General features: G+C 50.2%; 5 protein-coding genes and 1 long non-coding RNA gene across 13 annotated transcripts in view; 4 read left to right on the top strand and 2 right to left on the bottom strand.

The window, feature by feature from the left end:
- CCL17 (C-C motif chemokine ligand 17) overlaps window positions 1–2,398 on the top strand; it is a 2,875-nt gene extending 477 nt beyond the window's left edge. Inside the window, exons 2-3 of the mRNA XM_005899921.3 lie at window positions 1,430–1,547; window positions 2,152–2,398. Coding sequence (XP_005899983.1) covers window positions 1,430–1,547; window positions 2,152–2,272 — 239 coding nt within the window. The 3' untranslated portion in view covers window positions 2,273–2,398. The remainder of the gene's footprint in view (window positions 1–1,429; window positions 1,548–2,151) is intronic.
- Window positions 2,399–9,958: 7,560 nt separating this feature from the next.
- On the bottom strand, window positions 9,959–22,849 carry CIAPIN1 (cytokine induced apoptosis inhibitor 1). Of its 2 annotated transcripts, none has more exons than XM_014479471.2 (9): window positions 22,710–22,849; window positions 18,475–18,656; window positions 17,664–17,816; window positions 16,153–16,232; window positions 14,524–14,686; window positions 13,001–13,074; window positions 11,736–11,851; window positions 11,176–11,257; window positions 9,959–10,663 (listed from the first exon to the last, which is right to left on the bottom strand). In XM_014479471.2, the coding sequence occupies exons 2-9, from the start codon at window positions 18,629–18,631 to the stop codon at window positions 10,553–10,555; spliced, it is 936 nt and encodes a 311-aa protein (XP_014334957.2). In that variant the 5' UTR covers window positions 18,632–18,656; window positions 22,710–22,849; the 3' UTR covers window positions 9,959–10,552. The 2 variants fall into 2 exon arrangements, with proteins under 2 accessions (XP_014334957.2, XP_005899945.2); XM_005899883.3 differs by having other exon boundaries at window positions 16,153–16,229.
- Window positions 22,782–34,931, top strand: COQ9 (coenzyme Q9). The gene is made up of 9 exons (XM_005899884.3): window positions 22,782–22,941; window positions 24,936–25,104; window positions 26,250–26,385; window positions 29,461–29,603; window positions 29,863–29,947; window positions 31,356–31,460; window positions 33,383–33,538; window positions 33,875–33,928; window positions 34,251–34,931. Exons 1-9 carry the CDS (start codon window positions 22,866–22,868, stop codon window positions 34,284–34,286), a joined length of 960 nt encoding a protein of 319 aa, XP_005899946.2. The 5' UTR covers window positions 22,782–22,865; the 3' UTR covers window positions 34,287–34,931.
- Window positions 34,932–36,861: 1,930 nt separating this feature from the next.
- POLR2C (RNA polymerase II subunit C) lies at window positions 36,862–45,210 on the top strand. The gene is made up of 9 exons (XM_005899886.3): window positions 36,862–37,018; window positions 37,198–37,247; window positions 39,663–39,731; window positions 39,872–39,924; window positions 42,547–42,675; window positions 43,030–43,081; window positions 43,212–43,380; window positions 43,528–43,602; window positions 44,195–45,210. The coding sequence occupies exons 1-9, from the start codon at window positions 36,933–36,935 to the stop codon at window positions 44,337–44,339; spliced, it is 828 nt and encodes a 275-aa protein (XP_005899948.1). The 5' UTR covers window positions 36,862–36,932; the 3' UTR covers window positions 44,340–45,210.
- A 361-nt stretch (window positions 45,211–45,571) lies between these two features.
- DOK4 (docking protein 4) lies at window positions 45,572–58,918 on the bottom strand. 7 transcript variants are annotated; one of them, XM_070388380.1, is made up of 9 exons: window positions 57,922–58,084; window positions 52,256–52,508; window positions 48,771–48,878; window positions 48,498–48,612; window positions 48,110–48,229; window positions 47,831–48,020; window positions 47,030–47,168; window positions 46,744–46,867; window positions 45,572–46,626 (listed from the first exon to the last, which is right to left on the bottom strand). In XM_070388380.1, exons 2-9 carry the CDS (start codon window positions 52,319–52,321, stop codon window positions 46,508–46,510), a joined length of 981 nt encoding a protein of 326 aa, XP_070244481.1. In that variant the 5' UTR covers window positions 52,322–52,508; window positions 57,922–58,084; the 3' UTR covers window positions 45,572–46,507. The 7 variants fall into 7 exon arrangements, with proteins under 7 accessions (XP_070244481.1, XP_070244477.1, XP_070244476.1 ...); XM_070388376.1 differs by lacking the exon at window positions 57,922–58,084 and adding an exon at window positions 58,765–58,918 and having other exon boundaries at window positions 45,572–46,867; XM_070388375.1 differs by having other exon boundaries at window positions 45,572–46,867; window positions 57,922–58,095.
- LOC138991826 (uncharacterized) lies at window positions 50,316–52,245 on the top strand. Its single transcript, XR_011467712.1, has 3 exons — window positions 50,316–50,584; window positions 51,058–51,117; window positions 51,643–52,245. It is a non-coding gene; the product is annotated as an uncharacterized lncRNA (long non-coding RNA).
- Window positions 58,919–68,282: the final 9,364 nt, after the last annotated feature.

Raw genomic sequence — 68,282 nt, 5'->3', positions numbered from 1 at the left:
AGAGTCTGTTTATTTAATGGGTTTTTATATACAGTGAGGGGCTTCCCTGGTAGCTCAGCTGGTAAAGAATCCACCTGCAATGCAGGAGACCCCGGTTCGATTCCTGGGTTGGGAAGATCCGCTGGAGAAGGAATAGGAAAACTCCAGTTTTCATGGGCTTTCCTGGTGGCCCAGATATTAAAGATCCTCCCACAATGCGGGAGACCTGGGTTTGGAAGATCCCGTGGAGGAGGATATGGCAACCCTCTCTAGTATTCCTGCCAGGAGAAGCCCCATGGACAGAGGAGCCTTGCGGGGCTACAGTCCATGCGGTGTCAAAGAGTTGGACACAACCGAGCACCTAAGCACAGCACAGTATATAGAATGAGAGGGCTGGCATCAAGGCAGGAGCACACGACCCCAGAGCAGGTGAAAAAAAAGAGATTTTTATACTCAGCTGGGAAAGGAAGGCTGAGCTAAGATTACTATTTTAGAGAAACAAAGCTGGTTAGCGCCCCGTGTGGTGACACAGTGACAGGGCCACAGTCTTTGGGGCTAGCTTAATTGGGGTGACCTTCACAGTTGGCTGCATGTCTCACTTTTGTAAAAGTCTGGGCCTGGCCAGCTCCGTGTCAGTCAAACCAAGCTCCATCTGCAAGATGGTGAGAGGACACTCCGAGGCTTCTCAGAAAGCACCTTGTGGTGGTCTGAATTGAAGTCACAGATCGTCTGTTTGCCAGTTTGCAGATGCTGGATATTTTTTCTCCTGCTAAGATGAGGACACCAAGCCCCGGGAAAGTGTGTTCACACCCGGGCCTCCACTTTCTCATCTGTAGAATGGGGTAGTGACAGCACCTGTCTCCAGGTGTGCTTGAGGACTGAAGGAACAGCTACAGCCAAGGGTCAGCCCAGAGCCTGGTCCAGAGTCAACGTTTGGTGATTCGGGGCTGGTCTGAGTGTGAGCACACATGGATGCACACACATGCAGACACACACATATATGCGCAGACTCCCCAGGCACATACAGATCTCCACACACAAATGTGCACACGCACAAAGACGCACACACAGGCATGTGTACACAAATCCTCTCAAACACATATAGACATGTGCACAGACAGACACACAAACACCGCAGGGCCCCTCAAAGCACACACACGACCTCATGCACACAAACGTGCACACTCTGACACACAGACTCACACACAGAGACATAGGTGCAGACCCCTCACATACTCCCCCACACAGAAACATGATCACAGAGCCCCTCAAGGAGACCTCTCCCAACCACACAGACACACACATGTAGAAATGCACACGCAAGGACCCACATGATACCACACACACACAGACTCCTCACCACAGAGACACACACACGTTCTGGCCCTCACAGACCCTCCCCAAGCAGACATGCGCACACATACTTGTTCCTGCTTGGCCTTCCCTGCAGCTCGAGCAGGCAACGTGGGCCGGGAGTGCTGCCTGCAGTTCTACAAAGGATCCATTCCCCAAAAGGTGCTGGTGGGTTGGTACCAGACCTCAGACGATTGTCCCAACAAAGCCATTGTGTAAGTCTGCCCCTGCTGTTCCCCTCTGCCCCCCTTCTTACCCCAGGAGCTGAACGTGGGAGAAGGTGGACCCTGGAGCTCCTGGAAGGGCCACTGCGGAGGGGAGAGGACAGACCGGGGCCTTCATCCCTTGTCGCCCTGGTCCTGCTCCTCAGGGCCACTCCCACTCCACACTCCGTGAACCCCCAAAGGACCTCAGGCTGTGAGGTCTAAGCTCTTCATACATTTATGAGGAAAGGGAGGCCCTGAGAGACATGGGACAGCCCCATGCACAGGGGCAGTCAGCGCCCTACGTGGTCGCCTCTGCAGCCTGGGCCCGAACCCTGAGCCCCTCCTAGGCACCCCTCATCCCCAGGGTTACGTGGATGCAGATGGTCTGAGGTGGGGAGCAAAGCTGTGCAGCCCTGGCTCCCTGGAAGGGTCGGGAATCACTGAGGACAGAGTGTGGGGTCCCAGAACTGCCACTGCCACCCTGGGTGACTTCAGGCGAGTTCCAGCCCCTCTTGGGGGCTTGGGTCCTGGTCATCACAGGGCGAGGCTGTGCCAGGACTCTGGAAGGCCTCCCTGCCCTGACCCCCCACCATGGTGTTCTCCCTCCATGTAGGCTGGTGACTCGCTCTGGTAGAACCATTTGTGCAAACCCCAAGGACAAAACGGTGAAGAAGGCAATGAAGTACTTGCAGAAACACAAGAAGTCACCTGCTTCGGCCCTCCAGGAGTCCTGACCCCTCCTGGACTTCTTGTAGACCTCCCGCCTCCATGTTCATTACCCCAACCCCCAGCTCCTGGAGCCAGAGGAGGCCCTACAAGGATAAAGAGGCCCCTTGTCCCCTTTTCTGATTAAAGTCTTTCTCCCCCAGTCTGGGTTCAGCGTGTTCTGTCCACCCTGGCCTGTCGCCCTGGAAGGGCCCTCAGAGAACATCTAGTCTCTCCCTGTTCACGTTAGAGAAGGAAGCTGAAGCTTCGGGTGCAGACCACCCTCAGGGAGAGGGGGCCCCGGGAGAGAGATGGAGGCAGGGGTGGGGCTGAGGGATGTGGGATGAGCAGGGCAGGGGTGACAAGAGGCTGGTTGCCCACCCCAGCTCTGCTGTATGAGAGCAGGAAGAAGCCCTGGGAAGGGGCTTCCAGCTAGCCTCCCATCTAATCTGCCCCTGGCCTCCTCACGCCTGATCCCAATTCCACGAATGTTTCCAGGATTCTTTCCAGGCAGGCTGGGGTTCTGCCAAGTACTGGGGAGCTCCCTGGCGCCAGGGACTCCTGCAGCCCCTTCTCCATCTTGCCTACCTCTCAGCCCCCCAACCACACACTGCAGCCCAGCCAGCCCCAGAGGGTCTTTGTAAGCCCAGCTGCGCCCCCCCTCTTCTGGCTCCAACTCCAGGCCGGCTCCCAAGGCTGGAGTTACTCCCCCTTTTCCTGAGTACCCCGCCCCAGCCTCACCCCTGCACCCACTCAGCCCCATGGCTCCCAGCCCTCATCTCCCACTCTGAGCAGGCTGCTTCCCACATTGTCCGTGATTCCTGCTGACCTGAAGTGTGAGCCCCGCCCTACCAGGTGACATCGCACCCAGCCTCAGCCCAAGCCAGCCTGCGGGAAGCCATCCTGGCTGCCACCCCTCCCGCCTCTCCTGCTCTTCGGGACGGTAGGGCAGCCCATGGGGGTTGTTTTCCTGTTGACTCCTGTGAGGGTCTGTAGTCCTGATTCCTCTATCATATTGGGAGCTCAGTGAGCCCCCCTAGAGAATCCACAGCCCATGTGCTCAGAAGGATGGAGAAGGACCCACCCCCAAACCCCTCTGTCCAGGCCCAGCTGAGGACTGGAGTCATGGGGAATGGATAGAAGTTGGGATCTTCAGATTCTAGATCTGTCTCACTCTCCTCACCAGCCGTGGGCCTGTGGCTTCTCTCTCTGGGGCGAAGTCTAGGGACAGGGGCAGTGCGTCCTTCTCTCATGGAATTCCGTGTTATTTGGCGGGGCTGCAAATGAGAGTTCTTTTCGGGCAAAGTTTATGCCCTCTGCTGCCGCCTTGTGGTCAATGTTTTATTGATGGGCAGACATCAGAGCCTAGCCAACGAATAAAAGTGATGATAATAATAAGGTTGACGATGGTGGTGAATTATCTTATCCGTGACCCCAGGGTCTTCTCAGCCACAGTTGGGCTCTTTCTCTGCCCCTGGTCCCAAGGAGTATCCCTCGAACAACCACCTCTGATCCAGAGTCTTTGGGGGCAGCCCAGTCTGAGTCCTTTGTGGGAAAATATTGTCTGGATCCACAGTGTAAGGAGTGGGGAAAAGATGATCTCAAAATTAGGGGAGGCAAGGAGATGCTCCTGTGACAGCAAGGGAGAACAAGGGCTGGAGCCTAGACCTCCTCACCCTGCAATAATGACACTCAGGAAATTCCCTGATGGTCCAGTGGTTAGCTCTTGGCACATTTGCTGCTGTTGTCCTGGGTTCAATCCCTGGTCAGGGAACTAAGATCTTGCTAAGCCACGCGGCACAGCCAAAAAAAAAGAAGAAGAGAGACACTCAGAGATCATGCATGTAATCCCAGTGCATTGCAAACTTGCCTTAAAAGAATAAGAACTTTTTTCCTAGTGAAATCTTCCTGCTGCTGCTAAGTCGCTTCAGTCATGTCTGACTCTGTGCGACCCCATAGACAGCAGCCCACCAGGCTCCCCCGTCCCTGGGATTCTCCAGGCAAGAACACTGGAGTGGGTTGCCATTTGAGGCCCTTCTTGTGAACTTGGATAAGTAGAGGACTATGAACAGGTAAAGAGGGGTGGGGGGCTGGGGGTCACAGAGCAAGGGGGTGTGTGGCTTAAAGGTCCCTCAGTGGAAGAGAGGTAGAGCCAGGACTGGCAACAACATGCAGGATTCAGAATCCAGGTGTTTACTAGCAGGGTCAGGTGCAAGGTGGGTGGGGGGAAGAGGCAGGAGATGGAACCAGCCACCATGTTCCCCTGGGAAGGGGCCATTTTAAGGAATCATGACAGGGAGACTCACCCAAAAGTAGGGAGGCAGGAAGCAAGAGGACAGGGCAGGGACCAGAGAACACAGAACAGTTGGGAGGCGCACTGGCCTCTCATTGTTCCTTCCACCTGGAAGGTGCTTCATCTCTTCTGCATCTGAAATCCAGCCCCTCTTCTGAGCTCAGCTCAAATGCTGCCTCCCTCAGGAAGCCCCCTCCCTGACCTCCTTGGTTGCAGCTGATGCCCCACTCTGTGCCCTCCTCCAGCTTCCTGCTTTCGCTTTCGCTTTATCACACTGTGCCCTGTAAATATAGTTGAGCTCCTTGGGGCAGGTATTTCTGACAGGCAACCCGGTACTTCCTGATTCATTTATAAGAAGGAGGAAGTCCTTTGTGTATAGTGGACATTTGAGATATATATTTTCATCAACAAGCCCCCGTGTGAATCCCATGAGGAGCACGTCAAGAAAGAAGGTCCCAGAGGAGCGGTGCCCGGATAAGGTAACTGCGCTTCAGTCTAGGCATTGACGTGGAATTCAGAATTGGGATACTCTTCAGAATTGCGCTGCTCTTCAGTTGCCCATCAGAGGGCGCTCCAGCTCTCAGTAAAGATGGATGTACCTGACCACCAGGGCCCTGGCCTCAGCGCGGTCCCCAGGGGCTGAAGTCACCCACGTCGGATTATAGCTGCTCAAGGCCTCGGGTCAGCGTGTCTGTGGCTGGCCAGCTCTTCTCCTGAGGGAACTGGACAGGAAAACACTGCCAGGGGTTAACAGGATGAAGAGGAAGAAGGAAAACCACTGCTAGGGATTGCAGGGCCGCTAATTCCAGATGCGACGTAGGCAGTGCTGAGAGCACCGAGCTAGGGCCTTTTTCACCGCGTTTTTTTAGATTATGAATTTGTCTATTTGGCATACATTTGTCACAAGTTACACCTTCCCTGTGATCTGGCTCTCAAAGGGACGCAAAAATCATACTGCAAACTCTTCAACCAATCCCGAGTCCCCCCAGCCATCTCCTTTATATAACTCACTTCCCAAACCAGTATTTCCCCAAATCACCAAGCGCTGGGTACCAGACAATGAGGGACAGTGCCCGCGCTCCAAAACCCGCTATCATGACTCCCACAGGCCGGTCCTCAATCGTTGTCCCACTCCTGCCTTGCTTTTTCCATGGAAACCCAATAAGGGTTGTGGCCTCAGCCTTCCCCACGCTTCTCTTTCTGCCCTGTGGGCTGGCATGGCCCCTCCTCTTGGGAAAGGTAAGTAATAATGGCATTGAGTCACCTACATACATTTAAATCCCATGAGTACATTTTATTTATTTATTTTTATTGAAGCATAGTTGATTATAATGTTGAGTTAATTTCCATTGTTCAGTAAAGTGACTCAGTTATTTATACATGTGTATATAAAATTCTCCAAGCCAGGCTTCAGCAATATGTGAACCGTGAACTTCCTGATGTTCAAGCTGGTTTTAGAAAAGGCAGAGGAACCAGAGATCAAATTGCCAACATCTGCTGGATCATGGAAAAAGCAAGAGAGTTCCAGAAAAACATCTATTTCTGCTTTATTGACTATGCCAAAGCCTTTGACTGTGTGGATCACAATAAACTGTGGAAAATTCTGAAAGAGATGGGAATACCAGACCACCTGACCTGCCTCTTGAGAAATTTGTATGCAGGTCAGGAAGCAACGGTTATAACTGGACATGGAACAACAGACTGGTTCCAAATAGGAAAAGGAGTTCATCAAGGCTGTATATTGTCACCCTAATATGCAGAGTACATCATGAGAAACGCTGGACTGGAAGAAACACAAGCTGGAATCAAGATTGCCGGGAGAAATATCAATAACCTCAGATATGCAGATGACACCACCCTTATGGCAGAAAGTGAAGAGGAACTAAAAAGCCTCTTGATGAAAGTGAAAGTGGAGAGTGAAAAAGTTGGCTGAAAGCTCAACATTCAGAAAACGAAGATCATGGCATCCGGTCCCATCACTTCATGGGAAGTAGATGTGGAAACAGTGGAAACAGTGTCAGACTTTATTTTTTTGGGCTCCAAAATCATCACAGATGGTGACTGCAGCCATGAAATTAAAAGACGCTTACTCCTTGGAAGGAAAGTTATGACCAACCTAGATAGCATATTCAAAAGCAGAGACATTACTTTGCCAACAAAGGTCTGTCTAGTCAAGGCTATGGTTTTTCCTGTGGTCATGTATGGATGTGAGAGTTGGACTGTGAAGAAGGCTGAGTGCCGAAGAATTGATGCTTTTGAACTGTGGTGTTGGAGAAGACTCTTGAGAGTCCCTTGGACTGCAAGGAGATCCAACCAGTCCATTCTGAAGGAGATCAGCCCTGGGATTTCTTTGGAAGGAATGATGCTAAAGCTGAAACTCCAGTACTTTGGCCACCTCATGCAAAGAGTTGACTCATTGGAAAAGACTCTGATGCTGGGAGGGATTGGGGGCAGGAGGAGAAGGGGACGACAGAGGATGAGATGGCTGGATGGCATCACTGACTCGATGGACGTGAGTCTGAGTGAACTCCTGGAGTTGGTGATGGACAGGGAGGCCTGGCATGCTGCGATTCATGGGGTCGCAAAGAGTTGGACACGACTGAGCGACTGAACTGAACTGAGCAACTGAGCACACACCTTGAAATTGACACTCTAGGGGTAATGGCCTAAACCAATTCCAGCACCCTTGGTGAAAACTTCCCACTTGGCCAAGCCCTCACCCATACTTGGTAGCGGATCCATGTGCAGCTTCCCCTCCCCCACACAGGAAGCAGGCGGCTCTAGGTGCATAGCAAAGCTAGGTCTCTGATCTCCTGCCAACAATCTGAGCCAGCCAGGGTTGCTCCGTGGGATGCTTGGCTGCACACGGAACCCCCTGCTTGATGTTGTAACTCAAGTGCCCCCTCGGTTTGGAGCAGGTCTGGGCTCTGACTTGTTCTCTTCCTCCCACTCTCCAGCCCCAAAGGCCCTGCTTTCAGCACCCTTCCAGCTCTCTTGTGGTTCCTCTTGTGGTTCTGTTTCGGCTATGTCTTAACCCCAAGGAAGGTGTGGTTTGCTCTGCTGCCCACACCACTAGGTGCTTTAAAGTGACTTCAAAGAAAAGGGGAACGCCCCAACTGTTTGCTGTCAGATTTTGGAGATGACCTTAGAAAGAGTTCACCGAAAAATGATTCCTCAGCCCCACCCAGGCCCAATGACAAAATGTCCAAGGACCTGGGTAACCTTTGCCTTTAAAGGTCATCAGGTGGTGGTCACAGCTCATTCTCTGGGTCTCACCCAGTCTCCAAATGTAAATTGTGGTTTTCAGTGATATCTGAGACTGTTTTGGCTCCAAAACCTCCCCTCAGAGCTGCTGTCTTCTAAAGTCCACAGGTGTGAGGACCCTTGTACCTTCCGTGGACTCACTGAGCTGTGTGGCAGCTGGGCACTGAGGCCACGTGTGCACTGCTGGCCAGCCAGGCCGCTCTGCAGCAGGTTGGCCCCCAACTCTGAGCCCTCATGTGGAGTGATCCAGCAGTGCTGGCCTGCGCCTCTAACTGTCAGACAGGAGGTGGCATCACCCACTTTGCCAGCAGTGGCGGGGACGCAGAACAAGAATCAAATCAGCAAGAACTGGTGGCATTTGCCTGGAGTTCTGCTAAACCCAGCCCAGCTCTTTAGCTCAGGATCTTCTCTCTTCAACCTGCAGGTAGAGATTTTCCTCCTTCACTTTGGCAACTGCAGTGGGAGCCATTAACAGCATCCCGTCCCGTGGCTTGACTTGATAAATATCTGTTCACTTTAAGCCTAGTTGGGGGCTGGGGTGGGTACCATGGGTGTATAATGAACCACCCCCAATCTAGTGGCTTAACACCACACACATTTGTCATCTCAGATTCTGTGGCTTGGAAGTCCAGGCACCACAAGGTTGGGCTCCCATGTAAAGTCCCACCAGCTGGGTCTCATCTGAAACCTAGGTCCTCTTCTGAACGCTCCTGATTATTCAGTTCAGATTTCTGTTCTCAGGTGTGATTGCAGGGCTGAGGGCATTTTCTCTTTGACAGTCATTAGGTCCTGCTCCCTGGTCCCAGAAGTTGCTTGTGGTTCCTTGCCTGTGGATCCCTCATAACACGGCAACTTAAGGCCAGCAAGAGAAACTTGTCCTCCAGTTCTTATAAAGGATCGACTGACTAGGTCAGGCCCATGAAGGACAATCGCCCTCTTAAAAGGCTGAAGGTCCAGGGAGGACGTTTTCCCCCAATTATTATTTTTATTGAAGTATAGTTGCTGTATAATGTTACAGGTATACAGTATAGTGATTCATGATTTTTCAAGGTTATACTCCATTTAGTTATTATAAAATATTGGTTATAGTCCCCATGTTGTACAATAATGTATCTATGCAGTTATTTTATACCTAATAGTTTATACCTCTTACTCCCCTACTCCTATATTGGCCCCCACCTGCTGAACTCATAACTAGTTTGTTCTCTGTATCTGACTTCTGCTTTTTTGTTATATTCACTAGTTGGTTATATTTTTTAGATTCCGTATATAACTGATATCACTTCTCATGTCACTTAGCCTAATGCCCTCCAAGTCCATCCATGTTGTTGCAAATGGTAAATTTCATTTTTTATGCCTGAGTAGTATTCCACTGTATGTATATACCATCTTTAATGTTGCTTATTATTCATCTGCTGATGGACATTAGGTTGCTTCCATTCTTGGCAACTGTAAATAGTACTGCTATGAACACTGGGGTGCATATATCTTTTCAAATTAGCTTTTGGTTTTTTTGGATATAAATCCAGGAGATTTGCTGGGTCATATGGCAGTTGTAGTTTCAGTTTTTTGAGAAATCTCCATCCTGTTTTTCACAGCGGCTGCACCAATGTTGTACATTCCCACCAACAGTGTATGAGGGTTCCATGAGGGACTTTATCTGCAAATCCTTTCATATCCACCACACAATATAACCCAATCACAGCAGTGATGTCCTGTCATCCTCACAGGTCCTGCTCAGTCTACCACGGGGCTTCAGAGTCAAGCCATACCCATAACTAAAATCCATCAGAATGGACAAATACCAACGGGTACTTTTCTTTATTGTTAAAACAGAAAAACCTGGGTCTCTTATATCTACACAATCTCTCTTGCTATCTGGCAAGATCACTTTCATGTTTGTGTAGGTGGGAACAAGAACAGAGTAGCTCCTGCTCAGAGATTTTACTGTTGGTTCTGCTTCTGCCCTGCTTCTCTCTAAATGCTCACCAGCACGGACTCTTCAAAAGGCGATGGAGATCGGTCCTGATCTCTAAGTGCAGGAATGGCTCCCTGTGGTGTGACTCAGTCTCTCCAAAAATGGTTATGGTACCAGGTGAGCTTAGATGGCTGTGTCAGACATCACAGACACACAGACATACACCCTCTTCACAGCGAATATGCGTAAGTACATAAATTTTAATAACCTGCTGATGAACAGAAATGAAATAGGACACAGATGTAACACATTAACACATGGATGGGGGGAGACAAGTGGAGGGAGCAGGACACTGGATATGATCATGGCAACCCATGAGTGATTCCCTTGGTGCTGAGGTCACAAGACCCTCGCCTCACGTCACCAAAAACTGCATGGTAAATAAACCCCCAACTCTGGGAGATAAGCTGTGGGCGCTGTTGCGGAGCTTAGGATGAGACAGGGTCCTCCCTGTCAGTGTCAATACTCAAGGGCAGCGGGATCCAAGAGTGTCACAGTCAGCACTCTGACGTAGGGAGAGGGGCCCACTTGAGATGAGCACCATTCGCCTAACACTGGGTGAAGGAGGTCCCCACTCAGGTGGTAGGGCCCCAGGATACCTTGGTCTTGACCGATGGCAGCACTCCACACCACTGCGCCCCGGCCAGCTCCACTCTGTCCCCTGATCACCCTCCCCGCCAGGGACCTAAGTCAGAGGAGATGGGGGGAACCATGTGGTGGGATGTGAGGGGCGGGAGCTGGCGGAGGAGCAGGTGTGCCCCAGGCCAGGCCCTCCTAGGCGTCGTGGAGGTTGCTGTCACTCAGGAGCACCTTCTCCCCAGGTTTGAAGGCTGGCATCCCAAGGTAGGGGCAGCTGGCACAGCGGAAAGCATCGCCCAGGTAACACTGTTGAGAGAAGAGACCCATTAGCGAGAAGCTGAGTGTCAGCTCTCCCGGAGATATGGGCTGGAAGATGATATAATATGGCCATAGCAGCCTGAAGAGAATGAGCGGGAGTATCTGTAGGTCCAGCTGAGACCCACAGACTGAGAGTCTTTAAGATCTCTGATTTCATGAAAGACAAACATCTACAGAAAGTTCCTTAGGTGGACATACTTCTGGGTTCTCAGCAGTTCAAATCATAGCCACACGTAGCAAATGGTTAGGTAGCTTCAGGCCCCGTGTGAAGCAGAAAGAAAGGGGCCAGAAATAAGAAATGACAGGCGCCTGCCTCCCTATGGTCCTGAGCGTGCTACGCACCCTCAGGTGATAACCCGTCTCCCCACTACTCCCTGGAGACACCGTCTCGCATGTCCACCTATTGTTACAATACTTGGGCAGTAGCTTCTGTAAAGCTGGAGCTGGTCTGTGTATGCTTTAGTCCTTTGTGAATACTGAGTAACCATCCAGATACTCACATTTCCACAAGCTGACTTGGGCTGGGAGCTTATCTGGTCCCTCGATTTCTCTTTTTCCAGTTCTTCTGCGAGGCCACAGGTGCTGGGGGAAGTCAGGAGCTGATGAGTGAGATTTCCTGCCACCCAAATCCTCGACAGACCTCCTTTCCCCTTGAGCCTTTACAGATCCAGACATGGACCTTTCCTGGCCTAGTCAGGTTTGGGCTCCACAACTCAATAAGGTATTGTTTGGAGATTCACACAGAGATAGTAATCTATGAAACAAGTCAGGAAGGAGCCCAAACTTAGGAGAATGTAGCCTCTTGGGAGGAGATGGAGGGAGATGCAGCTGAGGAAGCCAGCGGAAGCAACGTCTGAGGTTCCCGATTCTTAACCTGGGTGGTCAGTACCTGGGTGTTAGTTTTAGTACTCTTTAAAATGTACCTGTTTAGGACACTCTTCTATACATCTGACACACTTTCCTGTAAGATATGTTTTAGTAATTGTAAAATACAGTGATTCTTTGAGAGTCAGAAGTGGCTGGCAGCAGCGAGGCGGCCCCAGCGCACCCCAAGGCTTACCAGTTCTTGCAGGCTTTCCTCTTTTTCCCTTCCCCACAGGAAGGGGCCCGCAAGGAAGCTGGGTCTGGCTTCTTCAGATCTTCCGCGTCCAGCAGTTCATCTGAGTCGATAAGATCCTGGAGAGTGTTGGAGGCCATGAATGACACAGTCGTGGTCTCTGCTAATGAACAGCTGATGTGGTCACGGGCCACGGCAGCAGTTCACCCCTGTGTGTCAGAAGGCATCCACCGTCCTACCCAGGGTTGATCATCGCACCCAAGCCGCCCACACAGCAAGTAAACTGCAGGCACGGAAGCTATACTGGGTTGTGAGGGGCCTGGGAACTCATTTATGATGTGCAGAGATTATGTGTGAGGAGGGTGGGAGGGAGGGAGCAGGAAGAACAGAGAACTGTTACATGTACTTGAATATATAAGGACTGTCACACGAGAAAAGGGGATGGAATATTTTCCATATAATTTCAGGGGAAAAGGCAATAATAATATATACACTTGGGTAATTTGTGAGGGCAATTAATCTTTAAGTTCTATGAGGACACAAACCATCACCTATTTTGCTTACCACTAACCTCGATAGTCGCAGAAATGAAGCATTTTATTATAGAAAGCACAGATGTGAGATTTTAAGACAGTGAGCATTTGGAATCTTGTCCAGATGAAGAAGCCAAAAATATTTTAGCTGGCTAACTCTTTTTAGGTTTACACATGCCTACAAGAGTCTTCAGTATATCACATGAAGTGAGAACAAGAAAATCTGTGGAGAAAGATGCTGAAAAGGAAATGTAAGATGCCACCAATGTGGAGTTTCCTTCTGAGTCAAAAACACCAGTGTCAGGCACCACCACAAGGCTGGGCTTTAAATGCTTTCACACTTACGAATTCAGAGAGTCCATTCCAAACTATGACCACTCCTACCCAACATGAACGTCGCTCAGTCGTGTCCGACTCTTTGCAATCCCATGGGCTATATACAGTCCATGGAATTCTCCAGGACAGAAGAGTGGAATGTGTAGCCTTTTCCTTCTCCAGGGGATCTTCCTAACCCAGGGATCAAACCCAGGTCTCCCACATTGCGGTCAGATTCTTTACCAGCTGAGCCACAAGGGAAGCCCAAGAATACTGGAGTGGGTAGCCTATCCCTTCTCCAGCAGATCTTCCTGACCCAGGAATCAAACCGGGGTCTCTTGCATTGCAGGCAGATTCTTTACCAACTGAGCTGAGAAAAGCCTAAAAGAATGCAATCAGGTGACCACAGAGCTGACTCACCACGCTCTCATCCTCCATATCATTGGCCGAGAGGGTCCAGAGCTTGGCAGCTGCAGGGTCCACAGCAGGATTCCCTGAGTTCAACCAATAAAAGAAAACAAGCTCCAGAAAAGCAGCCAGAAACAAGGTCCACAAACATATTAAGTGCTTCTCTTTAAGGCTGTGCAGGGAACACACTGGACTGGGAGTCAAAAGACTTGGGCTCAAAGCCCAGCTCAACCACTTATAAAGGACCCATCACTTTATGGTAATAAAAGTCATCCTTTGTTAAGCACTTGCTTTGTGCCAGATATTAATACTACACATTAAACACTTTACATATGTTATCTGGTTTAGTCTTGCTAACCACCTCACGAGGAAACTTATCTGTCATCCTAATCTTCTGAGGAAACAGATTTAGATACTTGGGCCGGTTTCATACAGCCACAAATACAGACACAGTCTGCCTAACGCTTTAACCTTCCACTCCAGCTTGCTTTCTCCTCCTCCTCTTAGTTTCAGTCCCTAGAGCATGGGGCTTAATAGTATCCCCTAAACCCACAGCAGGAGATTTGCAGATTAAATGAGAAAGTGTGCCAAAAAGCATTATGAATAGCAAAGCTTTGGTCTCATGTAAACCTGTTATAGACAAGAAAATGGGCTCTGGAGCTGATGGTGGTAGTTTAAGAACAAATCAGTGACAATTACACCTTCTGATTCCCTTTCCGGGGGCTTCAGTGTGGGCTGGCTCATGAACGGGGCTTAGGGGGCAAAGTGTGCCCCCTGTGAGGGGCAAAGTGTGCCCCCTGTGATCACTGTCACAACTGGATGCTCAGACCCCCACAGGGCAGGTCATCTAAGCAGATCCTAGCTGCTCTGGAACTGTGAATCCAAAGGTTAGGATGCCAAAGAATTTCTTGAAGATTCAGGTTGGACAGCAAAACACAGCAGTGTGAATGTATACTTGTAAATTTCTGTCTACCTCACAGCTGGGACAATTTTTCTCAACCTGGGCATTAAAAGAAAGTGATAGGAAGGGTGAGAATGATGACAAAGGACTGGGTGTAATTTTCTAAACAGAAGAGCTATTTTTATAAATGTCTTAAGATCCTCAAAGAAAGAAAAGCTGACTTCAGTGGCACAGAGAAAAGGACACGCAGGAAGAGGAACAGGGCACTCTTATCTGCCATGACCGCCCCTGGGAGGTCTTCAGAGGGTAAGTGCCATGATTCTGGGGTCTGGAAAGACTTCATTAGCTAATGAAGCCACAGGACTCAGAACCCTGGACTCTGGAACCTGGAGGCCTCAGCATCCTCTGGCGCAGGAGGAGGGGCTGAACTAGGTAATATCCACGTGCCACTTCAGTTTCGGATTATGAATATGCCCAGGACAGCAGTACATTAAGCATCCTTCTATTTGGAAATGAGAGAAATTAAGGAAGGAGCTGATTCTATAAAGTTCTCACCACCTCACTCAGATCTCTGGCTCGGTTTCTAATAGGACCTCTAAGTCACTCAGATAGACATGTCCCTAGGCCATCTCACCGGAAGACTTCTTGGCAATAGAAAGCTTAAGTTGACTAGAAGAGCCCACTTCAAAGTTGGGCTTTTTGCCTGTGATCTGCACAGAGAGCAGACTGTCGCTGTGGTAACCCAGGTGTTCTCGGACAGACTGAATCTCCTCAGGGCTCAAGGACTCGCGCTGCAGCTGGAATTCAAGACAGCAGAGGATCAGGGCACATCACAGTCCTTCTACAGTGTGACACGGTACCATGTCCCCCCATGGATGTCAAATGCTTGCATCTGGAGGAAGCACACGACAGCGGGAGGTCATAGACAGGGCCTTGGGCCTCACGTTCTCCAGAGCGTAACCTCTGTCTGCATGTTTACAGTTAGCCCATCCCATGGACAGTTTGAAAGTATTTATCAGATAGCGGTCTATTGGGTACAAGGCGCTGTGCGAGGCCTTGTGGGGACTATAATAATTGTTATTATCAAGATGAACTGGGTGTGTTGAATAGGATCAAAGCCTGTAGCGGGGAAGCATGCCCATGATAAAGAGGCTAGAAATGAAATATGTAGTAGAGAAAGCGAACCAAGGGGGAGGGAAATGCTTTTTATGTTCCTTGAGACGAAGCAGCAGGCAGTAAAGGTAGGGAAAACAGTAGGGGGTACCACCTCTGCGTCCAACAATTAAGGAATGAATGGCCACAAAAATCAGAGTCCATTTACACCACTGAATGTTGTTCCATCATTAATAACCAAGTGGGGAATACACTGATATGGATAAATGTCAAGCGTATCTAAAGGTGGAGAAAAGAGCTAGTGACTGAACAATGTATAATGTGACTTGATTTACATTAACAATGTGTAGACATACACACATAACACTCTTGTAAATACATAAAATGTCTGAACAGCCACACCAAAAAGTGTATCGGTGGCTTCCTCTAGGGAGGGAAGTGTAAGCAAGGTCTGAGACGTCACTTTAAATTCTTTGGTCTTAATTGAAGTTTTATGAACATCACGTATTTTAGAATTAAAAAAGGGAAGAACTTTAACTAAAAAGAAAAATTAAAAAGGGAAAGTATAAAGAAACTGAGGCCCGCGGCCATGTACAGATCCAAGTATAACAACTATTGTGATTTAACACCTATCTCTCACACAAGAACATTTCAGCATGGGAGAAGAATGCAGAACCATGAATACCTCTATTTAATGTTAATGTTTCTACTGAATTGTCAGAAAAGGATTTCCCCTCTAACCTATTCCAGCCTCCCACCAAAAAGGTGAGGAAAATAACTGTGTAAGATTTGTGTAATAATTGTGTAATAATTACAGGTGACTGCCTTCCCCGTGGGCCTAAGACTTGTGTCCACTAAGAGATGTGTTGCTCCCTTTCTGCCTCAGGCATCACCACCAGTACTGAGACCAGAAAATGGCCCAGCCCACATGGGCCCAAGCTGAGTCTGTCCAGAGGAGGCTGATGTTAGAGGTCTCCTTCGAGGCATCAGGTGTCTTCTCAGTTTGTTTGCTAGTCTAAGTGACGCGGCTCACCTCACCTTTAGGGCTGCTATTTCTCCCGGGTTCTCTCTGTATCATCTGACAAAGAGATACTGGGCTTAGTGACCCAAGGCTTAAATTCCCAACGAAGAAGGTCATCTACAAACATACCTCTTTTACTTCCACAAGACCAGAAAGAGTCAGGGCTGAACACAGCTTAGATGCCGTCTTCACTTTGCTATTGTTAACTGCTAAGAGGAAAACCCCAATTAGTAGCGTTATAGGCCAATGCAGGAAAAATTATAAAGGTTCTATCCTAATCGAGTCAACAGGGCATTAAAATAATAATAACCTATTCTGTTTAATAGAATATAAATATATTTATATACAATATAAATATGTATATATATATTTTAATGATAATATTTTAATTAGAGAAATCCTTTTGGTTGTTCAAAGTGCTCTTATACAATAAATCCTTTATTACTGTTTCTTATCACTCTCTGTTTCTAAGAAATACTTAACCTTACAGAGGCTGCTGGATAATGACTGAGAAAGAGGATTAGAAACTGTATACAAGTATCTTTGTATGGTTCTGGTAAGACGCTGTGTTTAGCCACTCAGGGTTTACCTCCTGGCAAAGAAGGCTATATCTGCTCCTAACATCACAAGTCTGTGTTTCCACATAAACATCTCTATATGTTTCAAAATACTTTCATTTCTATTATCATATTTGATGAAATAATGCATCACATTTTGATAGAAAGTCTAAAATGCTAAAACTCTAGAATGACTCTGACAGCTTTACCACTAAGCAAAAAAAATTAAAAAAGGTTTTTATTTCTTGGATTCTATCTTTAGTTTCACATGAATCAATACTTACCTCATCACTCTTGGACTATATTTTAATTTTTGAGTTTGAAATACTATAGATGTATAGTAAATTAAAAAAAAGTTCAGGGAGGTTCGGAGGACCCTTCCCCTCACCTCCCCATGGTAATATCTTATACAATTATTACATAGTATGAAGGCTGGGAACCTGTCACGTGTAATAATATAGTCCACAGAGCTTATCCGGATTTCACCAGTTTTACATACATGTGTGTGTGTATAGTCTTCATCACCACAAGGAACCCTCACACTACCCCCTTTATAGCCTCATGAACACCCTTCCCTCCTGATCCTAACCGCTGACAATGGCCACCCTGTTCCCTGTCACTATAACTTTGTTATTTCAAGAATGTTCTGTGAAAGGAATCATACAGCATGTAAGCTTTGGAGACTGGATTTCCTTCACTCGGCATGATTCCCCTGAGACTCATCCAAACTGCTGCATGTGGCAAGCGTTTGTTCCTTTCTCACCGCTGCGTAGTTTTCCATTGTGTGGATGTACCAGTTAAACCATTCACCTGTTGAAGGATCCAGCCATTTTCAGATGAGCAGTTTCCTTCTATTTTACAACTAACAGGTCAAAGATAACAATTTATTCAGATGTGTGGTTCAGAGTTTTACAATAACTTATCCCTAAGGATAAGGTTTAATATAGGAATATTGATCTCCAAATGATACCTGCTACTCAGAGAGATGCAGCAAACATACCTAAGATAAATACCTGTTAAATCTTAGGGTTTAAGTAGGTCTTTCAAGTGAAGATCTAGTCTTTTAAGTGAAGATCTCCTTACCTACAGCTGTCTCTACCGGTTCCTTCAGAAAAAGACATCCACCAGGCCGAAGAATCCGGGCCATCTCAGCCAAAATCTCAGCACTGTGCAGAGTGGTGCTTCCAGGAATTATACCCGACAAAACAATGTCAAAGCTAGATTCTTTGTGGGCAGCTGAAAAGAAGGAAGACTCTACTTAGTGGTCAGCTGGGCCCCAGAAGCCATCGACCAAGCCCCCACAAAAGCTACACGTGTGGCCCCGTAAAATAAACACCTACCTGTTCTGCAAAGTCTATTATACCACTGTTACTAGCAAGTGGGGCAAGGACGCTTGCTCTCCCTCAGTCTTACTAACTTCTTCTTTTACATGCTCAGGGGAAAAAGTAAAAAAAGAGGTGGATGAACACCAAGCTTTAAAAAAAAAAGATGTGGAACAGGTTCAATGAGTAAAGAACCTGCCTGCAACGCAGGAGCCGTGGGTTCAATCCCTGGGTCGGGAAGATCCCCTGGAGATCTTGGAAATGGCAAAGATCAAGGAAATGGCAACCCACTCCAGTATTCTTGCCTGCAGAATTCCATGGACAGAGGAGCCTTGCAGGCTACAGGCCAAAGGGTCACAAAGAGTTGGACACGACTAAGCAGCTAAGCACAAAGTAATAAGAAATAAGAACCTACTTACACAGATCATCAACTCTATCTAAGTCCACTATATCTCAACTGAAACAACCACTATCATGTGCCACCTGAAACAAAAACCCAGCCATCAAGGAACGACAGGAGAGCAGCACCCCCCTTATAACTGCCCTGAAAGACAACCTGGGCAGGTACTTACACTGCAGCAGCTGGTTGATATTTTCCACAGACACTCGGCCCTCATCGCCAGTTAAGGCTTGAAGCTTATCCACCAGATCTTTCAGAGCCTCCACCGGGGATGACTTATCCCAGATCACTGCCACAAACTGGCCAGCCGAGATCCCAAAATCTGCCATTCCCGCAGTGCTGTGGACCTAAAAGCTATGGGCCAAAAAAGAGTCAAGACTGAGCAGAGACAAACATGGAATGATTAGAATTACACCTAATTTTGACCTCCCATTAGAAAATCTCACTGTAGATAGCAGAGTGTGATCAAACAAACCCATTATCCAAGGTTTCATAACCCCAACATTCCCAAACATGGCAGGTGGCTTTCTTGGTGAGAATCGTGACTGGGGAGTCAAGTACGGAGGTTGAAGGCACAAGGATTATTCTCTCTTTGATATGAAAACTCAGCTTGAACAGAATATAAAACACACAGGACATTAATTAAGCATAAGTATGACTCAGCAAGGGAGGCAAATAAGTTGGCTGCCATATCCTAACCACAAGCTGAGATGTTTTTAAAAAGAGACAACATATGTAAATTTAGCAAATTGAATAATGATATTTCTCCATTCATCAAGATAGGAAAATTCAATTCCACTGACACTGCAGTGACCAATGGTATCTACCATGTCTTTAACAATTAAAATTAGCCAAACTCTTCAAAGCATTTAATATACGTTATCTCAACTGAACCCAAGTATAACCTTAAACTAGGTAATACTCCCATTTTAGTCAGGACACAAGCTGTTGACTTTGCCCAGGTCACATAACTGGTAAGTGTTGTGTGGATAAAGAAAGGGCTGGGATTTGAATCCTAGTCTGTATGACTGTAAAACCCATGCTTTCAACCTATGGAAATTTCCTCCCACCAGAGTCAACTTTCTCTTTCACTTGATACTCAGACAAGTATACAATGTCCTCACGATGCACTCAGGTCAGCAAGATAGCAGTCTATTTAGTTCCCTTTTTCTTTCTTAAACATTAATGACACTGAGTCCCTGCCTGCAGATAGCTCTACCAGATGACACGAAGACAGAAGCTGTAGGAGACAGGTCATGCGTGCATCAGTCTTAAGCGGAACACTTGTGTCTTCTGAGAGGTGGCTAACCCAGTAACAATTATGTCACCACAAACATTCCAGGACTGAGCTTAAGCCAGGCACACACACTCTTCCTTCTTTCAAAATGTTCCCTTCAAATGATTTGCCTTTCAGCCTATTAAAACATGCTAAGGTTAGCCAGGCATCCTTAAATATGATACAAAATCAAAATAGGACTTTTGATTTTGTCGTTCATCTTCTAAAAGAGTTACTAAGGCTTTTATTTTCTAGAGCAAAGTCAAATCTCCTCAGTCCTCTGGATCCAGGTGCTCTGTAATCTCCAGACGCTCTACCTTTATCTCCTACCTCCCCTTGTTCAATGGAAAATCCTGGCATTTTTCACTCCATCGTGCCTTTTATGTGATTCCTTCCTTGTGGAATACCTTTATTATCCTAACCTGCCTTCAAGGCACAGTAAAAGAATGCCAAGTGTTATCAGACAAACAGGACTCCTTATTCACTAAATTGTGGTTTTTTAATCCCTAAAAAGCACACAATCAAGAACTGAAACTTTAAGCTCTCAACTGTTACATGATGTTGAGGAAGAACCCTTACAAGTCTTTCAAGTGAACAACTTGGGGTCTCACATTTAAGAACCGACTGCAAGACAGGAATATGGACTGCTGGGCATGAAGCTATAAGAAATAAACGACCTGTTTCTAGAATGATGTTGAAACAAGTTCTCCCTGGGGGCCATGGAAAAAGATCCCTTCTCACTACACCAACCTTGCACTGTACTCACAGAAAAACCCTCATGCAAGAACCGAGGGGCCAAAGGCTACTCATTAGCAGGAGAAACACAAAAGGCCAGATCTCTAGACCTTTTCAGCAAACTTAATGGAGGCAGAGTTTTACAGAGCACAGGTTTCCAACAGAAATGAACTGGGATTCTATCTAGCACTAGATCTTTTATTCATTGGCTACATAACCATGGATCTGTGATTAGCCTCTCTCTCTTCTCATTAATAAAGTAGGGATAATGATCTTATATTTTGCAAGGCGGTGGCAAGAAGTAAATAAGAATATAAAAATATGCAAAGCACTCAGCAGGGCCTGGCACATAAAGCTCAATAAAATAATGTTCTCAGAGAACTCTGAGCCTCCACTTCTCTGGGGCCAGTTTATTTGCCTTTGCTTCAAACAGTCCTGTAAAATCTTGTTCCTCTTCAGCCTTGCCAGCTGGGAGGACTCCCCAAGGAGAGATGTGAAGCTGCTTTTTCATTGTTAAAATTACACAATATGAGAGCCACACTTTATGACATCTTATACAGTACTCCAGTGGGATTGTCCATAAATTAGAAGACTGGAAAGTGCTCTGTGTTCCATATCCCCTGAAACTAATCTTCTATGGCAACAGGGAGCTCATAAAATACATTTATTAAACATTAACCCTCAAAAAACAAGACACAGCCACCATTTGCAGTCAGCATTTTCTGAATAAAATGCGACACAGTGTTCTTTTAAACATCTAAAAGCGAAAGTGTGATGTTATTCATCATCAGAGTTTTATGTTGTTGTCAATGTTTTTTCTAAAAAGATATAAGGGAAAAAATGTCTGGCACCTAAGTCAACATACTTGGAAGTGTGACTCAGAGGCCCAGTTTCATTAAAATGGTAGAGTAGAAGTCACTGTCACGTCAATGGATTTATCTGAGAACAACTTCTGGAGATTCACTTGTTTATTTTTAAGACACCTGTAAACATCAAATCTTGAAGCATTTGGATTCCTTTAAGGATGAAGGGGGTGGAGGGGAAAGAATTAAAAAAAAAAAAGATTGAAGTTTGGATTTCAGTTCAAACCAAGGATCAAATCCTTTCAAGTCAAATGTATAAAAAAAAATTCTGAGAATACTGACAGTTATCAGGAAATTTTTAATTCAAATAAACTGAAACACACACACACAGAAAAAAAGGTGATAACCTGTAAGGAAGTAGTAAACTCAAAGGAAAAGAAATGGACAACTTTTTCTCCAAGCAAATGCTAGACTTTCTACAAGAGATATTCACTCGAAGATGAGTGGACAGAACTCAGAAAACAAAACCTCATGGGGAGATCAGTAGGGCTTTACCAAAATCTAGAAATATGGATCTGAAATTTTAACACCTGGGGAGTAGTTCTGGCTTAAGGGGAGGCTTCCCCCACACTCACACAGGGGAGAAGAGGTAATTGCAAAGTCTAGAGTTGATAAGCTAACTGAAAAGATTAAAGTTGCAAAGATGCAAAAGAGAAAAGGGTCTAACTGCACAAAATTTACAGAATGGCATGTTTAGCTCCTGCCCTCCGTTATCTCTAATCCCCAAAATAATTTACTTCTTCCGACTATTATGAAGCCTTCCTTGTTGATTAATTTCCCAGTGAGGCACTCCGTATTTACATTTCTGTTCAGTGACTAGTCCATGACCTCCCTGAGTCATGCAGAGCTTGGCACTCAATGTAAGAATAAAGGCCACCAGCCTTTCCCAAATTTGCAGATCATCAAAATCACCCGGAGGCACGCTAAAATAAGATTCCAGGGGTACATTCTGAGGTATTGAATCGATTCTCCAGGAGAAAGATCTCCGCATCCAACTTACTAACAAGTATCCTGATGGCTTTTCCAACCTGGCAAGTTTGGGAATACTCAATTATACCAACTCCACACCTTGGAGGTTCAGGGAAGACACAGGTTCAAATTTACAACCTGGGGCTCCAGAGACCCCTCCAAGACGGAAACTTCAGCTTCTCCGATGTTTGCCAAGAGGGATGTAGACTCAAGGTCGTAACAGCTTGCTACTAGAAGTGGGTCTCAGACTCCGATCTCCCGGTCCCCAGCTGAGCGCTGTCCCCCGGGCCTCAGGCTGGGTCCGGCTGCGCGGGAGATAAGGCAGCCCGGAAAGGGCCGAAGCCACCACTCCAGGGGCCGCGGGGGAGACAGGGCCAGCCCGGCCCCTCACACCGGCTTCCTCCGGGCGAAACCCAGCTGTGGTCCTCAGGGAGGTGGCCACGGCCACGTTTCCGCCGAAGGACGGGGCTGGAAATGGGAAAGGAGCCGATGTAGAGGAGAGAATGGGTCGGGAGGGGACTGTTGGGGACGATCGAGCTCACGGACCACCAGAAGAGCGCTCACCTGCCGCCCTGAGCTCGCTCCCAGCTTCTCTGCATCCGCCGGCTCCACACCTCGCGCCTCTCGCGAGAGGAGGAAACTCCCGCTGCGCTGGGGCGGGCAGAAGTGGCCACTCAGCGCTGCCATTGCATCGCCGTAGGCGGCGTGCCCACTTCCAAGATGGCGGCGACGGTGGCGTTTTCTGGCGTCCTACGCCGGGCGGGCTGGAGGCTCCTTCAGCTGCGGTGCCTGCCCGGTGAGGGGGCGGCCGAGCCCGGGAGAGGGGAGGGAAGGGGTGGGGTGGTGGGAACCGACCTGGTCTGGGTGAGGGGCTGAAGAAGCCTCGGGGCGGCTCGAGGGCAAGGTGAGGTGAAGGGCGTAACGGCTCGCGCCGGCGACCCGGGCTTGAAGTGGTCGCCTGGCTGGCTTCTGACCACGTTCTCGACCTGTGAGGAGCAAGAGCATCAGGGAAGGGCCTGTCATTCCCATTTCACGGAGTTGACGGAGCCTGAGAGAGGGCTGTGGGCGCCCAAGATGACACAGCTCGTCTGTTACAGACTGGCACACTTGCCCAAGTCTCTTGACTCTGATCTCAAATCCCTGGGCCCTGATCACAGGAAACAGCCATAGAGAGCCCCTCGTCTATTAATACCTTTTCCTAAGGCAGTCATTTCCCCACCACTTCAGTAATTCTTCAGTATCTACGTATCACCTTTGCCTCCATATAGTCAGTAGTTTTGTTTATACGTCTGATTTTATAAAAATATTGACCTTTATATCACTACCATAAATGGAAAACAAATGTCACCTCCCATAAGTAAATTATGTATTAACATATATAAGTATATAACTGATGAAATAATGTTCTTTTGTATCTCCTGTAGTCCACCTGAAATCTGGACTGCAGTGGTTCTGCAATATTGCTTTGGGATCTCCCAGACCCTTTTCAAAGTTTTATGAATATTTGCTCCATTTTTTTCTGTGCATATACTAAAATAATTGATATTTTCACCTGTCGCATGCTGTGTTTCTTTTAAAAATCATTGTTTTCTGAGTTGGTCCATAGATTTTTTTTTCTTTAATGAGTGCTGTTTTATACATAACTCCAACCTATATTCAGTAGAAGTACAAATAATGCCTGTGACCAGAAAATCTCCTAGATATTTACCCAACAGAAATGAAGGCATATGTCCGCAACAATATTTGAACAAGTACATTCATAACACGTTTATTTATAATAGCCAACACTGAAACAGCCCAACGGAATAGTGTTTCTTAATGGAATACTACTGAGCAGTAAAAAAGTAACAACCTACTGATCTACACAAAAATATGAATCAATCTAAAAGATATTCTGGGCAAAAAAAAAGTCTTATACATATACAGAACCTACAGTGGGATTCTGTATAGATGAAATTCTCGGACAGGCAAGACTAGAGTGAAAAATTTTAAACAGGTGAATATATATGTCACCTCAATAAAAGAAAAGTAAAAATTTTAACTCTAGTTAAGGATGTGTGTGCTGAAATGTTTAGAAATAAAGAATACTGAAGTTTGCAACAAATGCATCAAGAAATAGATTAATGTAGGAAGAGTAATGGATAGCCGTGTAGAACTTAGGTAGTGGATATACAGGCATTCATGCCACAGTTCTTTCCACTTGTCTGTGTGTTTGAATTTTTTTGTATAAATGCTCGGAAAGAAAACCGTAGTATTAGCCTTTCCTTAGTGAACACAGTACTGTACCTTTTAAAAGCCCTTGCCTGAAGTAAATGGGGCTGTTGCAGTATTGCAGATGAGAAAACAGACACCCAATAAACACTAGGGAGTCGTGTGAAATTAGAAATTAGAAACACTAATTTCTAGTCCAGTGCTCTTGCTATGATATATAAGTATGTAACATTTTTAAGTCACTTTCATTTTTTGTTTGAGCCTCACAGCATTCTCATTGAGTAAATAGAGATTATTGCTCTTAATTTGCATATTTTAAAGTCATGCTCTTTGTCCATTAACCTAACAAATGATGGAAACATGCCTAGAAGACAGGTGTTCTCCTGGTTTATACTTTTGCCACCACATGGGAACCCATGTCAGAAGGTTCCCAGTTTACCTAAGATTTGTGTCTAGGATCCAGCACTTGGTTCTGGCTTTCCTCTGCTTTTCTTCCATCCCTCCTACCACTCTGGGTCTCAAAGGGTCTGCTTTTGAGTCAAGAGTGTCCTTGACTGATCAGCTCAGTTTCTGTTTCAGTGCCCCGCTGCCGACCAGCCCTGGCCCCACGTGCCTTCCGTGCTTCAGCTATGCAGCTAAGGTCTTTGGATCAGCAGAAGAATCAACCCCCGCCCTCTTCTTCTCAGCAACAGTCTGAGGCGCAGGGCGCAGAGGAACCCAATCCAGAGGCTCTGCGTTCACCCCCCAGGTAGGCATCAGAACACCTGCCCACCCATTTTGTCCACTTTAAGTGCCTGGGTGAATCTGTGCTTCTCCTTTCTTTCTGCTCTCCACCCTCTTCACACCTTTCATCATTTTCAAAACTATCTTTGGAAAGAACTTGTTTGTTTATTTTATGAAAATGGTGCCTATACATTCTAAAATGTTCTGAACAATACAAAGACGTTCACAAAAATCAAACAAAAAAATTACCAGAAATCACAAACCAAGGAATAACTCTGCTAACGTTTTTGTGATTATCCTTTTAGATGTTTCTCTAAGCAATTCATATATAGCCCTATGTATATTATAAATGATTAATTACACTGTATACTATACCTGTTGTTCCAGAGCCTATTTTTTCACTCAGCAGGACATCTTTAATGTCTTTTCACAGATTGTATGATTTTAATTGTTGCATAATATTACAACAAATGGCAGTATCAAAATTTATTTGACCTTCTATTGATGGATATTTAGATTTCATTCACATCATGAAAAATGGTGTGATCAAGTGTGTGATTTTATTAGCAGTGGGAGCACGGAGTCAAAGGTTACGCACCTTATGAATTTTGTTCACACCTGTGGGGCCAAATTGCCTGGCAGAAAGGAGATAATAATTTCCGTCTCCATTAGATACGTTCTGTCTACTTAATCCTGCCCCTGAGAAGCTCCTCCGGCTCTGAAATGAGAGTCCCCAGTCAGTTTTCCGGTTTCGCACTGAATGTCCTTTTCATTTCAGTTCAGAGGGTCTTCTTTGTGCCAGGCCCTGTGAGTAATGTCACCATTGTCCCTGTCCTCATGGATTACAGTTTGGTGCAAATCTAGATAAAGAAACGGTGCCATGAGGCTATAGACTGGGATATCCAGGGTGCTGCGAGAGCGTGTCCCTTCCTATCGCGTGACCTCCTTGCTCACTGGTTCCTTTCTCTCGGTGACTCTCTGGGAGGTGAAGGATGATGTGATTTTTGCTCTGTCGGCGTTCACATACTGATACTGACAGGTAAGTAAATGTCCTCCCAACACACGCTGAGAGGAAGCACAGCGCCTGTGGTTTCTGGCCAGGCACATTTTGCATCGCTCGGCAGGAGGCGGTGAGAGGAGGAGTGAGAACTCTCCCCCTGTCTGTCTCAGGTACACCGACCAGGGCGGGGAGGAGGAGGAGGACTATGAGAGTGAGGAGCAGCTGCAGCACCGCATCCTGACAGCAGCCCTGGAGTTTGTGCCCACCCATGGGTGGACGGCAGAGGCCATTGCAGAAGGAGCCCAGGTGTGTATGGGTGTGGGCAGGGAGGCCTGACCGGGTCAGCCAGGAGGGAGTCATACCGGCCAGAGAAGAGGGCCTCACACTTTCTTCCAGCCCAGCTCAGAGTCCCGGAACCCCTCACGCTATCAGATATTCTGGTTTTGCTTGTTTTTCCTCTGTGGAGTAGAAATGGCTTTATTTTTAGATTATTTTTTAATATAAAAAGAATATACCATGCATTTGAATCTTGAGAGTTAGGTTTTAAAGGCAGATCATAAGTAGTGTGATGGAAGAGATCTGAGCTGAGTGAGGCTGGGGAAGGGTCAGTTGAGGCCAAATCAGACAAGATCCAAAGGTCGCGTTGAAGAGTTACAATGTCTTTTGTCCTAAGAATAATTGGAGATATGTCCCTAGTCGTGTTCGACTCTTTGCGACCCCATACACTGTAGCCACCAGGCTTTTCTGTCCCTGGAATTTTCTAGGCAAGAATTCTGGAGTGGGTTGCCATTTCCTGCTCCAGGGGCTCTTCCCAACACCGAGATCAAACCTGCATCTCCCGCATTGGCAGGTGGATTATTTTCCACTAGCCCCACCTGGAGATACAGAAGATATGGGATTAAATTTGACATTTCAGAAACCATCATTTTGGCTGCTGGATGAAAGAAGTATTAGAGGCAGAGCGAGTCACTGGGGCCTGCTGCCAGTCATGCAGGAGAGAGGAGGGCTTTCTGACCTAGAACAGTGCAGTAAACATGGAGACGGGTGGTAGAATGACATAGGAGGGAGTGACAGAGTTGCCTGTCAGTTTGCATGTGTGGGTACGTGGCGGTGCCATTTTCTAAGATTAGGGCCCCTGAAGAGGTCCAAGTTTGGGGACGGATCATGGGTACAGTCCTGAGCTTTGTTGTGTCTGAGGGATCTTTGGGTCAGCCATTGGGAAACCTCGAGCATACAGGCCTGAAACTGGAGGAGCTGCCTGGACTAGAGTATATGTATGTGATCGTTAAACCAGGGACGTGAGTGAGATTGCCTCGGGTGGCACGAGTGTGAGTGTGCCAGGAGTGTCATGTGAAAAGAGAGAGGAGTCTAGGTTCTCGGGGACCACTGACATTGAAGGGTGGGTGAAGCAGGGTGGGGTGGCAAAGGAGACTGAGGTGGAAGAGCCTGCTCTGGAGGCCAAGCAGCAACATGTGGGCGGAGCTACTAGACATCGGTGACTGCAGTAGCAGCCATCGGAGGGGAGTACAGGTCAGCAGTAACGGGGTGGGTTGAGGAGTGAGTGGAGGGTAAGGAAATGGAGAGGCGTGTGGCAGGGACGGGTAGAGGGGAGCTGGTGTACGAGCTAGTGTACGAGCTAGTGTATGAGCTAGTGTACGAGCGGGGGAAGTGGGATGGAAGTTGGAGCCGGATGATGCAGAAACACGGGTGATGGTAAAGATACAGGAGAAATGGCAAAATTACAAATGTGAGGTTCCTTGAAGGCAAGACTTATGAAGTCCAGAAAACAGGTGGAAAGACTGGCCTTCGATGTATTAGAGGCAAAGCTGGAGAAGACAGCTGCAGATTTCGTTTTAGAAGAATCTTCTGGGTTCCCAGGGAATCGCTTCTGTTTTCTCTGAAGTAGGCGTGGTTGTCTCATGAACCTTAAGTTAGGAAAAAGTGGTAAGAGACAAAGATTTGGAGGTGGCAGGGAAGGTTTGAGAGAATCATTAGAGAAAGATGTAGCACCTGTAGAGAACAGAAATGTAACAGGATTGTTTGGGAAAATCTGAGTCAACTGATTATTCTATGGTTACCTGGCTTTTTTTCGCCCCACTCTGCATATCTCTGTTCATACGGCTGCATAATACCTGTTGTATTTACTTGAACTCAATTGATAAACATTTGGGTTGTTTCTGATTTTTTTTTAGTATTATAAACCTATGTGTATGACATAATTAAGTACATTTCTGGTTGGTTTCTTCAGGACAGATTCTGAGAAGCGGAGTTGGTCTTTCAGGGAGTGCATCAATCAGAAGAAATCACTCGAATAGAGAGAATTTAACACGAAGCATTGTTAACTAGATGTGACATTGGTAACCAGGTAGCCGAAAGGATAAAGAGAACATTAAGGTATCCTCAAGGTAGCACCTACAGAGAGTAGCTCTCATCCTGTTCTCCTGCACTGGCAGGCAGATTCTTTACCATTGTGCCACCAAGGAAGCCCAAAAAGGCTGGGTATCTCCGCCAGAAGAGAATTCCTTCCCGACTCCCAATGGTGGGGATTTTTTAAGTCTTTTTGTTTCTTTCTGTCCTCCGTCCCTGCTGTCATCAGGGTTCTTCCGACTGTAGCTTCTCAGTGACTGTTGTTTAACAGGAGTAGTAAAAGGCCTCTGTGGCTTTGTTAAATAACTCCTTGACAACTCAGTGAGAAAAGTTTGTGGGTTTTTGTTTTGTTTTTTTTTTTTAATAACTGAGAGACCTACTTTCCAAGAGATTTAGGTTAAGTGAGCTAGAAAGACAGTGCTTTTTCCAAGGCCCTTTTCACAACAGTTAAAATTCTAGGTTACAAGTGTTAGAACTCAACTCTGAACTGGCTCAAGCAAGACAGAGTGTTTCAGCTCATTTAATAACAGAAAAGTCTGAAAGTGGCTCTGGCTCAGCGTTCTTATCTTGTGCTGCTGGGAGCTGTCTCCATGGCGTATATGCTTTGCTTTCCCCTCCGTGAGCTTCATTCTCAGCAGGGGCTTCCCATGAGTTGAGAGAGTCAGCAACCCCAGAGGAGAGAGAGTCCCTCTTCCCTGTCGGTACTAGCGGAATTCCAGAGGCAGCCTCATAGGACTAGATTTGGTCACGTGCATGTCCCAGAACTAGGCGCTGTGAACTCCACACGTGCCGGCCTGGATCCCCTACTTTGCATCACACCCGGGGGCCTGATGGAGTGTGGAGGGACGAGTGCTCAGCTTCTCCCAGATCACATGGACCAAGAATGAGGAGTGGAGGTGTCGCACTGAAAGCCAAGCTTCTGGTGCCAGGAGAAGAGGTGCTAGTGATGAACAGGCAGCCAGTGACCACTGCACCTGCCCGCCACTTCCCTGTTTTCCCCCTCCCCCTCTGTAGTCCCTGGGTCTCTCCAGTGCAGCCGCCAGCATGTTTGGGGATGACGGCAGTGAGCTGATCCTGCATTTCGTGACCCAGTGCAATGCTCGGCTCACCCATGTCCTGGAGGAGGAGCAGAAGCTGGTACAGCTGGGCCAGGCAGAGTAAGTCCCACAGCATCATTGCTCGGGGTAGCAGCTAAGGATGGGAGGACTTGGACCCCACCAGCTGTCCCGAGGAGGCCAGTCCAAGCAGAGCCTGCAGGGTAGCGCTGAGCACCCCAGCTGCTCCAATGGGACAGAAATGTAGCTGCCTGTCTTGTTCTAGCTGGTGGACCCCTCCGTGCTAGAACCGAGTAGACAGGGTAGCACTGAGCCCCTGCCTTCGACCCAGAGACACTCTGTTTTCTTTTCTCTCTTCCAGGAAGAAGAAAACAGACAAGTTCTTGAGGGATGCTGTGGAAACCAGACTGAGAATGTTGATCCCGTACATTCAGCATTGGCCCCGGGTACATGGTCCACCCACATCCAGGCCCCAGGGTGACAGTGTGTTCATGTTTATGATTCTTAGCACCTTCACGCGGAAGGTCTGGCACAATGTTCAGAAGTTAGCTTGCTGGTCTCCGCAGACCCAGGGGTGCGAGGTGCACTGGTACAGTAGGTGTCAGATTGAGAGCCAAAGAGAGGGCCTTCTGAGCCGCCTGTATCTCAGTTCCTGGAGATGTGAGCGGCCTGGTCCTAGATCACGTCCTGGTGGGCTGCTAGTGGCCCGAGTATGTCACTGGGTTTTTGGTGAGGAGGGCTCCATGAAGGAGATGAGAAAAGTCAGAAGATTTTACTGACCATCATCATTAACAGCCCTTTCGCATTCTAGATCTCAGGGGAGTGGGGCTTCTTTTCAGTTTGTCAGTGTGACACTTAGAGAATTGGAGTGTTCATTCCAAGGGCTTTCCCCAACTTTTCTAAAGCTCCATTTTTCCTCCTCTTTTCAAAGTGTGTCACAATGTGGGCCATTCTCGGTTAAGAAAGTCAATATATATCAGAACTGAGAGAACCCACAGATCAACTGGTGTCCGCTGCCCAGCTGGGAGATGGTTGGGCATTTAATTTCAGCTGTGCGCCAGGTGTGAGAGAGTTCAGCCCAGAGTCAAGGCCCACCCCCTGCCCATGCTCGCATGCTCAATTTTGTGGACTTACTCACTCCACCTTGCATTTAAAGCCACACAAGTGCATGAAGTAGGCTCTGGTTGCCTTCTTATTAAGCGTGTTTCCTCCTGGGCTATTTCAAGATAACTTTCCAGCCAATTGGGGACGTCTCTCAAGGCCACAGCCAGTGGGTTTCAGAGTTGGTAAAGTGACAACCCTCGGACTGTCCAGTGTTGATACCTGCTAATGGAGGCATCTCTGGGTTGTGCCACTGCTTATAGGAAAGGATTTTGAGGTCTCAGGTAACAGAAATCAGTTTGAGTTAGAGAAAAAAAAAACTGGAAGGAGTTTATCATGAGCTACGGCAGGGCATCAAGGGCAGGAATGCTGCTGCGCTCCGGGATGGCCTAGAATCGGGGCTTAGAAACCTCCCCCAGACTCCCCTCCTATCCCTGCCTCTTTCTCCATGTTACAGAATGGGGGTGCCCTCCTCCATCCTTACTCAAAGATACCAGGCTAGACCTGGCTGTCTGCATTCCCAAGTTCACATGCCAGGGATTGAGGATCTGGTTGAGCAGCAGAGGGTACTCTGCCCCGGCTCCCATAAGCCGCAGTTGGGAGGGAGCCTTAGACGCCAGGAGCTCACAGCTGTGGGTGGAGATGGTGCGTCTCAGAAGGAGGGCTGGGTGGGCCCCTTACTACCTCTACCGAACAGTGAGGCGCTGTCATTACCGGTGTGCAAGTACCCCTTCCTGTGTCGTCTCTCCCCAGGCCCTCAGCATCCTCATGCTCCCTCACAACATCCCACCCAGCCTGAACCTGCTGACCAGCATGGTGGATGACATGTGGCATTACGCTGGGGACCAGTCCACTGACGTGAGTGCTCTCCTCAGGCCCGCAGGGGGTGGGGACGGCTGGGTTAAGCATTTTCTCCAGAAGTTTGTGAAATTTCTTTGATCACACATCCCTTCAGGAGGACTCCAGAGTCATTCCCATCTTAGGAAGGAGAGTTTAACGTATGAGGAGGGTCCCTCAACAAGCCACAGTAGCCTCTAGGTCCTCTTCATTCAGGGACCAGTGCTATATCCACACATCAGTGCTCCTTCCCCCCAGAGTGTGACACACGGCATCAGAGGGCTGACTGGGCTACCGTTTTATAACCATTTTCCCCTCAGTCTCCTAAAATTTAGATTCTGTGGCAGACTTCCTCCATGTATGTCTTTTATGAGACTGATTTTTTTAAAAAAAGGATGCCCGTAGAGACATCCTCTAAGACTTTTTTTTTTAAGACATTGCTTTAAAAAGAAACTCCCTCCCTACAGCCCATCTTGGCCTGCTTTGCTCAGAGATCAATAAGCCTCTAAACAGGAAGCCGGAAAGAATCTGACTTATTAATACTATCATATTTCTGGTAGAAAATTAAAAATGTGTATACACATGTATATATCTACACTTTCATAAAAGAAATTAATATGCGATGGTACTTGGTGGGATCCAGGATGGAAGGCAGAGAGATGCTTCCACCACAGTTCTAACAAAGTGCTTTAATAAACTTCCCTCATACGGGAATATACCACCAACAGAGATGGTTGGAAAATGAAATTAGAAAGCCCAGAAATCAGGGAGGTAAAACAGGAAGCAGCCAAGCTAGTGCTCTGAAGAGTGATTGGCCAGGATAGCCACAGCCAGAAGTTGCTGAAGGACTTGAACTCTCAGCTCCTCCCAGGTGTTCCAGTCTGTCCCTGACGCTGCCTCAAGCCCTCACATCACTGATGGATGACACAAGGTTTGGTCACAACTGCCTGATCACAGAGCCTCCCTGGAACTTAGACCCCATGGACTATAGCCCGCCAGGGTCCTCTGTCCATGGAATTCTCTAGGCAAGAATACTGGAGTGGATAGCCATTCCTTTCTGCAGGGAATCTTCCCTAACCAGGGATCAAATCTGGGTCTCCTGCATTGCAGGCAGATTGTTCACCATCTGAGCCACCAGGGAAGCCTGAAAATTATATGAGATCTTTGTGACCCTGTGGACTGTAGCCCTCCAGGCTCCTTGTGTCCACAGAATTCTCCAGGCAAGAATACTGAAGTGGATAGCCATACCCTTCTCCAGGGGATCTTCCCAACCTAAGAATTGAACCTGGGTCGCCTGTACTGCAAGCAGGTTCTTTACTATCTGAGCCACCAGGGAAATACCTAGATGTCCAGAGACGTGGGCTTTTCACTGGTGGGTTCAAAACAGCAGATGCAGCAAAATCATGCTGCTGCTGCTAAGTCACTTCAGTTGTGTCCGACTCTGCGACGCCAGAGACGGCAGCCCACGAGACCCCCCTGTCCCCCCTGTCCCTGGGATTCTCCAGGCAAGAACACTGGAGTAGGTTGCCATTTCCTTCTCCAATACATGAAAGTGAAAAGAGAAAGTGAAGTCGCTCAGTCGTGTCCGACTCTTAGCGACCCCATGGACTGCAGCCTACCAGGCTCCTCTGTCCATGGGATGGCAAAATCATATGGGATGCTTAATAAACATCCAGATCCTGGCACTTAACTTCGGACCTGCTGACTCTGGGCTCTAAGAGGTTGGGCCCAGGAGCCTGCATTTTCAATCTCCCAGGTGATTCTGACACCCAGCCTAGTTTGGGAACAGCCACATTGTCCAGAGGGCCACGTGTATCCGTGAAGGAAAGGGGAAATTAGGAGGGAGCCCAGGAGTGCCAGGGGCTTTGGGTAGGAATCACTCAGACTTGCCCCAGCCTGCAGCAGCAGTGGTGACCTATCCCCCTGGATGGGTTTCTTTGCAGTTTAACTGGTATACCCGCCGAGCAGTGTTGGCTGGCATCTACAATACCACTGAGCTGGTGATGATGCAGGACTCCTCCCCAGACTTCGAGGACACCTGGCGCTTTCTGGAAAACCGAATCAGCGATGCAATGAACATGGGCCACACTGCCAAGCAGGTAGCTCGGGGCTCGGCATCTGGGAAGCCGCCTCACTAAGCGCTCTGTCCTCTTGGGCCAAACTCGTCACCTGTCTGTTCTCTTGCTCTCCTTGGGCCTCAGTTGACAGTCCCCGGGGCCTTCACAGGGAGCCTGACTGGTTCTTCCTCACCCCAGCCCTTCCCTTAGAGCCACATGTGGTCCCTTTGTTACTGTGTTATCTGTAGACTCTTCTTCCAGGACACAGGCCCTCTTGATTCTACCTGTTGGGGCTAGTAAGCCTACTGATCAGACCTCCCTGTCTCACGTCTGGGCAGTGATGGGGGCCTGAGAGAACCTAACTCTGACTCCTTCTAGGTCAAGTCCACCGGAGAGGCCCTGGTGCAAGGACTCATGGGTGCAGCAGTGACGGTGAGTACCGCCCGTCTTGTCCCTGCCCAGCTGGCTCCAGTCCCATGATCCTCACGCATGTCACTCACCCCAAGTAGTTTTGTAGCCTTAAATTGGGGAAACTAATCTTACGACTGGCAGTGGTTCAGTCCCAATCTCTAGATCCCAAATATCTCACCTCTGTTTGTTACTGGCATGAAGACATTATTTATGCCTGGGACCCTGGTACATCAGATCTCTGCATCATAGCCACACAGGCTGCCTCGGAAATCTCAGTCTTTGCCATTGGAGTCCTGGGGGCAGGGCCAGGTCTCATCATTCTCTGTTTCCATCCTGTTGTCAGCTCAAGAACCTGACAGGTCTAAACCAGCGCCGGTGAGCAAGAAGGGCTGTAAGCTAGAGTACCCGGAAGAAAACCCACGGATGTATCCAAAGGGCTTTGAAACATACAAGGTGCCATCCATGGAACAGGGTGTCACCGAGAAAGCGCCAAAGGACTCTGCAACACTACCACAGCCACCTGGAAACCACAGGGCACTGGACAGCACAGGTGTAGCCCAGAGTTGGGCCACTTCTTCAGTTCCTAATGCCAGGCCAGGCCTCCTGATGCCTTTTGGCACCATAGCTGTGGGACTGAAAAATGCGGCACTCAATCAAGCATTCAGATCATGGAAACCCAACACATCCCTATTGTGGTCTCTCAGGCACTTTGACCATGTCTTAACCTGCCTCTGGGGCTCCCAAGTCAAGAGTCCGGATCTGAGGCCACCCCCGGTGGCAGCTCCCCCACAGCACAGCACAGGCCTGTGGGTTCCATGCTGCCCTTTCATGCTCCAGTGTCCTGAGTCATTGCACCGGGAAACCCCGCGGGCAGGCTGCCTCACCTGAGACAGGTGCCTGCCGGTGCTCAGCCTGGCCAGAGGTGTGGTCCCAGGCCCTGTGTCATGTTAAAACAGCACTCACTGCAGGGTTATTAGTGAACTTAGAGTCTGTAAAATATTATAATAAATATCTTTGAAGCAGTTTCCTGGTGTGTAGGGAATTTCCATACAGATCATGGCAGCTGTCCAACACCCCAGAAGCAGAGAGCAGGGTTTTGGAGAAGGCTTGCAACTGGCAGTCAGGAGACCTGAGTTAGGGTCCCGGTGCTGTGTAACACTGCTGGGCAGCTATGACAGCTCTGCACCTGTGGGCCCGGGCCTCCCTTCAGTAAAATGTGGGTGACAGGGGTCTTTCCCCCTCCCGGTTAGCTTTGGCTCCTCCTGCCCATCACTGACTATTTCCTTGACACAGTATTTAGCTTTACAAATTCAGCCTCTGTGCTGGCTGGGCCCCCTATTTAAGTCCGGTTAATTCTGTTCAGCCCCTGAACAGACTTGTATAAGTCTGCTGTGGTGAAATGTCTCACAGTTATAGAAGCTGGAAGTCCAAGATCAAGGTGCCAGCTAACTTGATTCTTAGCGCTTTCTTCCTGACACACATGGCCACCTTCTCCCTACATTCTCACACAACAGAGAGAGCATGCAAGTGTGCTCTGTTGCCTCTTCCTGTTTTTGTTAGAGCACTAATCTCCTGAGAGTTCTATCCTCAGGACCTCATAAGACCCCCATTTCCAAGTATCCTCACATTAGGAGTTGGGGCTTCACCATTTTGGTACACACAGCACTCAGCAGCCATCTGTCTTCTGCTTTGCTGTCTCCTACCCAAGTAGACTGAATGATGATGGGAGTAATGGCTAGTAGGAATTTCCTGTCTCTTGTGCACTTTCCTCTGGGCCCTTTCTGCACCTAATTCTTTTATCTTGACATCCTGTCAAGTTGCCTGCAGTAGCTATCCCATATTTTGTTCCATTCCCTCTTTTATCTTTTATAGCATCCATCTCACACTCAACAGACAACCTTAATTCTTAATTTACTGAGATGATACAGGCGTTAGTGCTAGGGCCCCCTTAATGCTCTTCTTCTCTGTCTCAGTTGTCACTCCTTGCTAAGGCAAACGCCTCTCTATCCCCTCTGATTATTCTTTCTCTGCCCCTTACATGTTGTCCCCTGCCAAATTCTATTTTAGGACTTCTCTGTATAACCTGCTGCCACCTGGGAATTCCCTGGCGGTCCAATGGTTAGGACTCTACTTCATTTCAGGGGACATGGATGTGGCACAACCAAAAGCAAAAAAAGACCCATCAAACTCTTTCCAGGCTGTTTAAGGCACTGCGTACTCTGTGCATGTAACCTACATGTGCCCTCCCATATAATTTATCTTTAGGTTTCTTACAGTACCTAATACAATGTTTAATGCTATGGTAAATAGTTGTAAATGCTATATAAATAATTGCTGGTCGTGCAGCAAATTTATTTTGTTTTTGGAACTTTATGGAATTTTTATCTTCAGTTGGTTGGGTTCAAAACCCTTGCATATGGAGGACCAACTGTACTTTAGTTCTTCCATAAATTTACACACTTATCCTTTTAAACGTTACACAGTTTTTTACACAGTATTCCTGTGTTTGTATGTTTAACCAGGTCTCTGTCAATGGGCAAGTTTTATTTATCTTTTGCTACAGACTGCTGCAGTGAACTGGAGAAGGAAATGGCAACCCACTCCAGTGTTCTTGCCTGGAGAATCCCAGGACGGCGGAGCCCGGTGGGCTGCCGTCTATGGGGTCGCACAGAGTCGGACACGACTGAAGCGACTTAGCAGCAGCAGCAGCTGCAGTGAACGTCCCTGTACATGTATGTTTGCTTACAACTGCAAATGTTTGTGCAGTATGGATTCTTAGAAGTGTTACTGCGGAATCAAGGATGTGTGCATGCTTTGCCAAATCGCCCTCCGAATGGTTGAACCTGGCGCCTCTTCAAGAAGGTGGTGGGAGGGGTGGGTAGAAAATTTCGGGCCTCCGAGCAGCAGGCGGCGCTGTGAGCGCCCCTCCGCGCCAGTGGCGAGGCCCCGCTGACGGACTTCCGCTGGCGGAGTTGCGCAGGCCGGGCAGAGCTGACGCCAGAGGCCGAGCGAGCGGTTGGGCGCGATGCCGTACGCCAACCAGCCCACAGTGCGGATCACGGAGCTCACCGACGAGAATGTCAAGTTCATCATCGAGAACACGGACCTGGCGTAAGACTGCTGGGGGAAGAGGTTGGCGGTTCTGGAGAGCCGGGGGCCCCAGCTTGCGGGACGTCGTGACTTTTCAGAACTGGCTCCCGGGCCAGGGCTTCCGCTTTGGGCACGGTGGGGCGCGACCCCGGCCTGTCGAGGCTGGGGTACCCACACGCCGCTTGGTTTTCATTCCTCAGGGTGGCAAATTCTATCCGGAGGGTCTTCATCGCTGAGGTGCCCATAATAGGTAAGCGACCCCAGTCTCGTTGCCAGGGCTACCAGGCCTCTCTCTCCCCCCACCGCACCCCTCCCTTTACCTTGCAGCTCCTGCCTCCAGCCTTGGTTTGGGCGACGGACTGGGGGCGCTAAGAGAACAGTCGTGCTGGAGACTTGATCGGGCCCTTTGCCCTTGGCCCAGGGCCATTCTGGCTACCTCTCTGGCTCCACGGGCTATTTATTTTGTTCCATTCTTTTCCGTGCGTTGGTGAAGCGCATGGGCTCAGGAGTCTGTGGACGGGGACTCAAAAACTGTTTTCACTTACTATCGCTGCGAAACTTGGGCAAGCTATTAAACTCTGTTGCAGCCCCCTCTCTAGTGTTCGGACGCTAATAGCAGTTGTCAGGGCGACGTTAACGATTAAGGGTAATAATTTCTGTGCCTTGTGTTCAGTGAGTCTCCAGTGCCGGTAGATGTGAATCTGTTCCGTCAGCTGCATTTCGGGAGCATCCAGGCAGTGGTGCTAGGCACTGGAAACGCAGAGCTGTAAAGTACAGGGTTCTTTAGGAGTTCATCTTCAGTTGCTCAGTTGTGTTCGACTCTTTGTGACCCCATGGACTGTAGCCCACCAGGCTCCTCTGTCCATGGGATTCTCCAGGCAAGAATACTGGAGTGGGCTGCCATTTGCTCCTCCAGAGGATCTTCCCAACCTATGGATCAGACCCTCTCCTCCTGCATTTGCAGGCAGATTCTTTTAGGGTTTAAGGAGAACCATAGCTGCAGTGGGTTTGACGCTTTGAGGAGAAAGGATCTGTTTCTGCTTTTCTTCCAGCCACTTTTCACTGGGTGTTCTGCCTGTCTACAGATACACTACAAATATTTTCTGAGTGTTAACTCAGAGTTTGATTTAGGAAAAAGAGATGTAAGCCATAGTTACCGCATCAAGTGTGCAAATTCCTAAGAGATAAACAGGCCAATTGTTTGGTAAGCAGAGGACATTGTAGTTTTTCCACCATTACCACCCTCCAGAGACTTTTTCAATTCAGAGCTTGGAGTGTTCTCCTTGTCTGCCAAATCACCCCGTGGGGTCTCAGGACCCTAGTTTCATCATGAGTAAAATGAGGCAGTTGTGCTTTAGACACTGACATTCAAGCGCCACTTTTTCCACAAGTAGCATGAAGCATCTCTTGCAATCCAGACCCCAGTTAGGAATACAGAAATTAAGACATCTGAAGACCCAAAGAATTTTTGAAGCTTGAAGTGGAAGCAAGATGCACACAAATATAACACAATTAAGACAAGTGTCTTAAGAGAAGTATGGACAGAGTTCTAGGAGAGAGTAGCTTCTTCCTGGGAGAGAGTGTTCATCTCTATCACAGAGGGTGGGCAAGTCCTGGTTTATGGGAAGCTCACAGAGTTTTTAATCCTGCACAGGAGAGGTTAAAGGCAGGCCATTGGGAGGAAAGGCAGAGACAGAAAAGCTTGGCTCTTAGTCCTTACTTGGCTCAGGTTTAGGAAGCAGAAGGACAAGCAGGTGGGGGTCTGGTCATGTCTGGTCCTCTGTTCCTAGTGTCTGCCCCTCATTGGACAGTTGGTCTCACTGCCCTTTGACTTCTGAATTTAATTGTTTATGTACAGATATTTATGAATGAATGAGTAAATGTGTGTTTAAGTCAACTGTGTGTGACACTACAGTTCTCCTCGCTCATGGCTGGTAGGGATTAGTATGCCTTGCCCATTAAAGGAATTGTGTAAACATGATTTGGTTGAATGATAATAAAGTATTAATTTGGGTAATCTAGTCATTATATCACAAAAGGAGATGTGGACCATAAGTCTATGTTACTTCTCTGAGGTTTGTCCAACTTTCAAATGCCCAAATAGTTTGTGTTCTTACTGGTGTTGGCATGAGTAGCAGATTTAAGTGCTTCCCACAGAAATATTCAGCTCTAAGAAACACATTCCCATTCTCGTGGTATCTTTAGGTCATTGTTTTTGGGGTAATACAGGGAACTCTGCATCATAACTGCCTGAGCAGGGAAGTGCGGTGCGGTGTGTGTGTGTGGTTCTTATTAAAATGCAACTTCCTGGGCCCCACTCCAGAGCTGTGGAATCAGAGTCTCTGGCAGCCTGACTCGGCCTCTGCAATTTAGTACGCACTAGATGATTTGGAGGAGCTCAGATGGTAAAGAATCTGCCTTAGTGCAGGAAGCCCCCGGGGTTCGATCCCTGGGTTGGGAAGAGTCTCTGAGAAGAGCATGGTAACCCACTCCAGTATTCTTGCCTGGAGAATCCCATGGACAGAGGAGCCTGGCAGGCTGCAGTCCATGGGATTGCGAAGAGTCAGACACGACTGAGCAACTAACACTTTCAGATGATTTTTAAATCTGGAAAATTTGGTGGCTAATCTGCCCGTCTGCTTTTTCTGCTTCCTTCATTCTTTAGCAATTGACTGGGTTCAGATTGATGCCAATTCCTCCGTCCTTCATGACGAGTTCATTGCTCACAGACTTGGTGAGTGCTGGGTTTGGAGAGTTACAGGGAGGGGGCTGTGCCAGTGTCAGAGGAAGAAGCATCCTCACTCCCAAGGGGACTTGTGGACTCCTTCCACCTTGGCCCCTGCTTTCTTCATTGTGCTTTTCTGTGTCTTCCAGGATTAATCCCTCTCACCAGTGACGACATTGTGGACAAGTTGCAGTACTCCCGGGTATGCTGTGTGCTTGGGGAGCTCGGGGGAGGCAGGGAATTCAGTTCTCAAGGAGATTTTTTGCTGACATCTCGATTTTGGCTTTTAGAAAGACAGTGTGGAGATGTTGTCTGGAGCCCAAGGCAGACATCGGTCTTTGGTTCTGATGGGACCACAGATTGATGAGGCTCAAGGGGCATAAGAGAGTCTCATTAGCCAGAGGGGACATACACCTGGATGCTCATTTATACCGAATGGGTGGAGCTGTTTCTCTTCAGCATCTGGTGTGCAATGTTTTCCAGAGCATCTCTTCCCAGGGACAGGGGCCTAGGAGGCTAAAGGGCATCAACAGAAGGATAGTGGGTGAGGACAAGGAGCAGAGGGAGTGAGAACTGTTCTGCAGAGCAGCAGCTGTCTGCCAGCTATATGCCTCACCCTATGGGTTGTCTTCCTGAAACATGGCTCCATTCTTCTGGGGTGACGTTTGCCACTTCCATGATACATTAACAGACTCAGAACTAGGGAACGTGTAGGACAGGATTAGGTTACCTGTATCCTTTCATCAGAGCTGCGTTAGTTGACAGCTTGAGAGTATTCCTTCTTGATGGCTTTCGGTGGTCCTGAATCAACCCCTTTTCTGGTATTCCCAGGGGCACATCATTTTGGTGTGCTAATGGCTAATTTGATATATTTTGTAAATGTATATGTGTGTTGCTGTTTGTTTTATTATTTATTTATTTTTGGCTGTGCTGGGTCTTTGTTGCTGCTTGAGCTATTTCATTTGCATCGAGTGGGAATACTCCTGGTTGCAGTGTGCAGGCTTCTCACTGTGGTGGCTTCTCGTTGCGGGCCCTGGCCCCAGGCTCAAGGGCTGCAGTAGCTGTGGCTCGCGGGCTCCGTGGTTGCTGCTTGCTGGCTCAGCAGTAGTTGTGGTGCACGGGCTTAGTTGCTCCACAGCATGTGGGATCTTCCTGGACCAGGGTTTGAACCTGTGTCCCCTGCATTGACAGGTGGATTCTTATCCACTGCGCCTCCAGGGAAGTCCATATATGTGTTTTTTTTTTAAATATTCAAGCACACAGCAAAGTGTGGAGCTAATAAATAGGCATGCTGCCGCCAAACCACCTGTCACATTTTGACATTTCATCATTTTTGCTTCATGTCCCCAGAGTCTGTTTTTAAGAAATAAAACATCACATATATTGGTAAAGACAGTTGTACCACCGATTGAAGAGCAGTTAGTCCATATCTTACATAAAGATATGCATCCCCCGTGACCGAACAGTTCCTTCCATTAAATTTTTTTCTAGTATTGCATTTACTGAATAAAGATGGTCTGGATTTTTCGTTTGTGTTTTCTTAAAATTTGCAGAAAAGTTAAAAATAGAATACATATTCATTCTCATTTCACTTTTAATTTACAGTTGTTGATACTTTGCTATATTTGCTTTATGTTTCATGTAGATGTTGTGATTTTTGCTAAACCATCTGAAGGAACGTTACAGAAATCATGATACTTCTCCCCTAACTACATCAGCATGTGTGTCCTAAAAATAAGGATATTTTCTTACCTAACTACAATATTATGTCTAAGAAAATTAGTGTGGATTTGTACTATCTATATACAGTCTAAATTCAGACTTTCCTAGTTATCCTCAAAATGTCCATAATTTTTTTTTATTTGGCTGAACTGCTTGGCTTACCAGATCTTATTCCCCTACCAGGGTTTGAACCCCACACTTGACAGAGAAAGGGCAAGTCCTGACCGCTGACTGCCAAGGAATTCCCCCTGATTGGCTGTTTGTGATCTGTGATGCATGCACTGCATTCGGTTGTTACACCTCTTTAGTCTCTTGATCTCTTGAACAGACTCTTCTCTCTTCATTGTACTTTTTTTTTTTAGGTTGAGTACCTTTTTATATTTTTGTCTTCCATTACATTTTGATTCTTTAATTTCATATTTCTAAGAGTGATTCCATCTTGAGGGTCTAGGTTGCCTTCCTGTCCCACCTGTGTGATTACAGGCTGGCCAGGTGTGGCCCATAGATTTCCTTCATCGTCTTGAAAACATCAAAAGTAGCTTGGATTTTCCTCACTAATATGAGGGGAGAACAGTTTGCTTGACTACATTCTAGTAGCTCTCTTCTTGCCTGACGTTAAATGGTGGCAGCTAGTCTCTTAAGACGGGAGTGTTTCAAGAATCGGTTTAAAGAATGGCACACTTGAGAACTATTAAAACTGAGCGATACTTACATGGTGGCAGTCTCTTATACCCTTCTCTGCTTTTGTGAATGTATGAAACTTTTTTAGAAAAGGTCAGTAGTCTGGAGCTTCAAAGGTACTTTTTCTATTGTCCCCTAGATTGTTTTAAGTGTTAATTGCATCCACAAGCTAGTGCCAGCTCATGGATACTGAACTGTGTGGGCTGAAAGCCTCCTCTGTTAGTGCCTTGGTTCTCTGAGGAAGAGCCGTTCAGCAGCCCAAGAGTGGTGTGTAGATGGACACAGCTGACAAGAGACTGGCGGCTGTGGTCCACCCTTTCATCAGATGAAGAACCTTCAAGGACAGGGTATTAGAAGCGGGGAGCCAAGCCAGACTTCACTGTCTGTCCACAGACTCACTGCTGTCTCTCTCCCACCTCAGGACTGCACGTGTGAAGAGTTCTGCCCCGAGTGCTCGGTGGAGTTCACTCTGGACGTGCGGTGCAACGAAGACCAGACGCGTCATGTCACGTCTCGAGACCTCATCTCCAACAGCCCCCGGGTCATTCCGGTCAGGAAGGCCTTCCCTGTGGGGACCTCTGCTGTTCTTCTGGCTCCAGTGGGCCAGATTGGGGTGGATTCTTAGAAGATGCCAACTTCCCTGTGTTACCCTCTGCCTTAATGTGAGCCTGATACTTAGAAGTGCTAATGATTCTGGACCCTTGCCAGGATGGGCAGAAACATTGGTGCTGTGGGCCCTCTGCCCCCTTAGGACCCTTTTCAAGACCATGGTACTGTTTTGACTGAGGAGGTTGTAGGGGTTAGAGGCCAGTCACCAGCACAGACGGGATCCCTGGAGGTGCTGGAAGATTTCCGGGTGAGATGAGCAGCTGCTAATAAATGCCTCTGTTTGGATTCCCTGCAGGTGACATCTAGGAACCGAGATAATGACCCCAACGACTACGTGGAGCAGGACGGTAAGGCACCCCGAGAGAGGCAGAGACCAGACCCAGCCTCTCATGTTGTCTGGTCTTCCATGGGCTGCAGGTCAGACCCGGAGAACTGTGCCTCTGCCGGCCCTCGACTGACTGTCGCCTGTCCCCACAGACATTCTCATCGTCAAGCTGAGAAAGGGCCAGGAGCTGAGACTGCGAGCCTATGCCAAAAAAGGCTTTGGCAAGGAACATGCCAAGTGGAACCCAACTGCAGGAGTGGCTTTTGAGTATGACCCTGACAATGCCCTGAGGCACACGGTGTACCCCAAGCCAGAGGAATGGTATGTTCTTGGTGGGAGTTGAAGGCTGGCTGGGCGGGCGGGTGTGGAAGTGGCTCCTAGTGACCCAGATGGGGCAGCCTGACTAGGAGACACGGGTCCCTTGAAAGCAGCCATAGCAACCCTGTGCTGACCTCTGTTTGACCTCAGGCCAAAGAGTGAGTACTCAGAGCTGGATGAGGATGAGTCGCAGGCACCCTACGACCCCAATGGCAAGCCAGAGAGGTAAGACCCTAGTTTGGCACTCGAAGGTCACAGGTCTGGTGCAGCCTCTGAGTTAGGGAGCCCCTTTCCCTCCTGTCCAGTTCCCCTCAGCTGAGGAGGGGCCGGTAACTGCTGAACCCCCCTTAAGTCCCCTTTTGGTCACTGGGAGAAGGGGGCCCTCCAGTTATCCAGACTGTTCCTTTTGTGATTATTCAGCCCCCAAAGAAAGACCAACATAAGATCAAACCTAGGGCCCCAGACTGTCCAAAGCCTTCTAGTGACAAACATGAAAACAGTCCCCGGGTCATTCCGGTCAGGAGCAGTGGCACTGCTGATCATCTTCCTTCCCCTCAGTGTGGAGTGTGTCTGTACACAAGTGTTTTGAGATTGTCACACAGTATCTTTTTGAGGCCGCTGTGGCCCTCTTGAGGTCCTACAGAGTGCACTGGGACCACTGTTTTTAAGAAGCTGGATGGAGGTCAACCCTGGAACAAGGTCAAATTCATGGGGAGAAAGGAGTCAGGACCAGAAGGGAGGGAGGCCCTTGGCCAAAGCTGGGGCCCGCTGGCCTGAATGCTTTGTGGAGGGCTCTCACTGGACTCTTGCCTCTCAGGTTTTACTACAATGTGGAGTCTTGTGGCTCTCTGCGCCCCGAGACCATCGTCCTTTCAGCCCTCTCTGGATTAAAGAAGAAGCTGAGTGATTTACAGACCCAGTTAAGCCACGAGATCCAGAGTGACGTCCTCACCATAAACTAGCTGCAGCTCACCTGTTTGAGCAAAACAGTTGGATTTCAGGTCTCTTCTGAGACTCTTTTTGGCTCCTGGGCACCGGACAGCTGTTGCTCAAGTTTCTTGGCAAGCCTTCAGTACCAATTAGCAAGGCAGCAGCGGGGAGGGGTAGGTCCATGCCAGCCTCGATCGGTTACAGATCACCAGGGGCGCCACTGCCATTGCCGGCAGGACAGTTTTCCCCTTCATTTAGCATCCCTGGGCCTGCCTGTAGGTTGGCAGCAGTGCTCCCTGAAACACTCCTTCCACCCTGTCTCCCAGTGTGCCTTGGGGGCCATAGGGCTCCCCTGTTGACAACCACTGAGCTGGACTCTCACCTTTGGGTCATTTCAGCTCTTTACTTCGAACCCTTTCTGTTCATGAGTTGGAGTGCTCACCATTGTAGGCTCGTGTGTAGGGACTGACTCTGAATCCTGACTCGGGCTGCACGAGCGCCCTTCCAGTCCCTGCCTCGGCCACCCTGTTGGCCTTTCACTCAGATTCTCAAGTGTCCTGAATTTGAGAACCTCTTAAGAGTAGTGTTAGTCCTAGGCTATCCCCCTCTTCCCCCCAGTAAACCTTGTATTTTGTTCTCTACCCATCAGTTTCAATCTTCACCAACAATGGCCAGATGATTTAATTTGTGTGGTGGGGGCAGGGGAGAGGACAAGGACCTTAATGAAGATCTGGCCTTGACCCTTAGCCCTGTAGGTAGGCACACACCCAACACAGTTAATTAGGCAGCCTGGCAGGAGAAGCCTGGAGAAAACCGGAAATCTAGTACAGAAAGGAAGGGTTATTTATTAACAGTAGTTGTCTTTTGAAAGTTTTTATTTTTGGCAATAAAGAGCACAACGTACGTAATCTCCTTCATGCGTCATCGAGCCACGAACCGAGCCAGCCAGCTCTGCCTCCCTTCCCGTGGCCTCTGGGTGCCCTTCTTCAGGCTAGCTTACTCCTGGGGTGGTCATTCCCTGGGTCAGGTTCAGAGCTGAACGGGCTGTGGCCCCTCCCTGGCTCCAGGGCTCTGTCTGGAGGGGCCTCTTGCTTTACCATCCTCCTGCCACGACTCGAATAGTGGTTATTTACAACAGGGTCTGTTCCCACAGATCAGAACCCTAAAATATTAAAAACAAAAAACCCAACACACACACAACCGAAGGTTTGATGTGAGTAGAAAGATAGCCCTTCTGCACGGTAGTCAATAAATACCAGCACTAGAAAATCAATTGCTTTAATTGCGTTTCAGCAGGGAGCCTCAGCACCATGTGGGGAGGAGGAAATGGGGCGGTCTCGGTTTTTGAGTCCTTTTGGCCAGAGGGAGGCCACACGGCAGGGGAGCACCCTCCACGGGAGCACTGCCCACCTGGTCAGTGAGGGGGCAGCAGGGTGCTCCCCCCGACCCCTCAGTCCTCCTGGGGGCCGGCCTGGCCCTGGAGCAGGAAAGAGCTCAGGAAGGGCCACCCTCCCTGGGCTGAGGTAACAGCACCCTGCCCCCAGTGCGTCTTCTCGCCTACGAAGCAGGAAGAGCCTGGGCAGAAACCACTTTAAAACCAGATTTTCACCTGAGGTGTCAGCGAGATGTCACCTCTGTGTAAAACTCCGAAGTGCAAGGCTGCCGAGTGGCACAGTGTAAGCTTGGATCCTTCCTGTGCCACCAGGCCCAGAGGGACCGAGAAGCCACCTGCTGTCTCCACCCCTGGGCTGCGTGGGAAAGCCAGCAGCCAAAGCAGGCGCCGGGAGTGTGGACTCTTCCTCCTCAGGCCTGAAGCAGGAGGGCTGGTACCCCTTGGGGGACAGGAAAAACCACCGCCCTCACATTCAGAAACAGCCCTGACTGTGGCCTGGTCATGGGGATAAAAAATATGTATGTGGTGGCAGGGAGGGACAGAGGGGGAAATCTTATTAATATAGAATAATGTCATAAGCCATATATATTAAAATCATTAACCGTATATAGTCCTATGGTAGCTCCAGCCCCTCACACATGCTCAGGTGGCATGGCCAGCCCTTTGCCTTGGTCCAGTCTCACCCTTGGGGGCAGAGAAGGGACGGCTTGCTCCCTTTCTCTGGGCTCCTGGCCCACAGCCCCTGCAGGCCGTCCACGAGACACTGCAGGCAGCCCCAGCGGTCGTCCGAGCACGCTAGCTCTGCCGTCACTGGGAAGGGGCCCTGGCCTCGCTGCTGTCCCCCTGGCTGGGCTTTGGCTTTAGCAGGATGAATCTGTTGAGGAGGTCCGTTTCTGAGCTGGCCTGGGCTGCCGCATACCCCTCACCTGTGGACACAGACGCAGGCTGAGGACTTGGGCCCAGGACAGAAGACCCCTGCCCAGCATGCCTTGTCCTCCACAGAGCCTCCTGGCTGGTGGGGGTGATGCACAGCAGTGACTCACCGGCGAAGCTGGAGGCCTCGGCGATGTTCTGGGAACCTGTGATGTGGTGCCAGTAGGCACTGCGGGGCAGCATGGTAGTGGGCGTGCAGGGGTATGAGTAATGTTCTGTGCCCTTGTTGAGCAGCTGTGGGGCAGAGAAGGGTCAGCGGCTAAGCCCAGGGGTGGCCAGCCCGAGACCCTGCCTGCCTTTGCCATACACATGAGCTGGAGACGGCTGGCACTCTCCCGGTCCTCTGACTGCCCGCCCGCCGCCCCCTACCCTGGACTGAGACGTGCGCGGCCTCACCCTCACATTCTTCTCCATCTCCAGCAGGACTCGTTTGTGCTGCTCGGCGATGGCCAGGGTGGCACTGTGGACCCGCTGGTAAATCTGTTCCCCTTCCTGTGTCTGGAAGGTGTAGAGCCCTTCTCCAGCGTCACACATCCTGGGGACACAGAGAGCACGGTGGTGGGCGTGTCCCACGTATGTGACATGCTCAGGCTCTCCTTTGGGAACAGGCAGGGCTGTTACCTGAGGGCCTGACCACCCAGCTCAAACGTGTTGAACATTTTCCATGGGCCTGGTGGTGGTCTAAATGCTTTACGAGAATTAATCCATTCTGTTTTCTCCACCACCTGGTCTGTGTGCAATCAGTTTGCTCATTACTACAGTTTTTCTCAAACTATCTTATAGATGAGAAAACTGAGGCATTCAGAAGCTAAGTAACAACCAAAGTTACATGGTGGAGTATACAGAATTGGAGTCTAGGCAGGCTCCTCCAGAGTTCAAGATATACCCAGTCACCATCATCACCCAGTGTATGAGGCTAGGTACTTTTATTATCCCATATGACAGATAAGAAAACTGAGACACAGGTCTGCCATCACACAGCTGGTCAGTGCCAGTGCCAGTGCCAGCATCTGATTTGAGCTTTTGACGTACTTGCTGGGAGCCTCGATTTCTTCATCTGTAAAACTGGAATATTATGTTCCCCTTCAGGATGCTATGCCGATAAATGAGCTTTCAGCACAGGGCCCACCCAACACAAGTGAGTGGCAGCCACCATCAAGACCGTGGCTGGAGGGTGGGGAGGCGAGTGGGTCCTACCGGCCAGCCTCGAAGGTGAAGCGGGTGGCATCCCGGCCATAGCGGCGCAGTGAGCAGAGGGGCCACGAGACGAGCTTCACGCGGGGGTTGTGTATGTCCCAGAGGTAGATGTTCTCGTGGGTGATCTGCAGCTTGCACTCGCCGTACACGTCCAGGTTGGGACAGGGCAGCAGGAAGACATTGAAGCGATCTGGAGGGGAGAGGACAAGAGGGCCTGGAGCTTTCGGGGGGTGGGGGGAGGTCCTCCCACCCCCACCCTGTGCCAGCACCAGGCCTCACCTGTCTGCTCACACTGCACTCCTGGGGCCAGGAGGTCTGGCTCTCCCAGACTGATGTCGTTGAGCCTCGACCCCAGACACTCCACAGAGAGCGTCTTGTACCACTCCTCTGCCTCCAGCTCTGGAGAAAACAGTATCTCATCATGCTGCCAACTCAGGGTCCCTCGGCAGCCTACCCCACCTGCTTCAGCCGGAGTAGTCCCCGCACGCAAGGCAGAGAGGGCGAGGCCAGTGGACTCTGCCTGCCTGCCCACCTCATCCTGGGGGGCGGCTCCCTCAAAGGCGCCCTCCTCCCCTACACCTCACACCCCATCAGGAGAGCTAGCCTGGCTCTGCCCCCTACCAACTGGACCTTGACCGGCACACAACCGGCAGCCCCATCCCCTCACCTGAGTCGCAGGTGAAGGTCCGTGCGGAGTCGTCAGTGAATATGATGGCCACTGCCTGTCTCTTGGTCTCCTTGGGGAGCCGTGTGACACACTTGACATTGCTGATCTCTGTCACCTGGCACGGCATCCACAGGGGACTCAGCCAGGGTGAACCACCTCCCGCTACATCCCCCGCAGCTCTCCCACCCCCAGGAGGTCCTGTTGGCCCTCAGGACTCTGAATAACAATCATCGCTGCTTACAGGTTGGGGAGCTAGGGCCCAGGCCCCCTAACCTTGGGGCAGCCTCGGAGGCACACGGACTTCTCGTCTGGATACTTCTCCAGCCGCTGAGGCCCCTTGCTGGAGGACTTCCGGAACACCAGCCAGCACCTCCGGTAGATCTGTGGGGCGAGATGGCAGGGGGATGGACCCTGGACCACTCCCAGCGCAGCCAAAGTGACCCTGCAGTTTTCCCTGCCTACCACGAGGGGCAGTGCCACATAGCCTTCTAGGGGGCTCAGGCCCAGGAGACCTGGGACAGCTGACACCAGTGTGACACCCCACCCTGGGGAAGAGACCCCTCCCCAAACTGAAAAGGCAGTCATTTCTTGGCTGGCTCCATAAAAGTTGCTCCTGAGTTACTGTTTACTATGAGTTCAGCCCTGGGTTTAATCTAAGTAGCCAACATTTATTGAGTGCTTCCTATTTGTGCTTTTTGTTATTAGCACTCCTCACATTTAATCTCAGGGTCACTCTTGAGGTCAGTTCTATTATCATCTCCACTTTACAGATGGAATCTGAGGCACCCAAGAGTTGAGTAACAGCTTATGAATGGCAGAACTGGTATTTAAAACCGGCTGCCTGGAGCCAAGGCCGTACTGGGAAACCACTGCGCTAAGGCTCAGTCCAGGAGCACCGGCCAGGACAGAGGCAATGTCGTGCGGATAGGAATCAGGCCCGAGCCCGCTCCCAGCCTGCACATCACCGCAGCCCTTGTTCTTAGAGCCAGGGGACAGCTCTTGATGTAGGTAACACCCCCTCTTGTCTCCAGGACCATCCTGGGAATGAAGAGAACCAGGGTTAGTTTCCTGCTCCAGCTGGGAAACCAGGCGCTCTCAGAGGTCAAGGAGCAGAGCCAGGAACCTGGAATCACCCCAGAGCACAGAGCCGTCCCCAGTGAGGTTCATCACTCCTTGCCCCAACCACCGCCAGTGACCCTTGCCTAAATCCACCTAAATTCTCTATAGCTTCCCGGACTCCATCCGAGGGGCAAAGGAGCCAGGGAGCCGGGAGCTGCAACGTTGGTGGCCCTAGCCACTTGCCTGGGCCTCTGACTCTTCCTCCTATGGCTCTTTTCCAGCCCAAAGTCCAGCTGGGGTGTACCTACTCTTTCAGCAAGCACTCTAGAAGGCTGGCAGAGCCATTCCACAGGAATCTCCAGTGCTCCTCTCACTGGCAGCATGGAGACTGAGGGGCCCTCCTCTTTGCCCTGCTATGTGGGCACCAGATCCTCGGCAGGCAGGTTCCCAGAGTGCGGTGGGCCAAGGCAGTCTCCATCCTGAGAAGCTACTCACACCAGGCTATTTCAGGCTCCGGAGACTCCAGGAGACATGTCTGTCCCTGCCCCCCTGACCTTGGCTCAGCCCTCGGCCTGTCTGCATAAACCCCAGCAGGCCTCAACTCTAAGCTGAGCAGCTCTTTTAGGGCAGAGATTGTATTTTATTCTCAGAATCCTCACATCCCAGTAGCCTCGTGAACAGAGCCTGCTGAACAAGTGAATGATCATGTGTAGAGACCGTGAATGGATGGATGGATGAATGAATGAATGAATGCATGAATGCTGCCAACTCAGATATGCCCTGCCAGGCGGGGCTCTGTGCAGCCTGCAGGGGCAGAAGGCCTGGGGGCCTGAGCGCTCTGGTTGCCTGGTTACAAGATACACACACACACACATGCACACACGCGCACGCACACACACTCGCACGAACACAGAGCCCCAGGGAGCCACTGTGCTCAAGAGCCCTCCTTCCCCACTTCTCACAGGTCTTTGATCAGCGCTTCAGAAACGCGCTGCCACAGCTCTGCCTTGGGAGGAAAGCCCTGGCAGGTAGGAGGGCCCGCTCCTGATCTCTTTCAGCCCTTCCCCCCTCACCTCTGTGGGCTGAGACAAGAATGGCTGGCCTGAGACAAGAATGGCCCGGTGGCCCCAGCCCCTCACAGCAGATCTGCAGGGGGAAGTCGAGTTCCCTGAGTGGGGGTGACTCCAGACGGGGCCTGGCCACAGCCCAGCTCCTAAACCCTGCCCTTGACTGTGCCCACCGTAGGTTCCCAGGCCTCCCCCGAAACAGGCCAGGTTCTAAGCCCAAGTGGCCACCTCAAGTGCCTTGGCTTCCTGGGAAACTCTGCTCTGGACCCGCCCTCGGCCCAGCTGGCCCCTGGGGACCTGAAGGCACTGACAGGTCTGGGCCCTGGGGAAGGAGGAGCCACACTAGAAGCTGGGCCCCTGCCCCCTGCCTGCCCACCTCAGCCTTAGCTTTTCTCCTCGTTCTGTGCTCCAAATGGGCTCCATCCTTCTCTCAGGGCAAGAACACAGTGGCTGATGGCCACCAGGGCCCAGGCTGGGACACAGTCCAAATCCAGGTAAGACCCCAATGTGCCCACCAGCTAAGTGGCTGCCCCCTGCCTGGACAGAAGAGCCCCCAACAGGGGCCCTGGGGTGAGGGCCACAGAAGTGGAAGGGGGCGCAAGAACCACCCTGCTCCAAGGCCAGTCCTGTTCTGTCTGGTACCCACGCAGGGGCCCCTGAGTATCAGAGCCCAGCTCCTCCGCCAGCCCACTCTGCTGAGCCAGGAAGCCTTGAAAGTCAGATCACACCCCCACTCCCATCAAGGCCATGGCGGAGGGGAGGGTGAGCAGGGGGCCCAGGTAAACACAAGACTTGGGCTATCTCAGGGGCCAGGGTTTCCATCTTACTGGGGAGACCCCTCAATGGAGAGAGCGGGGAGAGTCAGGGAATAAAGTCAGCTCTTGGGACAGCCTCACCAAGATTATTAAGTTGGTCCCTGGGGCCCCTGCTCATGCCTTTTTGGGGGGGCGGTTTCAGCAGTAGGGGGTGGGAGAGGGTGCACACCCAGCAAAGGTGCATCTGAGGCCTCATCTCCATAGGCCCTCCAAGCCCCCAAAACCTGGGAGGAAAGCAGCCGGGCCCAGTGCCATGGGCCATCCCGCCCAGGTGCTCATTCATAAACCACATAAATGCCAGCTTCTGTGCCCCTCGTACCGCCGCCCTACCCCCAACAACCAACCACTCTCCTTGGCCAATACTTCAACCGTAGAAGCAACAACCGAAGACAAAATAAATAAATGCCAGTACACAGAAAGCTACGGGAAGCAGGAGAGATGAGGTACTTTAAAGAAAAGAGGCCAGGGGAGGGGAGGGGGAGACGAGGAGGTGATGGCAAGGGGAAATGACAAGCTGGTCTCAGCTCAGATACAGCCCGGCATTTCCAGCCGCTGCCCGGGCGACAACTTCAACAATAGCAGGCGAGCTGCCTGCCCATCGGCCACCACCACTGGCCCAGCCACTGGGACTCCAGCCAGCCGGGCTGGGGTGGGGGCTGCAGTGGGCAGAGCCGGGCCCAGGCACATGCCAGGCAGCCCGCCGGCCAGAAACCTCGAGAGACCGGCAATGCACGATGGCCGGCCAGGAACCGGCGGGTGGCCGTGCACCCCTGACATCCCAGATGCCAGACCCAGGGCCCCTTGGAAGGTGGCTCACCCCGAGCTTCCTGCTCTTCATCTTCACGTAGCCTTGCTTGACGATGTCGTTGAAATTGGTCGCCATGGTTTCTCCACCGTGTCTTTGAGGCTCGTCTCTCCCGGGCGCCGAGGGGAGGGATGCCCAGGTGGCCTCGGTTTTCCCGGCTTCTCCGATCACCTGTTCAAGATCCTCCGACGGGGCTGCTGCACGGAGCTGCTCCTCACCTTGCCTGCCTCAGCATTGTTCTAGCAGCTCCTTCGCCCGGCGCCTGCTGGAAATAAAAATGACAGGGAGATTAGACAGTGACATCTTTCTCTTCCCCTGGCCGTCTCGATCTTTTTTTCCTTCCTCTACCCACACTCGTCCCCTCCCTTCCTCCCTCTGCCCGCCCTTCTTCCTTCCCTTCCCTCCCCACCCCAGGACGGCAGAACCATTCAGGAAAACCCCGAGGTGGAGGCCTCTACGAGGAAAATGGTCTAGCCCAGTCCCCTCCCTCACACGGTTAACCCCTTCCTGGGAGGACGGGCTCCGGCTCCTGCTGTGGAGGTGGGGGCAGAGGGAAAGGTGGCCGGGGAACTGCCGGCGGGGCCCTAGCTCCTGCTGCAGCTGAGGGGCAGGCTTCCAGCAAGCCCCCCTCCTGCGCGGGCACCTCCCTGTAGGAAGCCTTCCAGGAGACGGGCTCCTGGGAGATGGCACAGATTCTGGGACCATGCTCCCCGAGGTTAGATGATCCACCCCGTCGGTTTCAGCAGACAGCCCCCCCAACTACTCCAGGCCCTCTGTCCCACTTTGTTCTATACCTGGATCTCCCCAGCTCCAGGCAAGAGTCTGAGAACTGTCCCCTCAAACCCTGCTCTCTCCGCCCCCTGGAACTCTTCAGCAGCCTGTCTGGGTGCTGCTTCCTGGGTAGGAGGGTAGAGTCCAATGGGACGGGCCTGCAGATAAGCCTGAAGAATGTGCTGGGCAGGCTGGCAGTGGCCACTGTCAAAGCGGTTGCCTTGCCCTGGTGCTGGGAAGGCCAGGTTGGTCTGTGAGGGCATCGGGTCTGGACAGGACTCTCGGTGTCCCGTGTCCTGGACCCGGGCAGGAGTTAATTACACAGAGAACTAGCAAACACCTGGGCTGGGAGCAAAGGACACAGCTGGACCACATTGAGGGGGACTAAGGGGAAGTCCATACGCAGCTGGAAAAGGGATGCCACCAGGGGCTCTTGGAATCAGGCAGGTCGGCAGATAACAAAGACACAGACTTGGCGGAGGGGGGTGTCTCAGTGATGACCCAGCCCAATGCCTATTTCAGACCATTTTATGGTTGGGGAAAAGCAAGCTGCCCAGAGAGGAGAGGCGGTGTGGCCAGAGTCACAGAGCAAGTCCAGGCTTCAGCCAGGGACAAATAAGTTCTGGAGTGGGTGATGGAGGTGGCCCTGGGGATGGGATGCTCTGCCACCTGGCACTGGCCACTCACCACCGTCTTAGCCTTCTCTGCCACCCAGGCTCAGGGGCAGGGCTGTGCCCACAACATGGTCCCCTGCATCTCTGGATGAGAATGTAGCAGCATTGCTGGGGTCAGCTGGGCATCTGTGCTGCCAGGACAGGACCCTGGGGCAAGTGTCCTGCTGGAGCTGCCAGCAGCTTGGCATTAATTAATCTTCTGGAGGCCTGTCTGTCAAGTCCCTAACAAGGAACAGATGTGACTATCCCAGTGTGCACATGCAAACAGGCAAAAGGACACAGAGGGTAGTGCTCTCTATGCCCCGTGTACCCCGAGAGCCCCTCCAGCATCCCTCAGCGGCCTCCGTGCCCATCCACGCCTTCTCTCCCAGCTCCCTGGGAGCCAAGACCCTGCCACACCCAAGTGATCTGTTTTCCTCCTGTAAGGTCGGCTGTGGGGTCCCTCCCTGGTACTGACCACCCCCCCAACAGCCTTGCCAGACCCAGGTGCTGGCACTCAGATGAACAAGCTTTCCCAGCTCTGTCTCCACCATCTGGGGCTTCCTTGACCCCAGCAAGGACCAGCTCTGTAAAAGTCCCCTCTGAGATGATGGCCAGCCAGCCGCTGGCTGAGGGTCCAGAGCAAGGAAGGCCCCTTTCAGAACACACTGACCAGCACGCATGGGCCCAGGGTTCATCCAGGGCAGCTTGGGATGTGGCCCAGCCAGGAACACGCACTTAACGGCAAGAGGTCCTGGGCAAGCCACTTAACATCTCAGCGCCTCAATTTCCCCACCAGTAAAATAAAATAAAAAAAGATAAATCAGCCCATTTTAAATGAGGAAATGAATCCTTAGGCACCTGCCTGCCCATGCTGGACCAAGAGCGTCTGCCTTGTAAACCCAAAGGGCTGACTGTATTTCGAGAGCTGCTGCCCAGCCAAGGGCTGTGAGATCACCCTAACCCAGCCTTCCACCTGCCCAACACAGGCCTGCTCCTTCCTGCCCCTCCCCGTTACCTTCCCCGCTGTACCCCTTGAGTGACTGCAGCCGCCAAGCTCTCGGGAGTACCCCTGGCACGTCTGTCCACAGGTCCACACCCCGCCCTAGGCTCCAGGCCCTAGAAATAAACCAACGGAAAGAGTAACCTTCCAGGGAGAGCCTGGGTGGCAGGGCGCCCGGCAGCTCACGCTGGCCTGGAGTCACAGGTGGTGCTGACCTTACTCGGTTCCAAATAAATATGCAAGAGCAAGACCCAAGCTGGGGCCCAGAATGATACAGCACAGGAGAGCTGGGGAGGCGGGGAGAGAGGGGGAAAGGTCAATGGGTAGACTTACATTTGATGGGCAATGGGATCAAGGTGGGGGGTGGGTTCCCAGAACCAACAAATCCCCCAAAGGACGCGGCCCCCTGGCTGAGCCTGTGCAGACCCAATCAGGCATCAAGAGATGGCCGGCGGGCTGAGCACAGCAGGCAGGAACCAGGAAGGCGACCACGCAGCCCTCCTCCCCTTACCGCACCTGGGGCCACTTTCCCCATCACTACTGAACCCCCAGCAGCTCTGGCGCTCACAAGCCTGCAGCAGGGAAAGATGCCCCGCTAACTGTTGTCTCAGGTCTGTAAGGTCAGCTCTGAGCACTCTGAGAGGCTAAGCAGGGTGTCCAGCACCCCCTCAACAGGGAAGGAGTAAGGACCCCCATTCCTCCTCCCAGCCTAGCATCAATGTGGTTCCTCAGCCACAAATGGTACCTGCCCCCGACCAGGACACCAGAGGGGACTCTGAAATGTCCCCTCTCTCCCAGGAAGAGCAGGCGTCCTGTGCGGAGTGGGTAGGAGACTCCCTGGTGCCCAGCAGAGGGGTGGGGCAGGGCCACTGCCCACCTGCCCGGTGGGACAGCCGTCTAAGCACTCCCTCCCTGCACCCAGATTCTGCCTGGAGGCTTGGCTCCAGAACAAACACTACTTGCTGCTGCTGGGAACCAATGGCTGAGCCGGAGTGGCTGTTGGCCTGGCTGGGCCTCCCCACCCTGCAACAGATCGGATCTTATCAGGGCTTGGGGACAGCCCTGCCTGGACTCCGGCTCACTGACGGCTCGCTGTCTCCACCCGCTGGCAAAGATCCTATCGACCGGACTGTCTCCAGCATCAGGGACATTTCCCATCCCCCACCCCAACCTGGTCCTCTCTACCCCCATGTGATGGCTATCGGGCTGGGAGGAGGTCCTCCCTTCCCCAGAGGGCCCCATCCTTGATCTCCTCCACCCCTGCAAATCCTCACAAGCAACCACCACCTGAAACACCGCAGGACTGAAAGTGGGTGGCAAAGTCAGATCCAAAACCAATTGGGAAGAGAAGACTGGCAGAAAAAGACATCAGAACAGTCACTGTCTTCTGGGCCCTCCAGCCAGGAAGGTGGTGCTATGTCTCCAGACCACTGCCGCTGGTCTTCCTCCAGTCCCCCGCCCACCCTTCCGGCCTCATCTCCCCCCTGCCAGGGGGCCGGGGGGTGCGGATGTTCCTCAATGTGCCTAACTCCTACCCATGCGGATCACTGCACTTGCTGTTCCCTGCCTATACAACACTGTTCCCTCAGATGGTCCAAGGTTCATTCTACCGAATCAGTTTAAAGACCATCACTTTAGAGAGGCCTCCCCTGACCACTCTGGCCAAAGGGAGCCCCTAGTCAGCCTCTACCACCACACCCAGTTTCCACTGTCCCCACATATCCCCACAGGTTTTACCTCTTCATCTGCTGGTTTGCTTGGCCACTGTCTCCAACAACATCCTAGAATGTCAGCTCCCTGATGGCTAAGCCTCCTCTAATTAACAGCTCCATCCTAGCACCTAGAATGGTGCCCAGTGAAGAGTGTTGTTTAGTTACTCAGACATGTCCGACTCTTGCGACCCCATGGACTGTAGCCCGCTGGGCTCCTCTGTCCATGGGATTTCCCAGGCAAGGATACTGGAGTGGGTAGCCATTCCCTTCTCCAGGGAATCTTCCCAACCCAGGGATCAAATCCACATCTCCTGCATTGCAGGTGGATTCTTTACTGCTGAGTGCAGAGTAAGTACTCAGTACATGGGGGCTGAAAATGTAATTATCTCCAGGATTTGTTTTGTCCTCTTCATCCTTTCTCCCATCACCACCACCAATATCCACCTGGTCAGACCAAGCTCAGCTTCCAAAGACATGTGGGCAGCAGTGGGTTCCCATTTCCCTGAGCCCTGGACCCACAGTTTGGTTCAGAGCTGACCCGGGGGGAGACAGCACTGCTGACCCCGTGTCCGGGCCTGGCTGGGTGGCCCCACCTTGGCCCTGGTTGTTGGGTGAGATCATGCCCAGCTCTGCTGCCCTGCCTGGGAGAGAAGAGCTAGAAGTAGCCATTGCCCATGCTCAGAAGGACAAGCAACTGGGGGCACAGCTCCTGAGACCCATCCCAACTGGGGGACAGGACTGGCCTGCACTGGAGCCACATCTCTTGAAAGGGGCAAGAAAGGACTTTGCACTAAATAAGCCCAGCCTCAAATCGCTGCTGTGGATCCTGCCCGCCCGTCACTGCCCTTGACTCTTAGACCCCTACACCCGAAACCCTCCATCTGAGTCTCCTGGCAACAGCCACGCAGCCACAGCTTGGGATATGGCCCAGGTGCCGGCCTCTGCTCATACCCCTCTGCAGTGACAGCAAACATTTAACGGGAAGCCAGACTTTGGGAGCCCTGGGGGAGAGAGTGAACAGGACCCCAGGAACAGGCAGAAACAATCAACAAAAGCAGGCAGCTGGCTGCGAGTTTAAGCTGTAGGGCAGGAATCATCTGCAGGTGGGGTGGACGGTGGGGGAGTTGGAGAGTCTCTAGGAATTTAGAGGCGGAGGGTACTGAGAGAGTAGGAGGCCATGAGAGCAGAAAGGGTGCGAGGACGCAAGCTATGATGAGCTGAGCTGTGCCCCTTCGAGATGGTAGGGCCAGGGAGCACAAGGGCCTGGGCCCCTCCGATGGGTAGGTGTGGGGTAGGTGCTGGGTAGGTGTGAGGTCAAGCCCTGACCTGGGGTCCCCTGGAGAAGAGAGCTGAGGGAAGGCGGGGCTCAAGGGGTAGTTCTGAGGGCAGGGACTGGCTTTTGGAAGTGGACCCCTCAGGACCCCCACGGGGTAGGAAGGTCCCATAGGCTTGGAGAGTCCTCAGGGGGGAGTCGCCGAGGGTCTGGAGGGCTCCTGCGCGACCTGAGGCCCCCTCCCCGCCTCGCGCCCCACTAGTTACCTGGGATCCGCGGCCCCTGATGGGGGCGCTGGCTCAGCGGGCGGCAGGCCAGGCTCATGCCCGCGTCACGGCGCGACCGGCGGGGGCGGCGGGGGCGGCGGGGCGGCGGGGCGGCGGGGCAGCGGCGGCGCCGGGCTCCGGGCGGGGACGGTGAGGGAGGCGCGGCCGTCCAGCTTGGCTCCGGATGGGACTCCGCGGAGCCGCCCCGCCGCCCGGCTCAGCCTCGCCGCTCCGCCCCGCCCCGTCCCCCCTGGCGGCCCGCCCCCGCCGTATTCCTCTGAGCTGAGGGACACCGACTTCTGCCCCGGCTTCCCTGCCCTCCCCGCCTCCTCCCACCTCCACCCCCGCCGCCATTCCCTGCTTGCCTCCGCGGGCCCCATCAGGTGGCCCTCCTCACCCCCGGCTCAGCCTCACCTTCCCTTCCTGGGCCCCCAGTCGCAGTCTCACATCGCCTCTCAGCCCCTGAAATCTGAACTCCACATCAGCTCCCAGTCCCCAAATCTCTACCACCCTCTCTCCATTTCCATAGGAATCATACACACATTCCTTGCTCCCCTATCCCCTAGAGAACTCCTTGGGCCTTTCTCAGTCTAGCCTCCCGGAAGACCCCCCACCCCCAGGGACCCCCTATCGCCCCTCTCCAGCACCCCCCACCGCACCCACACAATCGAGTAGCTTCATGAGCGCCTCTCACCCAGATTGTCAGCTCCCCTAGCAGGCGAGCCTCTCCTTCCTCCCCAGCCTCCTCACCACCCTCACATCACCCAGTACTCCCATCCTGCATCTCCCTGAGACTTTTCTAAATCCCATGGCCCACCATCACCCGCCCCCCGCAGCACTCACCTCACAGCTCGTCAGTCTTATCACTGCCCTGTTGGAATCACAAACCGCAGGCCCGCATAAGCTGTGCCAGGCAAGCATGCGTAGGTCGCCTAGGGCCTCCCCAGGGATGGGACTCTGTCACCCCTCTGGTTTTCTGGTCTGCACCCTTTAACACCAGTGGTTTGCAGAGTGAAGGGTCAGCATCCGTATCACTTTGAAACTTGTTAGAAAAGCAAATTCCCTACCCCAGCCCAGACCTGTGAAATCAGGATCTCTAGGCTTAGTGCCCAGAAATCTGCGTTTTAACAAGCCCCTAGGTGACTCTGATGCGCGTTAAACACTGCTTTACACCAAGTACACGAAACAAAACAAGAGACCACACCTGAACAGCTGAAACCCTTAAACATGTAAATGCTTCCCAGTCTAACCTTTGACCAGGTTTTCTCTGAGCGGAGAGCCCAAGGCACCGAGGGTCCGAGAACCACAGCACTCACTCAGGGATCGAATGCCTCTGCCTTCTAATCACTGGGCCTCAGTCTAAATCTGGCGCACAGGACTTCTTAGGGGGCTGCTTCCCTTCCCCTGAATACTTCCTAGGGTGGTCACTCTCATGCCAGTGGCCACCAAGGGAGCCTCAAGGGCTCCTAGCAGCCTCCACCCTGGTCCTGAGCTAACCAGTCCCTCGATGCCAGGGGAAGGAGGGGACCACGCTCATCTTGTCCTTGCCAGCTAAGCTGGCCTGGGTCTCGACCTCCTGACCTCCCTATGAATCTTTCAAACTTGACCCTACCTGCTTTGCTTCAAACCACAGCTCGTAAAGCTTCCAGCACTTGACTCATCACAGCAAACTCTTTTTACCACCAGTAACCTTTGGAGGGGTCTTCCCTGGTGGCTCAGTGGTTAAGAACCTGGCAATGCAAGAGATGTGGGTTCAACCCCTGGGTTGGGAAGATCCCCTGGAGAAGGAAATGGCAACCCACTCCAGTATTCTTGCCTGGGAAATCCCATGCATAGAGGAGACTGGAGGAGTCCATGGGGTCACAAGAGTCAAACACAGCTGAGTGACTAAACGATAAAAAACCTTTGGAGGAGTTTTGGCCAACAATAACCACCAAGAGAGTTTTCATAATAAAAAAGCATCTTTTCTAGAGTAGGGCTTCTCAAACTTCTTCCTTCTCTCATTCTCTTAATTTTTCCCCAGTGCACTCTCTGTCTGCAGTACTGTCACCTAATTTTTTTAAATTAAACTTTTTTATTTTGAGATATTTGAAGATTCACATGCAGTTATAAGTTATAGAGAGAATTCATGTGCCTTTACCTAGCTTCATGATATCTTGCAAAACTGAGAACAGTATCACAACTAGCATGTTCAAGGCACAGAACGTTTCCATCACACAAGATCCTCCCTGCTGGGCTTTTATAGCCAAACCCACTTCCCTTCCCACCTTACCCCCTCTAACCCTGGCAACCACTAATCTGTTCTCTATTTCTGTACTTTCGTCCTTTCCAGAATGTCGTAAAATCAGAATTGTAAGTATGTAATCTTTGGGGACTGGCTTTTTTTTTTTTTTTTAAACTCAGTGTAATTCTTTGGGGAACCATCCAAGCTGTTTCCTGTATTAATATTTGTCTTTTTCATTGCCAAATAATATTCCATGGCATGGATGTGTTGCAGTTTGTTTGTTTGCACACCCATTGAAGGATGTCTGGTCCAGTTTTTGCCTGTGATGAATAAAGCTGCTATCATCGTTCATGTATAGGTTTTTGTGTGAATATAAATCTTTACTGCTCTGGGACGAATGCCTAGGAGCACAACTTCTGGGTCTTATGGCAATTGTATGTTTAGTTTAAATTGCTGCACTGCTTTCCGTAGCGGCTGTACCATTTTGCATCCCCACTGGCAATGTATAATTTGGTGACCTCATCTCTTCACATCCTTGCCACCATTTGTTATCGCTCTTTTTCTTTTCAAGTCATTCTGATAAGTGTATAGGGATATCTCGTTGTGGTTTTACTTTGCATTTCTCTACTGACTAATGTTGAAAATATGTTCATGTGCTTATCTGCCATCTGTGTATCTTCTTCAGTGAAATCTTCATGTCTTTCGCCGATGTTCTAATTTGAAAATTTGCTTTTTTAATGTTGAGTTCTGAGAGTTCTTTATATATTCTAGATACTAGTCCTTGTCCACATATTTGTAAATACGTGGTCTACAAGTATTTTCTCCCAGTCTGTAGCTTGTCTTTTCATCCACTTAAAATGGTCTTTCACAAAGTAAAATTTAATTTCAGTGATGTCCAAATTATCGGTTTTTCCTTTTATAAATTGTGCTTTCAGTGCCAAGTCTAAGAACTTTTCCCTTAGCCCTTGATCATAAAGACTTTTTCCTGTGTTTTACTCTAAAAGTTAGATCATTTTATGTTTTACCTTTAAGTCTGTGATCCACTTTGAGTTAAATTTTGTAGAACATATGAGACTTGGGTTGATGTGGTGTTTCCCCACCCCCTTTGACCCATGGATGTCCAGTTGTTGCAGTACCATTTGTTGAAAAGTCTCCTTCTCTTTATGCCATTGAATTCTTTTTACAACTTTATAAAAAAATCAGTTGGATCCATTGTGAGTTCTCTGTTCTGTTCTGTTGATTTATGTGTCTATTTCTTGGCTAATAACACAAAGGCTTGATTACTGAAGCTACGCAATAAGTCTTGAGAATCAGGTAAACTGAGTCCTCTCACTTTATTCTTTTTGAAAACTGTTTTAGCTATTTTATCTCCTTTGCCTTTACATATTTTAGAATAATCTTATCTATGAAAGTGAAAGCGTTAGTTGCTCAATCATGTCTGACTCTTTGTGACCCCATGGACTGTGTAGCCCCGTAGGCTTCTCTGTTCATGGGATTTCCCAGGCAAGAATATTGGAGTGGGTAGTTATTCCCTTCTCCAGGGAATCTTCCTGACCCAGAGATTGAACCTGGCTCTCCTGCATTGGCAGGCAGATTCTTTACTATCTGAGCCACCAGGGAAGCTCGATCTTGTCTATAGCTACAGAAAATCTTGCTAGGACTCTGATAGAAATTACCTTCAAATTTGATCAGTTTGGGGAGAATGGACATTTTTACGATGTTGAGTCTTCCAATCCATATTTAAAATGTAGAGTGTGGGGTTTCCTTGGTGGTTCAGTGGATAGGAGTCTGCCTCCCAGTGCAGGAGACACAGCTTAGATCCCTGGATGGGGAAGATCCCACATGCCACACGGAGCAACCAAGCCCTCGTGCCACAACTATTGAGCCTGTGCCCTAGAGCCCATGCTCTGCAACAAGAGAAGCCACCGCAGTAAAAAGCCCACGCACGGCAACTAGATGGTAGGCCTGCTTGCCACAAGGAGAGAAAAGCCCGTGCAGCAAAGAAGACCCAGCACAGCCCAAAATAAATAAGTAATACAATTATTTTAAAAATGTACAGTGTGGCAAGGGTTTATGTAGGTACACCTATCAGTACAACCCTGATAATGAACATCCTCATCCTTCCATAGTTTCCTCCTTCCCTCTCGTGTCTCCTTTACCCCTCCCCCACCCTCATCAGTCCATGGACGATCATTGCTTTGATTTCTTTTACTATATATTAGTTTGCATTTTTTACTAATTGTACAGATAAATACATACAGTGAAATACAACAACAATTAAAACAAAGAAATATTCTATATGCAACAACATGGATGAATTGCAAAATAATTACTCTGAGTGAAAATAAATGAAACCAGAATTAGGGAGTACATATTATGTGATTTCATACACATACACTCCCCCCACAATATAACATATTTTATACATACATATACACTATATCTTAAAGCATGGAACTGTTTCATTCATGTGCTACCGAAAATCAAGTATGCATAAAACACTGCTCTGAAAAGTCTTCCTAAGAGCCAGTTTCTACATTTGAACTCAGAAGTTGCCCACAGTATGTCTTCATTTAACTCCCGGGTATAACTGGGGATAGGGGAAGTTAGGGCTTTCCTGGTAGCTCAGCTGGCAAAGAATTCACCTGCAATGCAGGAGACCCCGGTTCAATTCCTGGGTCGGGACGCTCCTCTGGAGAAGGGGTAGGCTACCTACTCTAGTATTCTTGGGCTTCCCTTGTGGCTCAGATGGGAAAGAATCCACTTGCAATTTGGGAGACCTGGGCTTAATCCCTGGGTTGGGAAGATCCCCTGGAGGAGGGCGTGGCAACCAACTCCAGTATTCTTGCCTGGGGAATCCCATGGACAGAGGAGCCTGGTGGGCTACAGTCCATGGGGTCGCAAAGAGTCAGATACAACTGAGCAACTAAGAACAGCACAGCACAGGGGAGGTTAAGGTGCTGTGGATTACCAGGAAAACCTTCAGTGGAGACTGGAGATGTCTGTCTGTGAGGCCACTGGCAAATTATCTCCCTTCCCAGAACCTCAGCACCCTCATTTTATTTATTTATTTGGCTGCGCCAGGTCTTAGTTGCAGCATGTGGGATCTAGTTCCCCTACTGGGGATTGAACCTGCATTGGGAGCACAGAGTCTTAGCCATTGGACCACCAGAGAAATCACACCACTCTCCTTTTAAAATCACGGGTGGGACAAGGAATGCCCCCCAATTTACAGGTGAATGGCCCCTCCATCTTCCAGCACCAGCTAGAGGAGGTTAAATGAGGATGGTGCCAGGTGGGTTTGGCTCTCCAGCTCATGGCCGGGGTTCCCAGCCCCAGTTTTAATCCAGCATTGATGCTGGGCCTAAGAGGCCCAAGATGGGGTTGGGGGAGTCTCCTGGGCTCCAGCTGTATTTGCTTTATCAAGTCCTTGAGGCTCAAGCCTGCTGAGCAGTGGCGCCACTCAGCCCCACTGGGCAGGCCGATTTTATTTTCTCACATTTTCTTTCTATAGCCAACACACTTTGTAGGTGGGTAGACTGGCTTTGCTTCTCACTCGAGCACACTCCAGGCTTTCAGTTGCTCTGGGCACAGGCTCATGACTGATTTGTCTAGGGGGAGGGATGTGATCCCAAACAGTGGCAATGGAGTGTGATGGAGTAAAAGCTGGGCATTCTCTGGGCAGCAAATGGTTAAGTCCAAGAGCTGTGATAGCAACACCTGTGTGCCCAGGGTCCAAGCACAGGCACCAGCATTCCTGTTGCCTTCTTTAACACACCCCACCCCCACGCCCCTGCCCCAGCTCCCTCCCAGACGTCTCAGCTGGGAGGGAATGAGGGAATGATGAAGACCGGGCAGCCAGTACCTCCAGTAAGGATGTGGTGTCTGGGCAAACTGAGACCATGAATAAGGGACAAGGAGTTGGCTGTGCGAATTCAGCTTTGTTCCTCCACTTCCCTCTGGCCCATCCGAGAGGCTGTCCTCCTAAAGACAGGAGGGCTCCAGGCAGACAAGGGCAGTGTCTTAAGCACGTAGGCTCCAGAACCAAACCACCTGGTTCAAGCCCTGGTTTCATCAACTGGGCAACTTACCTAGCCTCTCTGTGCCTCTGTTTTATCATCTGTAAAGTGGGGACAATGAGCTATGAGGAAATATATTCGGAGTTCCTGGAAGAGGACCCTGCCTGTGGGGTGTACCCCAAACAGGCTGGTTAGTAATCCACATCATTTCTTTCTTTCTTTTTGCCTGTTTCCTAAATTTTCTACAGGGGTAGAAATTTTTTCCTAAATTTTCTATAGGGCCCAAATTTTTGGCCACAGGAAAGCCCTATTTTGAGCCATAGACTGAATTTTGCATTTCCCTGAATCTCCCAACATTTGAAGAGAAGAGGGTTATTTGAAGCCCCAAGAGGTTGATCCAAAGCCATGTGACCCCACATTGGACAAACACAGGGGTGGGGATGAGGGCCAGGCACGCAGGCCACTCACTGAATCAAGAGTGAAGCAGGAGGAGCAGGTGAGGCTCAGAAACAGAGACAGTGCATGGAGAGGGCCTGTCTTCCTCTGCCCCAGGGGGTCACTGCAGCCAGCACAGAGCAGCCAGGGAGAGCTGGCCAGGTGGGCCAGGGGCGGGGGCCCGCTTTCCCAGGAAAGAGGACAGCAAGGGCACGGCCTGGCACCCTCAGGCTGCCTCTGGACAACCACACAGGAGATGAAGTTAGATCCCCGGGTTGGGAAGATCCCCTGGAGCAGGAAATGGAAACCCATTCCAGTATTCTTGCCTGGAGAACCCCATGGACAGAGGAGCCTGGTGGGCTACAGTCCATGGACCTGCAAAAGAGTCGGATATAACTGAGTGACTAAACACACACCAGGTATATATTGCCTCCTGGGTGCAGCCCAGACTTCAGGACCTCACCCAAGCATGCCGCTGGGAGCCAGTACTTGAAAATTCTCACTCAGGACAGAGACTGGGAAGCATGGGAGCTCCTAGCTGTGCTGCAAGACAGTTCATGATTTGGAGCCTCAATTTCCTCCCCCGGAAATGGGAATAATGAGAGCTAGATAAAACCACATCAGTGGAAACATCTTCCTCGGTGCTTGGTGTACAGAGTAGAGGAGGCCCACACGCTCCTGTTTCTGAATCAGTAATAATATACTCAGGCCTGAGATTTACTCCCAGGAAACTCAGAGCTGTTCTCTGGTGTTGACTCTTCTGGTCCCTCGCCCACACCCCTTGTTTGTATATCACTTGAGAGTTTTTGAAGATTTTCACCTAAAGCGCTTTCACCCTGCTAGAACAGTATTTCCCAAACCCCAGCCACTCCAGCCACTTTGTGATTTTTCCCAGATTCAAGTGTCTCCTGTGCTATTATTTGCTCAATGCCTTTCTTTCAATCACCTCACAATTTTCTCTTTGCTTCAAGAGCAAACCTACATAAAGGAAATACCTGGAAAATAAAATAAATGCATTCAATGTGTGCTAGCTAACCTCACCTGCCTGGAAAGCTTGCTCCAAGGCTTTTGTTAAAGGAGTTTAGCAAGTGTTAGAGAAGTGCTAACCCACGCTACCACCTGTCTGAGACCTCTTTCTTGAAACTGGCAGAGGATAAAAAAAAAACGAACTGAGACTCGCTTCTGTGTAGCATGACCCCAGGGTGGTTAGGGGTGTTTTGTGGGGTGTCACTGCCATCATTCTACTTGTCGTGGTGGTGTGAGTCCACACCGGGAGCTTGTTGAACCTCACTGCAACAATCCTGAGTAGATATCGCAGTCCTCATTTCACAGGTAGAAAAACTGAGACCCAAATGAATTTGTCTAAGATGACATGGCCATGGCAGGACTTGAACGAGAGACCGTGTAGTCTCTGTGTCTTGGGGCCTTGACATAACCTAGAAGGATGGGGATCCTTGTCCATGCTGGTTTCCCGGGGAACCTCTAGCAAAATCTTCACTCCTCCCACACCCCCAGTTCTGCTCCTGGGAAAAGGGCGGGTTTGACAGAGCCAAAGGCAGAGCCAGAGGAGAAGGAATCCGGAGCTGGGAGGAGGCCCCAGAACCTCAGGCAACCTCACAGCAATCGTCAGATTGGTGAGTTCTTTTCAGATGTTGTTGGTGAGTGGCTGGCATCTGTAAGAGTCCCGGACCTCTCCACTGGCCGGAACACTGAGGTCTGGGCCAGTTTGCCACTCAAGACAAGGCCCTGAACGGTCTCCCTGAATGGTCTCCCTCCCCCCGCTGGTCAGTGACACAAACCAGCCTCCCCAGGAACCTTCACATCAAAGGGGACAAGCCAGGAGGGGTGGAGAGGAAGGAGATGGGGCCCCCCCTGCTCCCTCTGCTTCCTCCCAAGGAGACTGGGCCAGGGGCCATTTCCGATGGATGTGGAGAGCCGCTTTTAGGAAGATGACATTCCAGCCCCACCTCCCAATGCGAGCCCCTCTCCAAGACAGCTCTCTCTCTGGGCTGCCTTCCTGAGCACACATGTCATATGCTACTATCAGGACTGACATGCTATACCCTGGACAGGCATGCCAGCCAGCAGTAAAAGGAGGCTGCAGGCTCAGCCCAGCTTCCCCTCCCTCACTGATTCATTCAACAAACATCTGAGCACTTAACTCTGTGCCAGGCGCTGGGCAATGGGGACACTGTGGTCAACAAGAACAGCCTGCATCTGAGGAGTTCATAGTCTAGGAAAAGTGACAGGGGCTGGGACACTCCCAACGCAGGGGGCCTGAGTTCAATCCCTGCTTGGAGAACTAGAGCCTGCACTCTGCAACTAAGAGTTATGTGCTGCAACTAAAGAATCCCGCATGTCACAACCGAGACCAGGTGCAACCAAATGAATTGATTTTCTTTTTTTTAAGTGGTAGGCATTGATCTAAGAATTCCATAGTTGCAGGTACAAGATACGAGGAGAGAGTGGGAGAGAAAGGGACTATAGGGTGCTGGAAAACCTATGGTGAGCTCCTGACCTGCCTGGGGAGGCTTTTAACAGATGAAGTGATTCTTAAGATGAAAGTAAAAGGGTGAGTTCTCTAGGTGGAGAGGGATGGCAGAGTGTTCTGAGCTGGGGGAATGGCATGTGCAAAGACCCTGTGGCAGAAGACAGCCTGCCTGTCTAGGTGCATGGGAGGATGCCTGGGTGGCTGGAACGCCCAGGGAGATGGCGACACATGCTGCTCAGTGAGGCTGGCTGTGTGCAGAGTCTTGACGGCCAGTTCAAGGGTTTGGTCTCCATTTTAAGAGTAGCAGGGAAAGACTTCCCTGATGGTCCAGTGGTTAAGACTCTGCCTTTCAATGCCAGGGATGTGGGTTCGATCCCTGGTGGGAGAACTAAGATCCCACACGCTATAGGATGCGGTCAAAAATTAATTAAAAAAAAAGAACAACCGTTATTAAGAGTCAAAAGAAAACAAGTGTCGGCAAGGATGTGAAGAAAAAAAACAAACCCTTGTACATCATTGGCAGGAGTGTAAGATGATATAGTTACTATGGAAAATGGGGCTTCCCAGGTGGTGCTAGTGGTAAAGAATCTGCCTTCAATGCAGGAGACCTGGGTTTGATCCCTGGGTTAGGAAGATCCCCTGGAGAAGGGCATGGTAACCCTCTCCGGTACTCTTGCCTGGAAAATTCCATGGACAGAGGAGCCTGGTAGGCTGCAGTCCATGGAGTCAAAAAGAATTAGACATGACTGAAGCAACTTAGTACACACACATCTGGAAAACAGTATTGAGGTTCCTCAAAAATAACAGTAACGAGGAGATAGTCAAAAGTTTTAAACAGAGAACAGGATAGGATCCAATTTTCATTTTGGAAAAGTCCTGATTGCCCTATAGAGAAGCCATGGGGGCAAGTCAAAGGAATTGTGGGGAGCAGGACAGAAAGTGAAGGCAAGTTGTACAGGAGAAAGGTGGTCTAGCTTGGGTAATAAGAGAGGTGGTGGCAAGACATCCTCAGAAAGTCTGGGATAACCTGATTCCTTGGTGATTGGCCACCAGGAGAATCAGGGATAGAAAAGGAAAACAACAGCACTACCGTTGTGGGTTTGATTCTTCTACACAAACAGAGAGGAAACCAAGACTGCAGTGTATTTTGCTCTTGTTGTTCAGTCGCTCAGTCATGTCCGACTCTCCTGTC

The sequence above is a fragment of the Bos mutus genome, chromosome 18 (genome assembly GCF_027580195.1).
Source record: "Bos mutus isolate GX-2022 chromosome 18, NWIPB_WYAK_1.1, whole genome shotgun sequence".
NCBI lineage: Eukaryota > Metazoa > Chordata > Mammalia > Artiodactyla > Bovidae > Bos > Bos mutus.
Note: the sequence above shows the minus strand (reverse complement) of the source record. Positions and strands in the feature narration are given on the sequence as shown.

Excerpts from the sequence above, each read along its gene's own strand:
- CIAPIN1 (XM_014479471.2), bottom strand. The coding sequence starts at position 18,631 with ATGGCAGATTTTGGGATCTCGGCTGGCCAGTTTGTGGCAGTGATCTGG. Across the intron at positions 17,817-18,474 it reads TATCAACCAGCTGCTGCAGT|CTGCCCACAAAGAATCTAGC; the intron begins GTAAGTACCTGC and ends CCTTCTTTTCAG. Across the intron at positions 16,233-17,663 it reads ACCGGTAGAGACAGCTGTAG|CAGTTAACAATAGCAAAGTG; the intron begins GTAAGGAGATCT and ends TTTTCCTCTTAG.
- COQ9 (XM_005899884.3), top strand. The coding sequence starts at position 22,866 with ATGGCGGCGACGGTGGCGTTTTCTGGCGTCCTACGCCGGGCGGGCTGG. Across the intron at positions 31,461-33,382 it reads CTGGGGACCAGTCCACTGAC|TTTAACTGGTATACCCGCCG; the intron begins GTGAGTGCTCTC and ends GTTTCTTTGCAG. Across the intron at positions 33,539-33,874 it reads TGGGCCACACTGCCAAGCAG|GTCAAGTCCACCGGAGAGGC; the intron begins GTAGCTCGGGGC and ends GACTCCTTCTAG.
- POLR2C (XM_005899886.3), top strand. The coding sequence starts at position 36,933 with ATGCCGTACGCCAACCAGCCCACAGTGCGGATCACGGAGCTCACCGAC. Across the intron at positions 42,676-43,029 it reads ACAGCCCCCGGGTCATTCCG|GTGACATCTAGGAACCGAGA; the intron begins GTCAGGAAGGCC and ends GATTCCCTGCAG. Across the intron at positions 43,603-44,194 it reads CCCAATGGCAAGCCAGAGAG|GTTTTACTACAATGTGGAGT; the intron begins GTAAGACCCTAG and ends CTTGCCTCTCAG.
- DOK4 (XM_070388376.1), bottom strand. The coding sequence starts at position 52,321 with ATGGCGACCAATTTCAACGACATCGTCAAGCAAGGCTACGTGAAGATG. Across the intron at positions 48,613-48,770 it reads GCCTCCGAGGCTGCCCCAAG|GTGACAGAGATCAGCAATGT; the intron begins GTTAGGGGGCCT and ends ATGCCGTGCCAG. Across the intron at positions 46,868-47,029 it reads AGATGGAGAAGAATGTGAGG|CTGCTCAACAAGGGCACAGA; the intron begins GTGAGGCCGCGC and ends TCTGCCCCACAG.